The following is a 72,089-nucleotide window of genomic DNA, read 5'->3' on the forward strand; positions in this document are numbered from 1 at the left end:
GTTAAGAAATGCCAGATTTTGAAGGAAAAAGTACATGGGAGTCTGCAAATGCGGATCTGTAGCAGTCAGGATAATGATGCCAATATTGCCAAGCAGGATAAAGAGATAGATGAAAAAGAAGATGGTAAAAAGCACAGGTTCCAATGTGGGGCGATCTGAAAAACCTAAAAGAACGAATTCCCAGGCTTCAGTTTGATTCATTTGGTTCATTGTATCTCATTGAATGCAGTTACTGATGAAACTTGGAAAACAACAAGAAAAAAAAAATAGTCAGCACTAAAAAGACAATGTATTTGGTATGATTGGTGGGTGGGTGAGTGGGGGAGCTACCATTATGGAACCTAAACTTAAGCCCTAGGCAAGGATTAAAGGAAATATTGCATTGAATTTGCCTTTGAACCCTATAGAGTCATTTAATATGCTGATTGCTTATATATTATTTTAGAGGAAAAAAAGAGCTGCTTCACATATTTACAGAGCAGGGGTGAGGAACCAGTACTGTTCCAGATGTTGCTGAACTACAGTTTCAGGATATTTTCATTATTTTAATTTACCTTTGTTATTGCTGTTCTGATTATCCATTTTTGGAGGAAAAGCATAGAGATAGGAAATGAACAATCAACAATGATGATTGTGGCTACTGATAGTTGCAGTTTAGCCACGGTTATTTAGCGATTCCGTTTTAGCAATCAGATGAATTGCTATGCAGTTTCAAAACTGAGATTAAACAATGAGACAAGTTGCAAAAAATCAGCTATATGTGAGCTGTCCAAAGCAAAATATATTATATCAGGATTTTTTCCCCCTTCCTCTCACTCTTTTCCTCCCTTTCACCTATATGTGTGTTCATTCAAGGTATAGTATATGTAAATCAAGGCATTAATATATTAATTACTTATTACTTATCGTAAAAAAAAACTTCATACATATACTTACAAATACCATATACTATAGGACATTTTCACTAATAACTTAATTTCATATTTTTAAGCTGACAGGTTACTTGTATATTTTAAAAGAGAAGAGGAAAAGGAAGCGAAAGGAAAAGCACATAATTTTTGTCTTACGTAACATGTTCTAAAAATCAGTTAGCCTTAAACCAGCTATTAAATTCAATACCCTTGGATGTGACTGACTTTTTCTAGCCCATAACATTCTATTTATTTAAGTGTTTATATTTGTTTCTAAAGAAATTAATGGAATTGGATGAAATTATGTAACCTACCCACTTATTGCCCATATGAGTAATGCATGGATTCAGAAGATGTCAGTAAAAACTCTTGTATATGACAGCTCTACTGTTATAGTGAGAAACTCTCAGGTGTCCAATTAATTTTATCTCAAACTCAAAGGAGACTCAGCAAAACTCTTCCCCCCCAACACATCATTACAATGCACATAAAATATACATTATATAATATACACCCAAGCCACCTAGAGATTATATGCTCTTGTAACTCTGTCACACAAACAGAATTTGCAAAATGTGGTAATGCTCAAAAGATTAAAATGGGATTCATAGCAAGAATGTACCAAACTGTTTCTTCCTTAGGGACAAAGCAAATATGGAGGTCCTAAATCTTTCCCCTCAAAACCACCTGAAAGTCCTGTAAAGTTTCTAATTTTCAATAATTAAACTGGATATTTATCTAACAATTAATAGTTCAGGGATAATATTTAAATTCCAAATGATCCAGCCAAGAAATACTAAAACAGGGAAAGTGCAGAAAGAAGAAATCTTACTTTTGACTCCTTGTCTTTATTAGATGTATATCCAGCCTTTACTTTTATACAATTCAAGAGCATGTATACGGTGCTCCCTCCTCCTATTTTCCTTACAGTAACAAACCTGGGAACCAGTGTGACAGAAAGTGACTTATCCAAAGTCATCCAGTCAGCTTCTGTGCCTAGGTTCTCTTAAGTTTCTAGCCTAGTACCAAATCAACCTTCCTTCCTTCCTTCCTTCCTTCCTTCCTTCCTTCCTTCCTTCCTTCCTTCCTTCCTTCCTTCCTTCCTTCCTTCCTTCCTTCCTTCCTTCCTTCCTTCCTATAGAAGAGAATATATGTAGCTCGGGGTTGAACTGTGGAGTCCTTGGTGTTCTCTGAGCTTGGTTGTTTGATATCTGCAAGAAAACAACCAAGCTCAGAGAATACCAAGGACTCCACATTTCTTTCCACTATTAATCTATAAACAAAATATTCAACTAATCACAATCATTTTTTTTAATGTGAGATTAAGAAAATATGTATTAAGAATAACAATTATTTCTAGATTAGTTCTCTTTTTTAAATATTTCAAGGTTTTACTACTCAAAATAAATTCTACCCTGTTTCATACATCTATCAAAGATTCTTTTTGAATAGGACTGGTAGCAGAACAGAGCAGAAAACACAGGGTATGAAAGCAGTCCAAATGTAGTGTCGCATTTTGAAGTAAATCACTTTATAGCTATATTTTTCAAAAGCAACAATCCTCATGAAACTCCATAATGCTTCTTTGAATATTGAGGGTTATCAGATGTACAGTAGAAAAGGAAAATATGTCATGGTCACTGCAGTAGAAAATATGGGCCCTTAATCACACAAGGTATTTTGCAGCTTCTCAATCTTCCAGTCCTAAATTTACCAGAGAAAAGCATGTTTATTTTGTACAGTATGTTAGTACAAAAATAAGTAGAAATTATTAACATGAATATTGACAAATTGGAAAGAAGGGGAATGAAAATGATATTTGATAAAATAAGTCTGTAGGATTTACTTTTTGTTTTCTTTCTTTCTTTCTTTCTTTCTTTCTTTCTTTCTTTCTTTCTTTCTTTCTTTCTTTCTCTTCAGAAATTAAATGTCTTTCTATCACAATCAAATAAAGTATTTTAAAAGTGCAGCATAAAAATCACATAAAGTAGTTCTTTCTGAATAGAAATGTAGGAATATTACAGATCACATATATGATATTAATTTATTTAAAGGAAATAACTTTTAATTAATTATAGCAACAATGTCACACAGAATATATACAATTTACAGTATATGTAATTGGTATATTACATCTGTATAATATAAAGCCAAGGCAAGATAAATATGTCAAGTTTTTTCATGACATAAAATTCTGTTTTTTTCATAGTTGCTCTTTTTTCATTAATTATTACATTTAGAGAAGGTATTTAGGATACCATGTATGTTTTGGAATTTTCTCTAAAATAGTACTGCAGAAACTGTACTACACATGTTTTGCTCCATTTCATTATAGAAAGCCACTTAACATGAATACATGTCATATCTATCAATTTCTGTGGGATTAGATCAAGGTACAATTATCATTGGAAGAGTGGACTACGTTTATGAAAGGACTATGTGGAGTTTCAAATAGATGCTTTGAGACAATCAAACTTTGATCAAAGTGATCCTTCAAAACAAAGTGCTATATAGAAACACCTACCCATAGAGGTTCTGAATCAGAGCAGCAACTCTGCTTGAATCCATATGTTGAAACAAAATAGTCTGGAAGTATAGGATTCCCTTTTCAGACAAAGCAGCAAAGCACATTGAGTCAGCCCATTCTGATATTTTGATCTGAGGTGCCAAAATGGAACATTTTATTTTCTAGACAGGGCTGGTAAGGGTTTAGGTATGGACTAAGTTTGTGAAAGGCCTGTGCAGAGTTTCAAAAATGGTACTTCAGTTCAATGAAGCTTTGAAGTAGAAAGCTAAATCAAGTGAGCCCACACTTGGTCTTTTATGAGAAGTGTTCAGATGGAGAATTTAGTTTTCCAGAAAGGGTTGGTTAGTCATGAATCAGAAGGGTCGGGAAAAGAAAAGGACTTTTCTTGCTACTGAAAACAGGTGATGTGAGAGAGGAGGGCTTCCATGTGGTACATTCTACTGCCAGGTGCTATAACTGACAACACTCTCTCCTTTCCACATGTGCAATGAAATCAGTGGCCATCATAATATGAAATGGTGTTATTTATACCATGAATTTTGGAGTAATAACTTGGCTTTATTTTATTTTGAAAGACATTTTCTTTAGAACATCTCTCAGCACCTCTTTCATCTGCTCATTCCTTAGACTAAAGATGAAAGGGTTCAAGAAGGGTGTCAGGATGCCAGAGAAAATGGCTAATGCTTTGTTTATGCTCATACTGTCACTCTGAGATGGTCTGACATAAACAAAAATGGAGATTCCATAGCCCATGGAGACAACGGTGAAATGTGAGGCACAGGTACCAAAGGCCTTCTTCCTGCCCTCTGCAGATGGAATCTTGGCAATGGTGCTGATTATGTAGACGTAAGATGTAGCAGTGAATGAGAGAGAGCCAAGCAGTAGAATCAAAGATGCCAGGAAGTCCACCAGCTCAATAAGGGTTATATCCTGGCAGGCAAGATGCAATAAGGGGGCACTATCACAGAAAAAGTGATTAATAACATTATGTCTACAGTACGTTAGCCTGGCTTTTAACACAGTAGACAAGATCACTGAGAAGAACCCACCGATCCAAGATCCAATCACTATCTTAACGCAAACTTTCCCAGTCATGAGGATGGGGTACCTCAGGGGATAGCAGATGGCCATGTAGCGGTCAAAGGACATGGCAGCAAAAAGGATGAACTCTGTAGAACCCATGAAAAAATAGAAATATGATTGAGTGAAGCAGCCAGCAAAGGAAATAGTTTTTGTTTCAGACAGAAGATTGGCCAGCATTTTCGGCACCACAGAAGTTGTCATGAATATCTCAATGGCAGACAGATTGCTGAGGAAGAAATACATTGGGGTTTGGAGACGGTGATCAATGCAAATCAGTACAATTATAAGTGCATTCCCGAGCACTGTCACTAGATAAATAAGGAGGAAAAGCAGAAAGAGGATGATTTCCAAAATTGGTTCAAAGACAAATCCAAGCAAAAGGATGTCTGTGACAGTGGTCATATTCTCTGCTTCCATGGTAAAGTATCTGAAGAAAACAAATAATGAAAATTTTGAAACAGCCTGCCATGAAAGGGTTCAAAAAGGGTGTCAGGATGCCAGAGAAAATGACTAATGCTTTGTTTATGCTCATACTGTCACTTCGAGATGGTCTGACATAAACAAAAATGTAAAATGTGATAGGCGTGGATTCCTAATGAACTATTAGGAAGAATTGTTACATATTCTCTCTAATATATATATATTAGTTTACAACATCTGCAGCTCAATATTTGCAGTAGAGTTTCATATGGAGATTGTTTCCCAATTTCAGAACTATGCCAGTTATATGCAATGGTCAGTTAAATGTCTTCAAGTCCACAGTCACTTGAATTAAAATCTTTGGGGGGAGGAGAACCTGTGAAAATGTGGATATGAATTATCCCTGCAATGATTTGAAACAATTAAGTAACATTTCCTTATTTCCTTATGTTCAGAAAAATGGCAGGTAAATATTTTCTGGAAAGTTATGAAGTCAGGAAGTCAGTTCAAAGATTATTTTAATTAAGTTTTTGAATTCTGTCAATTTTTTCCTGTGTGACAATCTGGCAAAATCTGATAGGGATTCTGTTAAAATAACTGCCATAACTGTGACTCAATATTTCTTTCTCAATCTTCCAAACTGAAAGTATTAATTATTTTGCTTTTATCTTTTTCATTCAGAATTTAGGTATTATTTGTCTACAAGGGGGAAAAAAAGCATCAGATTTCCCTTTTTTATGCAGGAGTTATTTTTGGAGAGAGAGAACGAAAGAGAGAGAGAGAGAGGTCAAAATCTTGGGAATTCCAAGTAAGTATGTTGGATTCTTGATTAATGTGTTCCCTTCATCTACCTTGTTGATTTCCATTCCTGCAGAACTTGATGTATTTCCAAATATTTAATCCAATTCCACATTAAAGAAGGATCTGGCCAACATAAATTTAATAACATTTCCAGCTACAGAAATTCAAAAAATGGAAAGAATAAGAACAATGCTAAGAACAATGTACATTTAGTCTTACCTGGAAAGTAGAAAACAAGTCCTTGTGTAGATTTGGAACAACTACTTTGACCCATTTTAATATGACAAATTCTCTTGTTCATAAACTATGCTGTCATCTTTCCCTGGGGAGGTTTGCTTTCCAAAGAACTTTAACTCTAGGGTAAATCAGACAAGAAATGTTATTAAGAACATACCTTTATTGACAATATGCACCAGAAATAATGAAATAAATGCAGCAATCATGTAGATAATTGTCAACTTTTGGGGGGAGACAGTGATCAATAATTTATGCTGCTTATTTTCTCCAGAGTTCATCTCAGAGTATGGAGTTAAAGGCTGCCTTTAGATCCATGAAGGCCACATAGTGGGCTCCATTTGAGAGATTATAATATTTCTCTACTAAGTGGTACAGAATTATGCACTGGTTCATTGTAGAATGCTTGGGCCTGAAATTAGCCTCCTTGGGCACTATGATATTCTCAGACTGGAGACAGTCCAAAGGTTTATGATATAAAAAACTGGCATGCAGTTTGCTAATTACTGAAAGAAGACTGATTGGATGATAATAAGCAAAGTCATGCCTATCTCCTTTTTATATACTGGGAGAGTGATAGAATCAAGCCATTCTCTGGGCACACATAGAATTATTTATGGTAGTGAAAAAAGAGAGGTTAACACCAGTGCTTACCATGTTGGATTTAGCTTTTCAACATTCAGGTGGAATTAGATCTGTGCCAGGAGTTTTGTTGTTTATTTAATGAACAAATAACTTTTAAATCTCAGAAAGAAGATACTGCCAGTCACTCTGGAAAAGAGTCATCTAATGACTGAATATGGGAAGTACTGTTTTAAAAAGATGTAAACAGACCTCAAACTGTCTCAAGTATCAAGAAGAATTAAGTTATTATTGTTACTGGGGTTTACTCTAGTGTAGATTTAGAGACAAGATGCTCAAATAAATGATGGTCTTTGTCTGTCACAGCCTGCTAGATCCTTGAGCAGGACTCCAGTGAAAATCTAAACTAAACTAAACTAAACTAAACTAAACTAAACTAAACTAAACTAAACTAAACTAAACTAAACTAAACTAAACTAAACTAAACTAAACTCTTCTTTAATTGCCTTTTATTTTATTTTTATTTTTTTGCAAGTAAAAAAAAAAATCATGGGAGTTGGAATCCTTAACTTATTTGGAAACCTTATATGCTTGCACTACATGGGCAAAAGGACATACTTTATCATAAAAGGATTTGGATCTTTTAGTGGATTGGAATGAGAGTGAAGGTAGAAGAAATATAATATACTTTAGGGCTGGGCTAATAAGATTCTGAAATGTAGAAATTATAACATTATGTCAGAATTAAATGTAGAAATTATTATCATACAAGTCAAGAATAATAGCAATGGAGACCTAACAGAGCCTATTCCTACCTGTATAGGGGTCAAGCAAAGGTAAATACTTGTTCCTTATTATCTATTCTTCCTCGTGTGGATGAGGCAGCCATTCTGTCAACATCTAAACAGGGTAGCACTGATGCCTCATGGTGTTATTGGACTATTGGAATAGAGGTATCCCTTGAAATAAATCATTCAAAAACAAAAGTCCTGTTTTATTTTTCCAGGAAAAATGTCCTAATCCCTCAACTAGATGGAGAATCAATGGAAGAATATTTATATATCCCTATATATATAGGGATATACATACATACATACATACAGATGGATACACACACACACACACACACACACACACATCTATCTATCTATCTATCTATCTATCTATCTATCTATCTATCTATCTATCTATCTATCTATCTGGTGAATTTTTAGATATTTACTTTCAATCCTTTACCTGCTGGGGTAATCAAGAGAAGAAACTATCTATAAGGCTCAAAAAGCATCTCTCATAATTACCAAATTTGCAAGGTGGCATGGGAGTGTTTTTTTCCCCCCAACTGCCGCTAAGTTATTTCAGGCCAACATTCTCAGTTTGTTGCTCTATGGAACCAAATTGTATATCTACAAGAAGATCTGAACCTTGGATTCCATACATAGCATGCATCTCTCATTTGATTTCTAATGTCTAACATGATTAGAACGGGGCTGCATCTCTTCTGAGACTCACTCAAGATTATGTTGCTTTAGGTCATGGGCAAAGTAAACCCTTTGGAGGACCTTTTTGGTTCATCTCATTTGAATCCATTCTGTAAAAAGAAATTGATGAAGAACTGATGAGATGTATTGTGATCTTTCAAAACTACCTTTACTTATAGGCCCCTATATAATTAATGCAGAATTTAAGCAGAGGGTCTGGGACTTGCATCTCCAGGAAGATAGGGCCAACATTTCCCTTCTTTAGAGGAGAATCACCACCTCCTCTTAGACTCTTCCTAGGTATTTTTTCAAGTTCATGTGTGCTCTGCATAGGAGGCTTTTTTCTCTTCCCCAAGTTGATGTATTATTCATCAGAGTAACAACCAGAAGATATTTCTGGTTGTCAAACATAGACATGTCTTATTAAAATGTATTCATGTTGGTGATCAGAACTCATAACCCCGATTATCAGAAATTTTAATGTTCTCCATAATGTGAAGATCACTGTTTATCTTTTAAGTGATCCATTTTTAGATGTATCAAGGGCAATGGCAACATTTTTATCTGCAGCATTAGCCTGCAGAAACTGACTGGTACCTTCTTTACAATTTTGATTGTTTTGCAATTTTTATTAATGTACTTTCACTGTTGTATATGTTTTAATGTATGTTCCTTTGGTCTTGGACTGTAAAGCAATAAAGAAATATCTACTTTTTATAAATAGATATGAGGCTTAAATTACATTTTGGATACATGACGTGAAGATCTAGCTCTCTGGAGAAATCTATTATGCTGGGAAAGATGGAAGGAAAGAGAAGAGCAGCAAGGTGGATAGACAGAATTACAGAGGCAATGGGTGCACCATTGGGAGACCTGAAGGACCAAGTTTGGGAACAGATCATCCTGGAGAAAAACTATATGCTAGTTTGCTCCGAGTCAACACCAGCTGATGGTGAATAATCAGTAACAAAGGATGGATTTATTTTACTGGAAAGTGCTTCTGCTCATATCCTTCAATGTAACTGATGTTTTTGCTGATCCCCTAACCTGCTCCTGTGTTCATAGCAGACTTTATTCTCTATGGTCCCTCTACTCTGCCAAGCAAGAGGTAACAAAAATACTGAGGTCTCTCAAATATTTACCTGTTTATAAGGTAAACAAATAATAATAATAATAATAATAATAATAATAATAATTATTATTATTATTATTATTATTATTATTATTATTATTATTATTATTATTATTATTCTGATATCAACAGTAGCTATCTCTGACCCTGAAATAACTGACCAACTTAATGAGACTTTTTTGATGATACAGGTACATCACCACAGCTCTGTCTTGTGAAGAAATCTATCATACTCTCAGGAAAACTCCTTCTGTTTTATGAAGTATTACTGTATGTATATCCATAGAGAACAGCACTATGCAGTACTTGGGTGTTGGTTTCATGCCTGAATTGTTCAGTATCCCTTTATGATTCTTCAGAGGAAGGCTAATCTGTTACAGGGAAGGGGAAGGTAATGCACTTTACATGGGGCTGCCACTGAAGAGTATTTGGAAGCTTCAACTGGTGCAAAATTCATCAATCAGTTTGTGTTTTTGTTTTATTGTAAGCCATCTAGAGTCACATAAAAGTGAGATGGGCGGCTATATGAATCAAATAAATGAATGAATAAATTAATAAAATGTAAAGATAATTTTACCTTTTTTTTTTTATCCGCACTCAATCGTTACCGATTCTGCGGTGACTGCCTGGACGAGTCCCTGCAGTTTTCAAGGCAAGATGTTTCAGAAGTGGTTTGCCATTGTCTCCTTTCTAGGGCAGAGCCCAGCTGGCGAGCGCAGGAGGCGGGGTTTCCATTGCTTCGCGCCTTTTTCAGGCGTACACGGCTTCTGCGTTACCGGCAACTGGTCCCCATCTCCCGTGCAAGGCGCCGCCAGCATTTTTCCTCCCACCAGGGTGAGAGTCCCCATTTATCTACTCACGTAAGTTTTTGAGCTGCTGGGTTGGCGGGAGCTGGGGAGGAAGCAGGAGCTTGCTCTGCTGCGCGGAGCTGGGCTTGAACCGCTGAAGTGTCGACCATTTCTGGCTGGCAACTTTCAGCATCATTAAGCCGCTGTGCCACCACGTCCCCCAGTTGTACCTTACTTTCCCATTAAACAATTCTGTGTACAAAGACTTCTGTAATTAGGATAATCCATGTAAAGAACTGTTTGGGAAGCTAAAGTTCTTCCTCCACCTTAGAAACTCAATGTGTGACTGTATGCGATTCACCAATTACCTTCATATTCCCTGCTAGGCCTTAAGGTGGTCAGAAGAAAGCAAGGGATATGAAAGAGTTGTCTTCCACCTGCACTGCAGCATTCCGTCATGGGAGACCCCAGGGTCCATGCTGGTTCTCTGGGTTGTATAGCTACTCCATGTTCTGAGCCGACTTTAGTGCTGCTGTCTCCAGCACATGGAATAGGATTGCCTGATACCTGTGTTGAAGCTGCCCAGCCTCATGGCCTCTAGCTTTCTAATTCAGAACCTTAACCATTACAACACATTGGCTTTCATATCTATTTATTTACAGCAGAAGTACACCAGAAATAAGACCATCAAAATGTAAATTTACCTGTACTATAAGTCTGCAAATAACTTTGTGAGATTCTATATTTTTTGCAGATGAATGTTTATATATTTTAAATAAGAACAATGACTTAAAAAGTGACAATATAATCCCCAATATTCATTAAAAATCATTCAATAAAACATCTTTTTTGCCCAGAAAACTACATGGACAAGTCCAAAAAAAACAACAACAAAAAAACCAATGTAAGTTATTTTATTTTCACCAATTTAAATGACTGTAAACCAAACCATCTTTATTTTATATTTAAAATATACCAATAGTGTATAAATACATTCATTTGTAAAGAAAATTTCCTGAGATTTTTCATGCACTTTGAGAAAGCAATGTCTCACCTTTCTAAGCCCTCCAAATTTGTTGGGGATACATGTTTTTTTTTTTTTAATGTCATCATGAACTCTAGATCTATTGTCTTTTTTCAAAATTCCAAATTTTCACTACTCAAAATAAATTCTACTAAGTTGCATATATCCATCAAACTTACCTTTTGAATAGAACTAGTAGCAGAAAAGAGCAGGAAACATAATGTATGGAAAACATCCTAATCTTGTGGCACATTTTCTACTAAATCACTTTATGAATATATAGTTTCTCAAACACAATATCGCTCATGAAATTCCATAACACTTCTTTGAATATTGAAGGGTATGTGCTAAGGTAGAAGAAGAATAGGTAATGGCCATTGCAGTAGAAATAGTGGATCCTAAATCTCACTAGATATTTTGTAGCTTTGTAAGCAATCCACCAATCCTAAACTTACAGAAAAACAAATTTAATGATCCACAATATGTTAGTATATTTAGTCAGTTCCAGACATTATTAATGTGCATATTAACAAATTGCAAAGAAACATGAATAAAAATGGCATTAAAATTGGAAATTTCTTTTTATTTACTTGATGTCTAATTATTGGGAACAAGTTAAGCATTTTAACTATACAGTGTAAAATCACATATGACTAATTGCTACATGAAGCATTAAGACACTTAATTTAGGAAAATGAGAAGTAATATATTTCACATAAGTTTGTTAAAAGTGAATACTTTTTATCCCCAATAAAATACAACAAATCATCACACAAATCTATATCACCTATATTTATATCTATCTATCATGTTCTATATAACTGGTACAGTATATTACATCTGCATAGTATAAACACAAAATATAAATATTATTTGTCTCGCATGTTAATTCCTTGCTCTTTTCTTACCAACTGTTATTTCAGACAAGGTGTTTAGGATACCATGCAGCTTCTCATTCAATCATGTTTTGGATATTCCTGAACAATTGTACTGCAGCAGCTTTACTGCACAGCTTAAATAGGATTTTATTTTAAAAAGCCTGTTGTCATGAATGAATGGCATTTCTAACAAATAGCCAGACAAATTTCATATGATTAGAGTAAGATACCATTTTCAGGGAAAGGAGTGGACTATATTTGAGAAAAGGATGTGCAGAGCTTCAAAAATGGTACTTCAGTTCAATGAAGCTTTGAAGTAGAAAGCTAAATCAAGTGAGCCCACACTTGGTCTTTTATGAGAAGTGTTCAGATGGAGAATTTAGTTTTCCAGAAAGGGTTGGTTAGTCATGAATCAGAAGGGTCAGGAAAAGAAAAGGACTTTTCTTGCTACTGAAAACAGGTGATGTGAGAGAGGAGGGCTTCCATGTGGTACATTCTACTGCCAGGTGCTATAACTGACAACACTCTCTCCTTTCCACATGTGCAATGAAATCAGTGGCCATCATAATATGAAATGGTGTTATTTATACCATGAATTTTGGAGTAATAATTTGGCTTTATTTTATTTTAAAAGACATTTTCTTTAGAACATCTCTCAGCACCTCTTTCATCTGCTCATTCCTTAGACTAAAGATGAAAGGGTTCAAGAAGGGTGTCAGGATGCCAGAGAAAATGGCTAATGCTTTGTTTATGCTCATACTGTCACTCTGAGATGGTCTGACATAAACAAAAATGGAGATTCCATAGCCCATGGAGACAACGGTGAAATGTGAGGCACAGGTACCAAAGGCCTTCTTCCTGCCTAGTAGTTGGTACAGCATGAGGGGACCTGATGGTAAGCATTCTCTGTAGCAGCTCCCTCCTCTAGAACAGCTTGTCCCTGAAGCACATAGAGCCCTCACCTTCCTAGCCTTCTGGAAGCTGATGAAAAACATGGCTCTTCCAGAGGGCCTTTGGGGATTAACTTTTGTTTGTTTGTTTCAATTTATATGGTTACCCCTATTGTGAAAGTAACTCTGTGGATAGTAATGCTTTTTATTAATTTTATACTTTTTTTAGTTTTGCATTTTGGTCATATTTTTTAGCTTTTTTTTTAACATTTACTTTCCATAAACTGCCTAGAGTCCAGTTCCGGGTGGTCAGATAAATTTTCAGATAAATGAATACAAAAAAATAATTTCTTTTGGAATACTCTGAACAGAGAAAGGAGATACTCTGTGGAAAGAGATATAGAAAAAGCCTGTTTGGGATAGTTGTGCTTTTAAAATGCACGTATTAGGGAAATGTTCATACAAGATGCATGCAAAACCTGGAATCTGAATGCAAAGGGTCATTAAAAGGGAATATGTACAACACTGACATGGACACAGACTAGCTTGTATATCCCTAAGTATACTAAGATTCTATTGTAATTGCTTTCTCAGAATGATTATTTAAGACCTCAGTAGTACAACACAAAATAATCTTCTGCTATACTTCTGAATTCTCAGGATTCTCCCATAGGGAGGCGTCTCTTCTCTTAACAGTATATATAAAGCTAGAGGTACTCTAGCAAAACTTTATTGTCAAGAGATAAATTAATATATTTCCTTTGGGGAATCAGGGTGTCAGGGAATATGCTGTACATTTGTTCTTTTCTTTGGGACCCAGTGCGCTAGATTTTATTTTTAAGTTTGTTTGACACAACTGGGGATATTGCAAGGACTATATTTTTTTTGGTCCTCATTAATTGGAAATTAGATTGAAATAAGTTTAGGGAATAACCTGTGAAATGCTAAAGAATACAATTAAATAACCTATGATCCTGCACTTAATTAGAACACAGAAATAGTTGAAAAGTTTTGCTGCTTATGGACTTAATTGTTTTTGAGATGTCTTTGTGAAGGCCCTTCGATTTATATTGAAGCAAACATTTCAGTGTAATTAACCATCCTGCCAATTCTTTGAATCAAAATTCCTGATGAGGAAAAAGGTCATTATATCATACATCTAATAGTGTGTTCATACTGTATATCCTCAATAATTACATGATCTGAAGATTAACCTATTACTTGTAAAGTAATTTCTAAAACATCAACAATAATTGTTCAATATATTTTAATGTTCATTCTTGTCTGTACAAGACCCATGTACATTGTAATTATTAACGTAACATAGCAAAGCATGTCACATTTCTTTTCTTTTAATACATATCCCAAATCTTGAGAAACTGAACAGATAAACGTTTGTTTAATTAGGCCTTATATACTCTCAGAAAAAGGCTGTATCTAGAGAGGGAATTTTGCAAGCAAAGAGTCATTTATATGAAATGTCTAATCCTCATTACAAGCAGATAGATAGATAGATAGATAGATAGATAGATAGATAGATAGATAGATAGATAGATAGATAGATAGGTAGGTAGGTAGGTAGGTAGGTAGGTAGGTAGGTAGGTAGATAGATAGATAGATAGATAGATAGATAGATAGATAGATAGATAGATAGATAGATAGATAGATAGATAGATAATAGAAATTAGCTGGTTGCTTGTTTGTTTGGAAGTGATATCAAGTTTGTAACTACTTGGGATGCAATGTTTTGGACCAGCTGCTGCTTCTGAACAGTCTTCAGAGTAGCTTGTTTGTTTGCTTGCTTGCTTGTTTCCTAACATTTATATAGCCACCCATCTCACAAACATGACTTTGGGGTGGCAACATTTTTTTTAAAAATGGCCTTGTAGAACAAATTGCAACAATCCAAATGAGAGGTGACAAGGGTATGAGTAACCAGCAAAAGTGTTTTTCATTCCAGGAACAGCAGCAACTGGCATACCAGATGGAGGTGTACAAAGGTCTTCCTGTCTATGATTTCTACCTGCTCTTCCAGCAGAAGTTCAAGAGGACCCCCCGATTGTGGACCTGTTCTGCACAGGCAAGGTCCCCTAGCTTGGAGACCTGTGCTGCACAATCCTGCCAAGACCAAAATGCCATCATGTGATCATGATCAGGTCCCATGAATCTGGGTGAACACTGAAATCCTTTCTTACTCAACATTTCCTACATAACTGCCCACTCAATTGTCCATCAGTTCAAAAATGTATCTGAAATTTCTAGCTTTTTTTAAACACTTTTCATCTCCTATATAGAAAAAATGGGTCAGAAAGCTAGGTAATTAGAAATACTTGGGCTCTTCTGCTCACACAGCTCTCTTGTTCCCCTTAAATGACACATACACCTTTCCTTTGGAGGTGCATGCGCAGGGGGAAAAAGTGTCTATTGGAAGTGGTATAAGTGGGCAAAGGAAAGGCTATCAAAGGTTCCATCTATTTATTCTTGGGAAGTAATAAATAATTATTTATTTATTTCTAAATAAATAAATAAATAAATAAATAAATAAATAAATAACAGGGCTACTGAAAGAGGAGAAGAGTTTCAGGTCCATTGTATGATGAGATCCAGGACTAGAGAAGATGTCAACCAGCATGAAGGAAGCTAGCAATGTTGGGACCACATGGTGATGGGTGTCAGGTTCGGTCAGCACGAGGCTTCAGGGAAGCACGGGGCTGCAGGGAAGCTCGCAACCAGACCACGCGGAATCCACCGGCGGTAGCTAGCGGGGAAAAGAGGAACCGAAAGCGCCACTAATTAACGAGCCACCTGCGGTAAGCTAAACAGGAAAACCACAGCGGAAGCTTTTAACTATGAACTGATAACGGCGCGAGCATGCAAGGAACGGGGCCGCAGGGCAGCGAAACAAGATCGCAACGCAGCACAGAACCCGCGGGTCTGCACGTAGCAGGGAGGGACCAACCCAGCCGGAGGGGGACTGGCAATCAAGGACAATGGACTCTGACCGACCCTGCCATCATGAACGATCAAGGGGGACATTGGGGGCCCCAATAGCCCACAGCTGCAACGCGATCATGAGGCGGGAAAAAGCGCGGGAAGGGGGGAATATAACAAGTGATGCAATTGTACCAAGCCAGTCCTGGCTTTGCTTGTGACTACTACGTTATGCATGAGTAAACCTTCTTTGTGAACCACACATGTCACGAGAGTTTCTCTGTCGAACGGGGCAAATCTTACATAAAGCCAGGACTCACCGTCAGCGCTACCCGGTACCACCGAGGAGCGTTTTCTTTCTCAATACAGGCATGACCAGCGACGAGGAATCCGTGGGTCAGCTGGAGCGCGAGGAATCCAGGCTCGCGGAAGGGCGGTCGGAGCCACCCGAGAGCGACGGGGCAGCGGCCAGGGCCGGGCGCCCTCCATCCGAGCAGTGGTCGATGGGCGTGAACCAAGGACCAGACGGTTCAGGCGTTACGAGGACCCGGGGTTCGGGGTTCCGGAACCGCGAGTGGAGCGAGAAATTCGCCCGACTAGAGGAGAGAGTCGAGCGACGCCTAGACGCCGTGGAGGCGATGCTCCAGACCCTACTACAGAGAGTGGGGCCACCGGCGGTGAACGAGGGGGCGAGCGACAGGGGGGGCGGTCTGGCACCCCCGCCGGCACCACCCACGGCGCCCCGGTTGGAGGACCAACGGGCGGCAGACGCCCTGAGACTTCGAGGTATCACTGGGAAGTTCTCAGGGGACCCCGAACAGCTGCCGCACTTTCTGACGCACGTCAGGGGGTTCATGCAGAGGGGTGGTCACCTATTCGCTAGAGACGAGGACAGGGTATCCTACGTGGCCGAGCTGCTAGATGGCCAAGCAGCCAGCTGGGTGATCGGGCTGTACGATGCCAACGCGGCGGAACTACGGAGTTTCCCGGACTTCATGCAGGCGCTCCGGGACAGATTCGAGGACACATTGAGTGCCAAGCAGGTGGAGGACGACATCCTACAGTTCAGACAGCGGGGCAAATCGGTATCGGAGTATGCCCTGGAGTTCCGGAGGTTGGCCGAGAAGCTCGCGGACTGGCTGGAGTCCCTGAAGGTGAAGTATTTTAAGAGGGGACTCAACTCAGAGATCCTGGAACGGGCACTGGGGCGGGACGACCCGCCCACAGTGAAGGATTGGATCTGGCTGGCCGGAACGGCGGAATCGGCGTGGCGGCAGATCCAACAGAGCACAAGACGACGGGACCGGACGAGGGACCAGCCGAGGGAGAGGACCCCCGAGGAGAGGCGGAGCGGTCGGCGGCAGTCCACCGGGAGGCGAGAGGCGACCAGAGCCCCGAATCTGTGCTTCCGATGCGGAGGCAGAGGCCACCGAGAGGCGCAGTGCCCGACGGAGCGGGAAGGAGCCCCACCACGGCCCGAAGTCAAACCCCCGCGTGCGAACGGGAAAAGGACCGGTGACCGACCGCGGAAGGGGGCAGTGGCGGCGGTGACCGAGAAAGGACGCGGAGGGTGGTCGACCCCGGAGACAGCATCCTCCGGAGAGGACTCGGAGCCGGCAGGAAACAAGGCGCGCTTGCACTGAACGGCGTCCCAGTGCGAGCAGGGGAGTCGAGGCGTGCGGACCCAATAGGAGACGAGGACTGCCCACCGTTCCGGGTGAGGATACACGTCCGGGGGGTGAAATCCGGAGGGGAGGCGCAGCTACGGGCGCTACTGGACTCGGGCTGCACCCACTGCTTGATGCACCCAGCGGTGGTCTCGGGGCTCGGGCTACAGCTGAGGCGCCTCCGGGAGCCCATTTCATTCAGCCAGCTAGATGGCACGCTGGCAGGGGGGGGGCCAGCTCAGTATTACACCGAGCCGGTCCAGATGACGATCGGGAGTCACCGGGAAGAACTGAGGTTTGTGGTGGTCCCGGTGGCCGACTACGCGGTGGTACTCGGCTTGGCGTGGCTGCGGCGGCGGAATCCACGAGTCGACTGGACGGCGGAGGCAGTGCGGTTCGGGGTCGACAGACCGGCGAGGGGCGAGAGCAGAGGGGACCGAGCCGTGGAGACGGAGGCAGCCGCAACCACCGGCGGGCAAGCGGAGGGTCCGGGACACCGGGAGACGGGGCGAGAGCAGATGGGGCCCGAGACCCGGGCGGCAACAGCAGCAGCAGCAGCGCCGGGACCCCAGAGACCCACCACGATCCCGAGGCGAGGGGAGGCAGCGGCGACTGGCGAGGCGACCGCAAAGCGAGGGGCTGGACCCGGGGAACCCCCGACGGGCGGCGGAATCCCGAGGCAGTATCGAGACCTGGTGGCAGCGTTCGGGGAGAAGGAGTCCGACCAGCTCCCACCACACCGGCCCAGTGATTGCGCCATCGAGCTAGAGCCAGGAGCGACCCTGCCTAAGCCGAAAATGTACTCCCTGTCGAGGAGGGAGATGGGGGCCCTGCGCGAGTTCATAGACAAGAACCTAGCGCGGGGATTCATCCAACCCGCGAAGTCACCATTAGTGGCCCCGGTGCTATTCCGGGAGAAGAAGGATGGCTCGCTCCGTATGTGCGTAGACTACCGGGGGCTGAACGCAATCAGCACGGAGTACAAATACCCCCTCCCCCTGATGAAGGACTTGATGTCGCATCTGTCGAAGGGGAGGGTGTTCACAAAACTGGACTTGCGCGAAGCCTACTTCAGAGTCAGGATCCGCGCAAAAGATGAGTGGAAGACGGCGTTCAACACCCCGCTCGGAAGCTACCAGTTTTCCGTGATGCCGTTCGGATTAAAAGGGGCCCCGGTGGTATTTATGCAGCTAATAAATGAGGTGCTGCACGACCTACTCTACCGGGGCGTCCTGGTCTACCTGGACGACATCCTCATCTACACCGAGACCCTGGCGGAGCACGTGAGCCTGGTGCGCACGGTGCTCCAGAGACTGCTGAAGGCACAGCTGTACGCAAAGCTCTCGAAATGCGAGTTCCATCGAGAGCAACTAGACTACCTCGGCTACCGAATATCCAGCCGGGGAATTGAGATGGACCCGGCGAAAGTAAGGGATGTCCTGGGCTGGGAAGCGCCGCGAACCCGGAGGCAACTCCAAAGCTTCCTAGGGTTTGCGAACTTCTATCGTCAGTTTATCCCGAACTTCGCCCAAATCGCCCTTCCCCTAACCGACCTGCTAAAAACCAAGGGCACTGGGAAACCCCCCAAGCCCAGCATGGCACTCGCGTGGACTGCAGAATGCCAGGGGGCGTTTGAGGAACTAAAACGGTGGTTCACAGCGGAGCCGATCCTGCGCCATCCCGACCCAGACCGGCAGTTTATAATCCAAGTCGATGCATCAGACGTGGCAACGGGGGCAGTCCTGCTCCAACCCAGCCCGGAGGGGGCCATCCACCCGTGCGCCTACGCCTCCCGCAAATTCACCGAGACGGAGAGGAGGTGGATGGTGTGGGAGAAAGAGGCGTACGCGATCAAGTGGGCGCTGGCCACGTGGAGGCATCTACTGGAGGAGGCAACTGAACCGTTCGAGGTGTGGACGGACCATAAGAACCTCGAGGCCCTGAAGACCCCGCGTAAGCTATCCCTCAAACAGGCACGGTGGTCCCAATACTTCGGGAGGTTCAGGTTCACACTGAAACACATCCCCGGGAAGCGCAACTTCCTAGCAGATGGACTGTCTCGCATGCCCCAACACGCCAGCCTACGGGAGGAGATCGTGGACTCCGTCATCCCCACCAGCAGGCTGGCTGCAAAGGCGGTGACCCGAAGCCAGACCAAGGGGGAGCGACGGGACGCGGCGCCTGAAGTAAGGCAAGGGTTCGCGGAGGCGGCGGAGCGGGACGCTTGGCTCAAGCAGAACCGAGAGGCGCTAACCGGCCAAGAGGGGTTGTGGTGGCACGAAGGAAAGCTGTATGTGCCCGAGGGTTGCCGACGGGAGGTCATGGAGAGAGCCCACGACAGCCGAAGCGCGGGGCATTACGGCTTCGTAAAGACACTCCACTTAATCCGGCGGCAGTTTTGGTGGCCCACGCTCCGGAAGGACGTGGAGGCGTACTCGGGGGGTTGCCCGGTGTGCGCAACAGCGAAAGGAGCCAAAGGCAAACCTAGAGGCCTACTCCAGTCGGTAGCGGAACCCGACGGCCCTTGGCAAGAGGTCTCCATGGACTTCATAGTGGAGCTCCCGGAGAGTAAGGGGAAGACCGCCATTTGGGTGGTCACGGACTTATTCTCCAAACAAGCGCATTTTGTAGCGTGCCGGCGAGTCCCCACGGCCGAGGGGCTGGTGAGACTGTTCGTGCAACATGTCTACCGACTCCACGGCGCACCTTGACGGGTCGTCAGCGATCGGGGCGGCAACTTCATCGCGCGGTTCTGGCGGGAGTTCCTGAAGCGGGTGGGGACGAAACAAGCCCTATCCTCCGCGGCGCACCCGCAGACGGACGGAGCCACGGAACGCCTGAACGGGGGGCTCGAACAGTACCTGCGCTGCTACGTGGGGCACCAACAGGACGATTGGGTGGAGCTACTACCATTCGCGGAGGTGGCATACAACAACGCCGTCCACAAGAGTACCGGGTTCTCTCCGTTCAAAGTAACCACCGGGAGAGATTTCATCCCCATGCCGGAGTTGCCTCAGCCGGAATCCCAGATCAACTCCCTGGACACCTGGTTCGCCCAAATCGACGAGACCCGGCGAGCGGCGCACGCGGCATTGCAAAGAGCCAAAGCCGACTACAAGAAGCACGCGGACCGCAAGAGGCTCCCTGAGGAGAAATGGAAAGTGGGGGACCAGGTGTATCTGTCAACCAAAAACCTAAAGACGCACCAGGCATCGAAGAAACTCAGCCCGAGGTTTGTGGGGCCGTTCCCCATTACGGAGGTCATCAATCTGGTGACCGTCAGGCTGACGCTCCCGAAAAGCCTCGGGAAGATCCACCCGGTGTTCCATTGCAGCCTGCGAAAGTTGCACCGGCCGGGGAATGCCTGGCACAAGGCGGAGGGAGTACCGCCACCCATCATGGTCGGGGGGGAGCAGCACTTCGAAATCAACCGAATACTGGATGCCCGGAGGCACAAGGGGCAGACCCAGCTCCTAGTGCAATGGAAACATTTCCCCAAGTCCCACAGCGAATGGGTGAGTAAAACCCACATAAGGGCGCCGGACCTAGTGCGGGACTTTTACAGTAAATACCCCGGGAAGCCGAAATAGAACCGAGGGGGGGGAGTTGTCTTCAGGGGGGCGGCATGTCAGGTTCGGTCAGCACGAGGCTTCAGGGAAGCACGGGGCTGCAGGGAAGCTCGCAACCAGACCACGCGGAATCCACCGGCGGTAGCTAGCGGGGAAAAGAGGAACCGAAAGCGCCGCTAATTAACGAGCCACCTGCGGCCAGCTAAACAGGAAAACCACAGCGGAAGCTTTTAACTATGAACTGATAACGGCGCGAGCAAGCAAGGAACGGGGCCGCAGGGCAGCGAAACAAGATCGCAACGCAGCACAGAACCCGCGGGTCTGCACGTAGCAGGGAGGGACCAACCCAGCCGGAGGGGGACTGGCAATCAAGGACAATGGACTCTGACCGACCCTGCCATCATGAACGATCAAGGGGGACATTGGGGGCCCCAATAGCCCACAGCTGCAACGCGATCATGAGGCGGGAAAAAGCGCGGGAAGGGGGGAATATAACAAGTGATGCAATTGTACCAAGCCAGTCCTGGCTTTGCTTGTGACTACTACGTTACGCATGAGTAAACCTTCTTTGTGAACCACACGTGTCACGAGAGTTTCTCTGTCGAACGGGGCAAATCTTACAATGGGAAGAAGAGTTGATTGGTAGATCAGCCAGCACAGAGGAACTCGGGAGCACTAGCAATAGTCCCAATAGCTTTACCCAGCAGGTTGTCTATTTGCAAGGTTCCAGATGGGGCAAAGAGTCTGCCTGACAGGGTGACCAGCAGAGAGATGGCAGAAAGAGAGGACTTGGCTAGCAAGCCTTCTTGAGAGTGTGATGGTGAGAAATGCTAAGCCACCAGCAGAGTCCCAGCAAGGAACATGGGTAAATTTGATCTTGGGGAGGGCAAATGTCAAGCAACAAGGCTGACTGCAGCTGCCAAATCATCCCTGCCAAGGCCAGCATAATTCAAATCAGAGACAGGCAATCATCCAACCTATCCAAAGCTACTCCATCCAAGCCAGGATAAGCTGAACTAAAACAAAGTCAACCCATCTGAGCAAACACCACCCCATTGAAATCAGTACCATGTCAGCTAAGCCAAAAGCAACCAAGCCAAGCAAGCACAAGATCAGCCAGCACAGCACTAGCCCACAGGACTTAGTGATTAAGGGGTGGGGGTGTTAACAATGAAGGAAACCATCAGATATAGGCTTGAGGGCAGGATAAATTTCAAAATGGTGGACTATGCAAGTTCAGCATGAAGCATCCAGTGGTGGCTATGACTGCCTGAAATGGGAGGTGTCAAGGAAAAGGAAAGATGGGCTAACTCTAGCTTCCCACCCTTAGTCTTTGGGAAAATATCAAGATCAACCTAACACTACTACAAGTTAGCCAGCACTGGCTTGAGAGTTTTTAGAAGCTAGCTAAAAAGAAAGTTGAAATCGAAAGACAAATAAAATAGAAAACAATTTACTATAATAGACCATATGGGAATAAGCTGAAAAACTAAAGACACTTTATTGCATCTCGTATGTATTTCTATAATAATAAAAGAGGAAAAATATTTTTTTCCATGAGGAATTAATCTGCATCCTGCTTGCATTTATGGCATCCCAGAACCTTTAACAACCAGAATTTTCTCAGTAGAGCTCTAAAATGTAAGGATATTTAAGGGATCTGTGTAACTCAGATGTGACTTCCACTCACTCTTTTCCTGGAGCATTCTTGACAGACTTGCCGTAAAAATAGGACCTAAATTTTAATAGAACACTTGTGATTCCTGCTTCAGAACTTTTTTTTTTTTTTTTTTTACTATCTTGAGGAAAGCATTGTGGATACCCCAGGAGAAGTAGCTATAATTTCTGACAAAAGGAACCTCAGAGGAGTATTTTAAATGGGGAGGGAACAATCACCTTAAAAATATACAGTTTCAGGAAGTGAGACCAGGTATTTCTGAGAGAGTCTCTTTATTTGCTGATGATGATTCTAAATATATTATTATATTCAAGCCTACAACAATGTTATTCTGCTGCTCTTACAGCAGGTGGATGTCAGAGGATATTTGATTCTACCCTGGATAAGTTATTTAATACTTCAGATGTTAGATTAATGGCTGTTGCTGAAATTGGTATGGAATCCAAATTATCTTGACTGCTTGGTCCTTATGGGTTTGCATGTCTAGCTAAACATTTTTCAAAAATCAATGCTGGCATATAAAGTAGCCAAAAATCAGGAGTTGAGTGGCATCTTTTCAGACCAACGAATTTGATTAAAAGCTTCCATCAGATACATGGAATCCCCCCCATCCCAATTTAAAGTACTCCATGCATCTGATGAACTGAGCTGTAGCTCACAAAAGGAGATGCCTTTTAATACAAATGGTTAGTCAGAAAAGATGCTACCAGACACCTTCTGATTTTATGTATTATCAGATGAGTGATGTTGATCTAGAAACTGTAAGAATAGTTGCATTTTATTTTAGAGACAGGCTGTTGTTGACTTACAGAGTAGCTTTCCCCCCTTCTATGCCCCATTTATGGAACTTCCCCAGAAAGATTTGCCCACACCAAAACTTTTGTTTCATATAAATTAATATGGAAATTACTAGGCTTAGTGAATGCTTGATTTATGGTTCTTTTCTGACCAAATGGATAAAAGGGGGGAAAAAATGGATGGAAGTTTGAAAAGATGGACTTTGGATGAATCAGATTAGCATAAAGTGAGTAAATATGTATATGTCTAACCAATTAAAGTGAAAGATTGAGTTAAGTGGTAGAGCAATGACCATAATGCAAAAAGTCAACAATTCAGTCACTAGAATCTTTACTTAAAATGACTGAGGAAATAGTATGTGTAAAAGTATTTGGAAAAAAATAGGGCTAATTTAAATAAGGGGGGGGGGGGACCAAACAACATTACCTCAACAGACAATGTGATTCAGTATAATTAATAGCTTTCCAAGACACATATTTTTGATTAAATCCTATTGGACTGAATAGAGTATATACAGATTTACTTAGACTAAGACTCATTGAATTCTTTAGGACTTTAGCTAATGATATGCATAGGTTGAATCAGTACAAAAGCCTATATCTGTGAGTATATGATTATGTGTTTGCTAAATAATTTATTCATCTTTTTCTCACATGAAAGAAGAAATGGTCCGTCCTTCCTTCCTTCCTTCCTTCCTTCCTTCCTTCCTTCCTTCCTTCCTTCCTTCCTTCCTTCCTTCCTTCCTTCCTTCCTTCCTTTCTTCCTCCCTTCTATAGTAATTTATTTACATTAATAAGTAAGTCATTTGCATACATGGAACTTTCATGACAATTAACCATACAAGGGAGTGTTATGTAGTGAGTAGAAATGAACTAAAAGATAAAATTTCAGCTATAAGTCTTACTAGGAAATAGCAATCATTTTACTTTTTTTTTTTTTTTAAACATAATCTATCTCAAAAAATGGTGGTGGCAATGGAGTAATTTCAGTATGTTAGAGATGATCAAGCTACAGTTCCAGGACTAGATTTATTCTACAACGAAGAGTTTGGGCAGCACTTCTGGTTTAATTCCATCAGTTATATTGTGAATAATAAATTTAGTATTTAATGCTGGGGATTCACCATTTTTAATCTAGATTACTGGCTCATGTATGCTTTGACCATCATGGAATGCAATCATATGCAGTGGGTGAGGGTTCCTGGCCCCATATGATATGGTCAAGTGATCATTTGGTGACTTTTGGGGATAGTGTAGTTTAATAATGAGAATTTAATCATTCTGTTCCTGAGTCAGAAGAATGGAAATACTTTTGCCTCAGGGCATTTAATTTTTTTTTAAATAATATTTTAAACTCCAGAGGAAAATATTAAGGTAAACATGCGATAGATTGAGAAATACACTGTAAGTAACAGTTAACAAAACTTTTTCCAGCTTCAACTTCAATTATGCTTCCTGTTGTTCTAGGTGGACATGTGGAAAGATTTAGAGATAAGTCACTTAGAAAGACGAAATGCAACCAGTATAACAGAATTCATCTTAATTGGATTTCCGAATCCTTGGAAGATACAGATTCTCCTTTTCCTGCTGTTCTTCCTCATGTTGGTGGCCACAATGATTGGTAATACCCTAATCATAATTCTGGTATTAACTGATTACCGCCTCCAGTCACCAATGTATTTCTTCCTTTGTAACTTGTCTATAATTGAAATCCTGATAACCCTAACGGTGGTTCCAAAGATGTTGCAAAGTTTCTTACTGGAGCAGAAGAAAATTTCCTTCTCTGGGTGCTTCATTCAATCATATTTCTACTTTCTGTTTGGCACCTCTGAATATGTCCTCTTGGCTATGATGTCTTATGATCGGTATGTAGCCATATGTTATCCCCTTCATTACACTACTATCATGAGTGGGAAGGTCTGTATCTCTCTGGTGTTAGCCTCCTGGATGAGTGGCTTCTTTTCCATTCTTATTCCCACTGTGATGAAGGTGGGTTTGCCTTACTGTGGGCCCAATGTGATCAATCATTTTTTCTGTGACAGTGCCCCTTTGCTCCACTTAGCTTGTGCTGACATCCACCTAGTGGAGTTTATTGATTTCCTTGTCTCACTTCCTATTATTCTGGGTTCCCTTTTACTGACATCAATCTCTTACATTTATATTGTAAGTACTATTCTGCATATTCCTTCTGCCACAGGAAGGCAAAGGGCTTTCTCAACTTGTGCTTCCCACTTTACAGTAGTTTCAATTGGCTATGGCACCTCAATCTTCATTTATGTCAGGCCTTCTCAAACCAGCTCTATGAATCTCAACAAAATTGCCTCTTTGATTACTACTGCAATAACACCTCTGCTAAACCCCATCATATTCACTTTTAGAAATCAGAAAGTCCAAGAAGTTTTCAAAGACTTCATTCATAAGCTCACAGACACATCCAAACAACTAGACTGAAAAATCTGTATGCTTTCCCTAATAGCTATGGATGGTGAAAACACATACCCCTCTTTTATATGTAGAACATACCTACAGCTTTGTCAAGACTGAGAAATGGCGACTTGCCCAAACCAACAGGTGAGCTATGTAACTTGAGAAAGGATATTATTCCTATGTGTAATATTCTACTAACTTAATAATGGTACAGAATCTAAACTTTCAAATATTTCATATCATATTTCACTCATTCACTCACTCACTTGCTCACTTTTTTTTCATTATGTTTGTGTGTGTAAAATCTACATCTAGGGAGTAACCAATAATGAAACTTTCTATCTTTTGTAAAATATAACTTTTGAGCAAACATAGTTAGTGTAGAATATATAATTATATTGTTATTCATTAGCAGAGATAAAGACATACTTGCTATAGGTAATCTACTTTTATCATAAAAATCATATAATAAAATAAATATACTATTTTAAAATTAGTCATACAAAATAAAATGCCCTTTATCCTTCTTTTACTTTCTCAACAAATTGTTTTATGTTTTGCTGCCTTGGATAAAGTTGATAGATAGATAGATAGATAGATAGATAGATAGATAGATAGATAGATAGATAGATAGATAGATAGAGATAGAGATGACAGAGATGACAGAGATGACAGAGATAGGTAGATGATAGATTTCAAAATTATAATTACCCTTCTCCAAAATATTTTCATAACAAATAAAAGAAAAGCAGAAATACATTATTCATTCAAATTAAATTACATAGGTAGCCCAGCTCAAAACTCATTTATTCAGATAACCAGCTAATTTTAGTGACACTTTTTAATATACTTTTTAACCTGGCATAAAAACGGAATATATTTTATTTATTTTATTTATTTATACATTCAATTTATTCTCCGCCCATCTCCCCCCAATGGGGAACTCTGGGCGGCTCACAAAGTATATATATAATCCTAACAGTGATAATTCTTACAATGACAAATCCTACAGTGCTATATATATTACATTATGTGACCAGCAGTGGTCGCTAGGGGGTCATCCGGGCTTTTCCTCCTCCGTAGATCTTTCTCACCGCTCGCATCGATCGTTGCTCATGCCGGTTGCATTCGGAGTTTGGTCAGCACCAGTATTTTGCTCCCCCGTGCAGCACCGCCAGTTCCTCCCATCTAAATGGGAGTCCCCGTTTATCTACTCACAGATGGAATAGCTTTCGAATTCCTGGGTGAGCAGAAGCTGGAACGAGTGACAGGAGCTCACCCCGTCCCATGGAGCCGGGCCCGAACCGCTGGAGTGCCGACCATTTCTGACCGGCAAACTCCAGCATCATTAAGCCCTGCGCCACTGCGTCCTGAATATATAACAATAAGAATAATAAAACACAAGTTAATCAGACGAAAACCTTTTAATTCCTATTCATTTCAGTAGAAGAATGTGTTTACAAATGATGCTTGGAGTTCATTTCATCCATCATGATGTTATGCTGTGCACCAAGAAAATCAATAAAACAATGTTGTACATAAATCCAAGAGCCAGGGACTAATTGTAAATTTTGGTTGAGTGTATATTCCACAAGAATGCCAGCTTTCTTGCTTCGTGAAAAATAGAATGTTATCAACTCCATCTCAAGTAAGAGTCTTTCCCAAAATGTTAAAAAAACTACAAAAAACCTTCCTTCCTCCCCACCTCCCATGTTACAAAACTAGTGTATAGTTATACCACTAAAATGTGTGGAGATATGCATATGAAATATATCAGTTAGGGAGAATATTCTGACATTTCCACTGCTTGCTTTATTTATTTATTTAATGGATACACAATTAAGAAATCGATCCTTAAACTTAAACAAAAATAGAAAAGAAACAGTCTCAAACAAACTAAAAATGCAAACTAAAAAAGAATAGAAAAAAGAAGAAGAAATCTACCTTATATTTTATACTTATCAGTTGCCAGTTTACTAACGAATACACTACTATAACATGAACAGTATGAAATAGTATTGTAAAATATCACAACATCTCTGTCTTAGTAACACATTTTGCTGCATCCTTTGGTTACTAGAAAATATTGCCTTTTCCAAAACAGTTAGATCACAGATTTCTGACAGCCCTTCCTTGACATCTGGAATAATATTGTATTTCCAGTTTCTCAGTATGATTCTTTTAACCACCCCACCACGTTCAATACAACCATAATTCCTGATAAACACTCAACTTTCAAAGCTTTGGCATTGTAATGGTATAGGGGAATGACCTTGGGAGACAGGCGGAAGAGTTGCAGACTAGACAACTATCAGACAAGCAGCAGCTGAGCCCACAGAAGGAATGTGAGTGTGACAAACATCTCAGAAGAGACCCTCCCTACTTTCTTGGACTTTAAAGTTGATGGGAGAAGAGATGTACTTTCAGACTTGCAAGATTCTGTTAATGTAATCTTACAATAAAGTTTGAAATAGTACGTCAGGGTGTGCTTCTTGTCTGGATTATCTTGCAAGGCTGACATCAATTTTGCAAGTCTGAAAGCACATCTTACCCTGCCCACCTTTACAGATGAAATGTGAAGATAATTATTTAAATAATGCAACCATTTCACATTTAAATTTCCCAGCTGAATGGAACTAGGCAATACATTTTTTTTAACATAACTTTTTTATGTGTATATTAATGAAATATTATAGTAAAGGATTAAAAATATATACTTAAAATTTAAATGTATGGCTAACCAAGTCACAGAGTAGTTATAGAAAGCAAAATAAAAACAAAACAATCTACAATGCTGTTTTCCTCTAACAGAAGCTTCCTTTTCTCCATTTTCCAAACACAAAAATTAGCAGTGTCTAAAACCGCAACCACAATTGTGCTAGCTTCAATTACATGTGTGCTAGCCACACATTAACTGAATTTTGGGTCACATTAAGTGTGACCTGGTATCAATTCACAATTCACACTAAACTGAATATCCCATTATTTGAACTCACACTAATTGCGATCTACCTGTATAATATACTTGCATACAAATGTAGATGCATGTACAACTAAATTATCCAGTGTTGTGATTTTAAGAAGCATACACATGTTAAGGTTTAAATGGTACATGCAATAACACCCATGAATTAATCAGATTTGTCACCATTTTAATAAAAAAAAAAAGATTTAAGTTTGAGTGTTCCTTCTATTATAAAGCAAATTTAAAAAAAGTAAAAAATAAAGGAACAGCAATGTTCAAGGAGGTAGTTTCTGAACCTCCTAGGATTGGTAGGTTCTACAATAATTGATTTAAAAACTGGTATACCTGGGAAAATTACTAACAACAATATTGCTTTCTATGCATTTTTGCTTATATGGATTGACAAGGGAAAACTAGATGTATACTGACGTTCATTAACTGGAATGTATGTCAAGCTCCAGAGGACATACTTAAATATAATAAACAAACAAACAAATAAATAAATAAATAAACAAATAACTAGCATTTATTTATCTATTTCCCTCCCTTGTGGTTGATCTTGCTATCTCCAGGAAGACTGCCCAGCAACTTGTTTATTCTTTTTAAAAAGATAATAGATAACATTTTCAGACTTTGGTTATTTAACATTGATTCAGTATAGCAGTACTGTACTTTAGCTCTTGTGTTTCAGTGTTTGATTTAGGATTTTCTCTACCAAGAAAATAATGACTTCCTTGAGTTGAGCTCAGTTCCTGATGATTACATTGATATCCTCATTTACAGTAGGTAATCATAGAGAAGTGATTTGTTGCAACCTTCTTCAGATATATAGATGATAGAGATGATAGAGATAGAGAGATCCATTTAATCTTAAGCAGATCTGACCTGCTTTTCAAGATCAGCCAAGATCATCTACATTCTCCTATAATTTATATATTTCATATAAATATGTGCTACTTCTTGTTAGGTGCCTTGATTACAGTTTGTGGGAAGATGGAATAAGTTATTTTATGAAAGAAAAATAATAAATATTATTGGGTTAATTAATATTAATACAACAGGAAGGATTTCAGGTTGGAAGCCCATTCAGTGCCATACTTATTGACTTTTAGATTTTAACAGCACTTAAGAAGTACATTATATTGTAACCTCAAAAGAATAGTCCTAAGAGAACCATTTTGATAAATGATCAAGCAGGGTAATGCAAACAGGAGAATGATTCACTTCACATGGAACTGGAACAAAGATGACAGTGGCACTATGATGCAGTTTAATTGTCATAAATGCACCATAAAAAGAATCTAGTCTGAATGCATTGATCACACACACACACACACATTTTTCTTTTCTTTTCTTTAGGCTTCTCCTGAAGCATTCAAGATAGCTGAAGGATCAAATTTGTCCAATTTGTCAACAAGTGCAGATTCCACAGTATTCTTCCATCTCCCACGTGTGATTGTTAGTTGAAGATTTGCTTTCATGGTAAAAGGAGTGCTAAGAAGCAGAATGACTGATTCATGTGAGTAATACATTGCCTTTTAAAGAATTCAAAACAGGCTCTGATGCCCTCTCAGTTGACATTTTAAAATATTAATGTTGTGTTGAATTGTAGAAGAAGAAGAAATCTACAGATCCAATAAATGTTTTTTTTTTTTTTCACAATATATGTGCCACTATATTTTAGCAAAGTACGCTGAACAGAATGTTCACTTGATTGGGGAGATTCTAGCAACAGAATATGGAATATGACTATATATGGAAGGTTGGATTTAGTGTCTGAATGGTGCAGCAGGAATATTTAGAGAGCTGGACTCATTTGAAAGGAATTTGCGATAATTTTTAGGCTGGTCTTTGACCATTATGCCAGAAATTATACTTCAAAAAGTAGATGAGCCAAGATGAAGAAGTAAGCAATGCAAAGAAAAAAAATCAATTATATTAATTAAGTATGATTAATGAAATTATTATATATTCAGTATCTAATATTTTCCCCTGCCTTCTGTGACTCTGAACCATATAATTCAGTGGAAATTTTGGTAGCATTTTGGAAGTTGAACCCAAATGTTCAAGGTGGATGTTTATTCCTCTGTTTTCAAATTGTGCATTTCCATTTTATTAGGAGATGAATGTTTGGGTGGCACTTCTGAGAGTCTTGTGCCCCTATAACCTCCCTTCTCTTTGTTCTCCACAAACCTCAGTTAGGAGAATGTAGACATTTTTAAGTCCAGGGTGTTTTTGGGGGGTGGGGGAATCAAAACTTTGAACTACATTGGTTTGGTTCCTGATTAAGTCATACCATTATAATATCTTACTGATTTTTGTGTCTTTACCCTAAGTGTAGGGTAAAGTGTAGGGTAAGCTTTCTGGAGCCAACCAGTGGCAAACAATTTTAGTCCATAGATTTTGATGGGATTTAACTGTGATTTACTTAACCTAGTGGCTCATAGGTTCCAAGCCTTTGATCACTCATTCTCCCTGGGTTTTTTTTCCTTAAAACATTTTGCCATGTATTTTTTTTTTCTACTTTCATCTGTTTATTTTTGTCTTCTGAATTATTGTTTTAACTTGTTTTACAGTTTTTGCTTCCCTTATGCTTTCAAATATTATTCTTTTAGAAGGAGAAATAGCAAAAATATAATGGCATTGCTTTCAACATTATTTTTTAACGATGACAGCAAAATGAGAATCTGTGTTGTCATCTTGCTTTCTTTTCTGTCTGTCTTCTTTGCTTTCTGATGTATTACTAATTTAAGACATATTTCTATGATTTTCCCCAGGAACTTCCAAAACATGATGGAGAATCATACTCTCATTGCCAACTTTAAGCTACTAAATTTTCCTGAACTTCATCAACTAGAACATCTCATCGGATTCATTCTCCTCGCATCCTATATGATCACCTTAGCTGGGAACATCATGATTATCATTCTCATTATTCATGATCCCCATCTACACACTCCCATGTACTTTTTCTTAGGTAATCTTTCTTGCTTAGAGATCCTAATCACAACTTCCATTATCCCTAAGGTGCTGGTAGGTCTTTTGCTAGGCAACAAATGTATTTCATACCCAGGTTGTCTTTCCCAGTGCTATTTTTTCTTCTTCCTGGGAAGCAGTGATTTTGTCCTTTTAGCAGTGATGTCATATGATCGTTATATGGCCATTTGCAATCCTTTGCAATACCCAGTAATTATGAGACTTGAGTTCTGCCTATGGCTAGTTATGGTCTGTTATGCAGCTGGCTTTTCAACAACCATTCTTCCCACCATCCTAGTTACAAATCTGTCTTTCTGTGATAGAAATCAGATTGATCACTTTTTCTGTGACAGTGTAGCCTTGATGAAACTAGCCTGCACAGACACTAATCTTGTGGAGTTAATAAGTTTTTTCTCATCTTCAGTGATTGTGGTAGGCTCTTTCATTGGCACCATTATATCCTATGTTTATATAATCATGATTATTGTTAAGATTCCATCTTCCTCTGGAAGACAAAAAGCATTCTCTACTTGTTCATCCCATTTAACTGTCGTCAGTCTTGGGTATGGCAGTTGCATCTTCATGTATGTAAGGCCTTCAGGCAGCAATCCATCAACAAATAAGATTGTTTCTCTAATCAATACAGTGTTGACTCCTTTGCTGAGCCCATTCATCTTCAGTTTGAGAAATAAGCAAATGAAAGATGCTGCAAAAGACGTTTTCAATAAGTATGTACTCTACTCAAAATAATTCACATTCTTTCTTACGAAGAACCTCTGGGAATTGCAAGAAATCTATTTCCTTGCTTTGTGTTTCCTTACAGCACTGATAAAGTTTAGGTTAAACATTTGTGTGGATATGCAAAGGACACTAAACAAACCCCCCTCTCTGCATATCACACCAGAGATGTATTAAAGAGTTGATCTCCCTGGATACAGTCTGATTGTCTGCACCTCAGAACTGAAGTGACATTTTTCTTAAAAGAAAGCTATGGATGAATATCAAGGGGGAAAAAAAGCTGTCAGGATTGGCTTTCCAACAGTGTAATTAAAAGGGATTGACAACCAAATATTCCCTCTGCTAGGGGAAAACAAAAAACCAAAAAAAGAAAAACCACCACCAACAACAAATTAGTGGATGCTTATCAATTCGTACTTAAAAGAATCAACTATTAAGATTGGTATCTGCATGTTAAGAAGATTCTGTAGCTATACAGAAATATGCAACTTGGTTCATTACATACACACACACACACACACACACAAATGTTAAGTGTCTTTTTTCTGCTTGTGTGCCAGTGCATTCCAGTTTGCATATGGATTTCTGATGTGAAGAATTGAACTAAGTGTCTACCATTCATTTCATGGGTGTCAGGAAGAATGCTGACCAAAAAAATGTCATAGCCTCTGAAAAGTAAAGCAACTGTACCTCTTGAAATTTCACTTGGTGTCTTTGTTTTATTTAACTTCATTTTTGGGGAGGATCAAAAGTTTTGAAAATGCTTGAACACTTATTAAAATAGAGAAAAGACTTTTAAAACATGTTGTGGCTGTTGTTCTAGTAAGCATAGTAGAGTCTCATCATTTCGGGCTTCCCTCACTGCTGAACTTTATTCTCAGTGTTATTCACTTATCTTTGAGATAGCAGAAAACAAGATTCAAATGAAATTTGCTGTCCTCATTGCCGATCCTCATCCTGCTTCAACTATCTCTGTTCAAGCCCCTGACAGTCACCTTGATTTCCTTCATATGGACACAGCAAGGGGAAAAAAAATGTTGCCAATGCATGTTTAGGCCATAGTTACTGGTAGAAAAGTAGGGGGGGGGGAAACATGAATGAAAATAAAGGGGTAGCTTGGAGCACTTAGGGAGCAAGACTCTACTTTTCATTTCAGTTTAAATACAGGTCAAGCCACCTGTGAGAACCTAGCTTTTTTATTCTCACCCATTGTCAGTTTGTGAACAGCAAAGAGAAAGCTGTGATCTAGGACATAAACCAAGAAGACATGAAAAAGAGGATATTCAACTCAAATGCAGTTGACTGTGTCAGCATTTCCTTCTATTGTTCAGAAAAGAATGAGTTTTTTGTTTTTTGTTTGTTTCTATTCTTGTTTTAATCCTCACCAAAATTAGGTATTTAGCACAAAAGCTGTAGCATCTTTAGTTAGGCTGCTTCCAAGCCAGTGAAGGCTTGCCTGATTTGAACAGACAACTTTGAAAGAATCTAATAATGGCCACGCTACTCCTTTATGTATTTACTGGATATGTCTGACTGCCTGAGTAGGATTTTGATGAATGACATGATCAGATTGAGACACAACTGGAGCCTTTTCTCAATGATAGAGAGAACTGACAAAGGATGGGCATGCACGTATGGATACTTTCCATGTGACATAATAATATTGCACATGATTGGTTGCTCACAAGTATAATGGAATTCCTTTTTCAGTGGCAGGTTGGCACTGATTATTCTGCTGAAAATTCTTTCTAAATGCTGCTGTGTTAATAACACCATTCCTACTCAGTCATTGCAGGAAAATAAAATCCTTTTAGATGAAATGAAAATGATGCCATGAATAGTAGATACCTTTCCCAGCTCCTTGTAATGGAAGGGTGTTGCTGTATTACTTAAAAATGTGCATTGTGACAAAATGATGCAAGCTCTCCCCTTTTACACTTGCATTATGGTGTTGGACATATATGCCATAAGTGACAGGGTTTACACCATGAAAGCACAACACATGTGTTGTTGCTTGCACCCCATGCCCTACCATGGATCCTTATGCCCCAAACCAAGGAAAGTTAGTTCCACCCACTTTGCATCATTGCCCTGCCCAATGCAGCCCTCAAACTCCCAATCAATGTTAAGTGATTATCAAAACTCATCCCTCTCTGGATGCTACATTTGATTAAAAAGAAAATAGTAAGTTGTGATACAGATGTTCCAAGGGCCATGTGACAGTAAACAATTTCTAATTTAAATCAGTGTTTCCCCAATTCTCCTAATATTACTAATCACTATAGCCATTACGTAGTTTCAATAGATTTTCAATGACTATCTGATAAACTTTTCCATGGGTCAGTGGTGGTTCTCTATAGAACTCTGAAACTTTTTAAAAGATGGTATTGAGAGGAAGCAAACCATATACTCACTCAGGAAGAAACCAACAATATTCCTTAGTAGCCAATAGTAGTTAACTCCCAATCAGTCAATGGGATAGATAAGGTTAACCTTACTGATTGGGTTTATTCATAAGCATATTATAATATATAATAAGTGGATAAAAAGAAATCACACTTCTCTTTTTTTAATAATAGTTTTTATTAAAAGATTTTGCATATATAAGAAGTGCATTCAAAGAAAAAGATATAGCAAATGGAAGGAAAAAAATAAAAGAAAGGAAAAAAGAGACAGAGAAAAAAGGAGATAGAAAAAAGAAAGAGAAAACAAAAGCACAGAAAATATTTAGACAGATAGATAGACAGACAGACAGACAGACATGGTTTCTGATCTTCCTCTTGGCAGTTATACATACAATTCTAATCAAACCTCTTTAATTATGATTATATCATAATTCCCTTCTTTCTATAACCTATTCCTTCTAATCATCAAAACCGTAAGTCTCAAAATCATTTTCTTTTTACACAAAAAGTCTATAAGGGGTTTCCAGTCATTGATGACTGTCAATAATGACCTTTCTTTTATCAAAGAAGTCAGTTTATTGACCTCAGCAGGTTTTGTCAATTTCACCAACCATTCCTCCATGGTGGGAAGTGCCAAATCCTTCCATCTTTGGGCATATAATAATCTCACCACAGTAATCATATATTGAAATAATTGGAAGATTATTTCAATATATGTTTACTCTTATTCATGAGTAAACAATGACTCTGGTTTAATTGTACATCCATCAGTCCAAAAAGGAAAAGTTCTGGCTTCATCTGAATATTGATCTTTAAATTCCTCTGTATCAATGTGTATATTTGAATCCATTTTTTTTTCTTTTTAGCTTTTTTACCTGTCCACCATGATAGAATGTTCCTTCATGTTGTTCACATTTCCAACATACATTTGGAATGCCTTTATACATTCTAGGTAATTTCTCTGGCATCATGTACCAATGAGACATCATTTTAGAAAAATTCTGTTTAAGATCATAACATAATGTAAATTTCAACTCTTTTGACCACATATTTTCCTATTGACTCATCTATATATTATAACCAAAATTCTTAGCCCAGTTTATCATACTTTCTTTAACCTGTTCTTCCATTTCAAATTTCACCAAAAGTTTATACATTTTACCAATTACATGTTCATCATCTGTACACAACTGCACTTCAAATTCTGTCTTTGCTCCATACCTTAAGTTTTTTTTTTAATCCATTTTAGATCTTTTTGATAGCTGTAAATAGGAAAACCGCTACATGCTTCTGCCATTGGTTGCTCTCTTAATTTAATTTATATTCCACTTGGTGATTCTCCAATAATTCCAGGTATGTTAACCATTTGTCTTTGCCTGTTGTTTCTCTCCCTCTCTCTCTCTCTCTCACTCTCTCTCTCTCACTCTCTCTCTCTCTCCCACAAGAAACTTAATTCCTGAAGTCTCCTTGTGAGAAGCAGCTATCCAGAGTACAGGTGGGCAATCTCTTGATCTCTCCTTCTCCAGAGAGAATTTTGTCAGCCAGAACTTGCCACCTGGGTGCCAATCTTTGCCCTGGTGCTGTCACTGCTCATAGAAATACTCACAGGAACATCTAGCCCACCATAGGTCCTCACTCAGAAGCCAGAAATCACACTTCATTACGCAATGAAGCCTTCACTTTAATAAAGGCTCGAAGAATCTGTAACTTTTGGCTTAGCCCTTATATTCAGCTTAGCTCTACTGTTTATTTTTGACTTAGCCCTTATCTTAAACCCACACACACACACATACTTGGTTCCTAGCACTAAATGTTAATGGCTCCCAGTCACTTAGTATAACCTCTCATTGCTAGCTTACATTCTTGCAGTTATCACATTCATTTATCTTGTTACTACCTTGTTGCCTTAGGCATGGCTGAGAATACCAAAAGGCTAATTCCTTTTGTTGAATCTGCAAAGCTGTCTATTAAAAATATATATGTGAATTGGGGTCTAAAATTAATCCCCTCAAATGTTCTTCATCATCAAGTATTCTATTTTATTAGTAATAATAAGTAATCTCCACATGAGCTGTTCATCTTGGCATAGTGTTAGTATTATGGCTTAGTCATATATGCATCTTCAGACTTTCAGGAAACGATATTTGTGATTCAGATAAAGTGGTCTCTATCTTCTACTATATGGTGATTCCATTTCTGAACACTTGCTGGAGAAACAACAAAATTCATGAAACTTTCAAAGATATAATAAAAGTATGTATGTACACCTTTCTACACAACTTTTTTTTTTTTTTTTTTTTAGAAACATGTCCCACATTTCTGTTTTATTTAGGGATAAAAATTAAACTTCTAATCTAATCTATTCTAAGACTAGCTGTGTTCTTGCACCTTATTCTCTGTACAGGCATTCATAACTAATAAGGGGAAAGTCAAATCAAGTGGGGCACAGAGAATTGGTTTTGCTGAGTTAGAAGCATATACTGGATCTAAACTGGAAAGAATAAGTAAGACCTGGTGAACAGACATGGAAAAAGGTTGGAACAAAGCAGAAAAATATCTCATGTCACACTTAGCAATAAACTGGAATGTGGTTTCTTCATTCATTTAATTGTAATTGCCTTCCTATTTCATAGGTCCTTGTTATATAATAGCTATAAAATAAGCAAGTTAAGTAACCTAATAAGCTAGAATCTGATCTAATATCCTTTTCATTAAAGGGATACAACATGGACAGATGAACTATCTTTATACCAAGTTAGGTCATAATTCCATCCAGGTAGGTATTTCAATTGATAGTGCCCTCCAACATCTCAGGTAGAGACCAGATTTCCTTCCCAAGATACTTTGACTGGAAGACACCATGTGCTAATTTTAATATTTTGCATAAATTAACCCTGCAGCTGGGTAATCAACCCTCACAACTAGGATCATATACCGTCCTATTAGGTGGTTCAATTTTTAAAAAATCAATAAATAAAATACATGGAATTTAATTAGTTCCAAATTGTATGTAAAACAAAATTAAAATAGATACATAATAAAATAAACTATTAATGGAATTTCAAGGACAACTTAAATAATCCTTATAATTAACACAATCTCTGTGGGGCTTTGATAATATCTCCTGTCTATGTATATAGGTGCATTTGTTTATTTATTAAATTTTCCACTTTTATTTCAGGAGCTTAAGATGGTCTACGTAAATCTTTTTTTCCAACAACAATCCCATGAGGTAGATTGGCCTGTGAGAGAGTGACTGGTCCACACTTACCCAGTAGGTTTTGGTGGTTGAGGGTACATTAGGGTGTACCATGTTTTTGCAGGGGTTAATAAAAATATAAATTCCTAAGGAATTCTGGCTATACTGGGTATTCCTTTCTGGGTGAAATAGTTCACAATTAACCAAACATTTTCAGTAATCCTACAGATATTTTCCAGACAATATTTTACATTTTAAATGTCACTTTCAGCAAGGAATATGTAATTTTCACACTGCAAATTATATAAACACTTTCAAACAGAATAAATACATTAAGAATAATGAAAACAGACATAATTTAGTTTTTGTAATTTGCTTACCAAATTACAAAGCAGACATCAATTTGAATGTAATGTTGAAGTACTTTTGAATTTAAAATTATAGTAATAAGAATATACTCGTGTGTGTGTGTGTGTGCGCGTGTGTGTGTGTATAGCTTTTAAAAGCAAATCTGTGAAGGTTGCCTATGTAAATGGTCAGGTTCTCTGGGGTGAGCATAGCAGAAGATACTCAGACATTTGACATAGTTAGATAAGAAACTTTATTTTATTCTAGAATGAAGGCCCTTTAAGCTGTTGACTACACTTTGCCAATATGAAGTAGAAGCCTGTCTTATATCCATTACAGTTTAATTATGGCATTTTTTTTCAAGTCTTTATCAATTTACCCTTATACTTCTCAGCGTAAGGAACTATACTACTATTGGCTGTTGACATAACCAACCCTTGGGCCCCGAGAATGTCTAGCTACCAGCTTATCTCCATAGAAATAATATTACATAATAACTAAGGATCCATATTAGCCCCATTTTGGAAGCTTATGATTGCAGCTTCCTAAGAAGTTTAAAGAAAACAAAGACAATTTGAAAGTCTGTACAACATACTTATCTGATGCAAATATAATCCTGAAGATTATTCTATATCTCATAATAAGAGAGGTTCATCAAAGCTTATAATATGGAATTCATAATTTAGTAAGACATTATATCAAAGGCAGTCCTCCATTGTTTACATTAGAAGGACAAGCCAAGAAAATAATAATTTATCTGTAGTTAATTATGAACATAATAAAAATCACTGCATTGGGCCTCAGGATAGAGTTGAGTATTTGAATGTATCTGATCTGACTTTGGAACTGAGGTTTTGAAAGCATTGCTGTAAGAACTACGTATACCAGCACATTAGAAATTATACATGAAGCTTATGATATTTCAATTTACTGAAGTTTTAGAAACAAGTGCAATGTAAAAATAACAGTAATTTAAAATCTACAGACCACATTTCACTGCTTTACAAGCTAGGTTGGACATGCCTCTTGTTGATTAGTTTCTGCAAGGCTCCCCTGAAGTCTTTGTTCTTCAAACTGTAAATCACAGGGTTCAGAAGTGGTGTTATTACAGTGTAGAAGACAGAAATCACCTTATTCAGCTCTGAGGAAACGTTAACATTGGGGTGAACATACATAGAGATCATAGTGCCAAAATAAATGATCACCACAGCCAAGTGGGAGCCACAGGTAGAATAGGCCTTTTTTCTTCCAGAAGCAGAGGGGATTTTTAGAATAGTCATGATGATGAAGGCATAAGACACCAATGTAAGCAAGAAACATGTAAAAAGGACCAACAGTGAGAGCACAAATATAATAATCTCAGTGACTGAAGTATCAGAACAAGAGAGTTCCAGCAAAGGTGGGATATCACAAAAGAAATGATTGATTTGGTTGGATCTGCAGAAAGTTAGTCTGGAGATCAGGAAAGATGGCAACAATCCTGTGATGAGACCGATCACCCAAGATCCAGTTGCCAGGTGGGTGCAGGACTGAATGTTCATAGTTACTGTGTAATGCAATGGGTCACAGATGGCCAGGAATCTGTCGTACGCCATCACAGATAACAGGAAGCATTCCGTTGCCCCCAAGAAGACAAAGAAGTAGAGCTGGGTCATGCACCCATTATAAGAGATGGTACTGGTCTCCCAGAGGAGACTGCGAAGCATCTTAGGCACAATTGTGCTGGTATACCAGATCTCTAGGAAAGAGAGGTTTTGGAGAAAAGCATACATAGGAGAATGAAGACCTGGCTCCAACCTGACCACTGAAATGATAATCACATTCCCCATGACAGTTAGTATGTAGATAAGTAAGAATATAATGAAAAGGATGATCTCCCACTTTGGAAAGATCTCGAACCCTAGAAGCTGGAATTCAGATATGATACTGTGGTTAGCCATCTGCTTCAATGTTCTCAAGCTCTCCTACAGACATAACTCAGTTGTAATAGATAGCTTCCATGAGGAGTGAGGTGACCTGTTTCTAACGGCATCTCCATGTTACCACCCTTTATTTCCCACATTCTAAGAAACCGTTTAAAGATGACTCATGCTTGTCATGACTTGAAATACTAAAAACAAGAAGCAAATATCACTTGTCCAAAGGTTTGTCTGGGCTGAAGGGAAGTTGCAAGCAAGCATTTCCCTTAAAGTACCTGAAGTTCAGGAGCCAAGAGGAGAGGTGAGACAATTGCTTAGTTGAATAGGAAAACGGAGCAGCCACATCAGAAACCAAACCAACCCTAGCTTCACTGTTGCTTTAGCTATGCTACAGCTGGACCTTAATAGTGATCAAAAAGTGCTGGCAATATAGGAATCCAAAACTTCAAAGCTGCTTGCAGAAGTCTAGTGCAGAATTCTAGTGTGGATATGCTGAAAGAGAGAGACAGAGTAATAATAATAGCAACTGAAAATAAAATTATATAGATAACATTATTTTACATGTACTTTGTACCAAAGCAAATACCATTAAGTTCTTTGGTTGTGTAATGATTAGCTGTAATTGTTATCTAGATTTTAGGAAATTCAGCATTCTGTTTCTAACAGTGGCCAACTATAATGTACCTAGGAAGCTTACAGGCAGAGTATGAATACAACTGTGATAGCTTTTTTCTTGTCTCCAACACCTGCTATTCACTTTGGACTTGGATGATCCATTTAGAACTCATACATAATAGTCCATGAATTCATCTAAAGCTTTCTTGAAATGATCTAATTTAAGAACCATTACCTACTCTGAGATAGCACGTTTAATATATTACTGAATGCTATCTCAGTGGAATTCAATTTCATAATCAACAACTTGGATGGGAACATCAATGCTTACCCAGTATACAGTTGGGATGATAATGTGACTGAATCAAAATTTAAAAAAAAGAAAAGACAAATCTAAGTGTTGAATGGAAACCAGGTTGATATTCAATACAAATAAATATAAACTTTCTATTTAAACAGAATACAAGAATTAGACATGATAATACTCATTCACAGAATTATCTATCTATGAACAAATTGCACATTATGCTTAATACATTGTATGCAGTTATGTTTCTGATAAATTGCAGTTGGGATTGTTATTCTGATGACAGGTAAGTTGTCTTATTCCCTTCATTTTCATCTATGATGCAGTTATTAAAAATGTTTCATGGACACCAATGAACATGTAAAATAATTCCTTTGGTAGGAATTATATGAATGGAAAATGTTGATGCTGATTGCATGCTGTGATCGGGATCATAATCCTATCTAAAAATATCCCAAGAAAAACAAGCAACAACAGCATGCTACAAATTAAACTTAAAGTTTGGTCCATAGATCCAAATATTACTATTTAAGAATTGACAAATTAAACAAGTAGTGTTCATTTAAAAGGCTAGGGAAAACGACAGACCAATGATCAACATTGTTTCATTTCCTTTCAAAACCTGATATGAAATTGCACCCCATTTGAAATGCTACCTTTCATTTAAGCATCCAGAGCTATAAAGAAAATGAGGTGAGGCTGCTTCAGGATCCTGAGTTTTCGACTGAAGAAATACAGAGACCATGATTATCAAATCTTGGTCATCACCTCTGGGATAGTGTCCCTACCACCTCTGGGGAATTCTCAAAGGAAAAATCAAGGCTCATCTGTTGGGTGTTAATGAAGAAGATAGGCCCAACACATGTAAGAAAGGAAAAACTCTGAACAAAAATATTGACACAAGGAATAGCAGAAAATAGAGCTATTATTACTCTTTTGGGAACAGAGAATATTAAGCTCAAGGCAATTTCATCACTATTTACTTGATCATAGAAAATTAAGTACAACCTGTACTGAAGATTTCATACAGGCATACTGTATGTCTCTACCATGAAGTAAGTCATAGGTCAGTTCATGATTTCACTCTTTCTCACTCTTTCTCTCCTCCCCCCCCCCCACACACACACATACACACACATCTTTGGCAGAGACTCTGAGGATTTTGGGAGGCCTGAATCAATCCTTTCAAATTAATGTTAGCTTTCCTCACAACAAATTCAGGGCATGGGCAGAAACTTATTTTTGGCAATCTGAAAGATTTCTGTGATAAAACTATAACATGTATTGTCTTTATACATTAGTTGTATCCATATGTGTGTGTGTGTATATTCATTCTTAATAATGTCGAATTTCTTCAGTATTTATTTGAAGAAATAAATTTGTCTGTTGTCATTCATTTCCTTCCCTTACATTTTTTTAAACATATCTCTGTCCCCTTCTTAAAATGGATGCCAGTAATGAAGCTAGTAGACAAGAACTGCTGCATAATTATTAATACATTTTAAATTTATTCATATATATATATATCTCAGAAAGAGAATATCCAGAAGAGGGCAGCAAACAATAAATAAAGGTTTTGGAATGCATTATCATATCAACTTGTGGGTCATCACTACTTCTCAGTGAGTTTTCTGTTGACCCAGCAGTTATATTTATATTTATATTCTACTGCAACTGCTTGGAAGCTGAGAACTTAGAGAATGTTATGTTCATGAAAATCAACAACGTGCTCTTGAGTCTTCTACCCTAAGGACTTGTGGTAGATATTATTTTAAATTAACTACTGTCTCTTTTACTCCATGTTATCATCATATCACAGTATTACCTCCATTGCTCAGATGAGCTCATTTATTTCAAATTTGGCTGTCATAGGAATCTCCTTCACACTTTCTCTCTCTTCCTTTTCCCTGTTGAATACATATGTGCACACATATCTTCCCAGCATTATTCTGGGGAGTCCCAGGTGCCACAGTATCTCTTTCTGTGCCTCCCTCTCTCACACACAAATGTGCACACATGCATGAACAGATGCATACAGAGACACAGACACAGACACAGACAGACACATATATATATACACATACATACATACATACATACATATACGTACACATCATTAGTTTGAAATAAGAGTCTATAATTGGTTATCAACTGCTACATGCTGAAGATTTTTGGTAAGAACTCTGTAACTTGGTAAAAATGTTGATAGAAGGGCTATAATTCAGATCAACCACTCTTTTCTGTAAAAACTCATCTCTTTCTCCACATGGTATTTGCCCTCAAAAATCTTCTTTGCACAAAACAGTAGGTACTTGGAGAGAAACAGGAGGAAGGAGGTTTCAAGGTCTCAGAGGCTGCTTTTCAACCTCTCATTCTGCATCTCAGAGACTTCCATCTTCACTCAATTGAAACACGGTAAGTTCTGTATATCACGATTACGTTGTCTCTCACCCCATCCCACCCATATGAACTAACCTGACACAAAATTCAGGCTTTAAAGGGAGTAAGAAAATAAAGCCACAGTTTTCCTAATGGAACTGGGAGGGAAGACAGTATACTAGGGGTTTAAATTTGAGCCTGCCAGTTCAAGAGCTGGTCTTCTAAAGAAGAAATTTGAAATTACACAGAAGGTAACTCCACTTTTTGGTGTGTGCGTTGATGTCACCTATGTCACATTAAATTGTCAGTGCACAGTTTTAGAACAGGAATCTTGACCTGGAGTCCATGAACCCAGATTATTATTGGACAGCTAGTCAACCTTCAAGGTTCTAAGTTGAGCTAAAGATATTAAAAAAAAAAAAAAGTTGTGGAAACCTCATTCAAGCCAGTTAAAGGGGGAAAAAAAAAATAATTATGTAATTAATTAATTAAGCTTTTATATAGACTAACTTCTTCTTTAACTTTAGCTAGAAAGTCACTATGGACTGAGGGAAGGACAATCTCATTCATAAAGGGTGAAGCCAATAAGACAGAACTATTTTCTAAGAAATAGTATAGGAAAGGACATAGAAAGGACATAGAAATTTTCTGGAGTCGGAGGAGCAAGCAACAGACAGGCCTTATAAAGATGTCTTCTTCCCTCATGCTGACAAATTCTGCATGTATATTGCCTTAACAGTTACCTATTGGGGCAAGTACCCCAGTTCATCCAGTGTTGCTTGATCCCATGTTTCAGTTCTGAGCAGAATAGAAGCAAAATGCTAATCTTGGTTTCTCAAAAGGGGGGAGAGGAAGGCAATTAGGCATCTTATGAAGTATTTTCTTTTAAAAAATTCTTTTCATCTCAAAACCAGTACCTATTTCACTCCCTAAAATATGTATTTGAAGAAATACTCAAGTGTTCCTATGGATTAGGAAACTCTTAGACTGTAAATTGTTGCAGAAATATAAAGATGTGCATTTATGGGAGAACAACTTCAGAGATCCTAAATATAGTCAAATGTGTTTTGACTATATTTTTTGTTTTTAGATGTTTGTATTCTTTTTGTTCATTTATTTTCCACTAGTGTTTTCACTAATTATATATTTTGGTTTCTGTCTAGACAGAAGAAAAAAAAATCAATAAAAGTAATAGAATGGATATCAGTAACAAAACTGCTCCATCAGAATTTATTCTCCTGGCATTTTCAGACCTTAACGAATGGCATTTCTTCCTCTCTGGATTTATGATCTTCACTTACCTCGTTACAGTGACGGGAAATGCTCTGATCATCTTTCTTGTCTCCTTTGAATCAAATCTCCAAACCCCTATGTACTTCTTCCTCAGCAATCTTTCTGTCCTGGACATCTGCCTGACTACAACTACCATTCCTCAATTGATAGTGAACTTGATCTCAGGAAGAAGTGTCATTGCATATGAAAGGTGCAAAATACAACTCTTTTTCTATGTCTTATTTGTTGGGACTGAGTTTCTCTTATTGGGGGTGATGGCTTATGACCGTTATGTTGCCATCTGCAATCCTCTCCGCTATACCATGGTCATGAGTCAAAAACTCTGTGGCCAGCTATCAGCAGCTTCTTGGTCCATAAGCTCACTCAATTCCACCATACACACAGTTTTCACATTCAGTCTACCCCTTTGCAGGGCCAATAAGATCAACTATTTTTACTGTGACATCTCTCCTTTCCTAGCTATCTCCTGTGGGGACATTTCCAGAAACACTAATGCAATACTAGCCACCAGCCCTGTAATGGGCTTGGCACCAGCAATGTGCATCATAATTTCCTACATTTGCATTATCTCAAGGATTTTGAAAATGAATTCCTCAGCTGCTATGAGGAAAGCTTTTTCTACCTGTGCTTCACATTTCATTGTTGTTTTGCTCTATTGTGGCAGCTGCCTTTTTTCATATATTAGACCTATGTCCAGCTATTCGCTAAACAGGGACAGCATTATTGCCCTCATTAACAATATGATTTCCCCTATATTAAATCCTCTAATCTATACTCTCAGGAACAAGGATGTAAAAGAAGCACTGCAAAAGGTTATGATGAAGAAATTACTCTCCTGAAAGACAGAATTTCTTGGGAGATACTAAGATATCTGAAGATTCTGCAAACTCACATGTGGATTTTAAGAATACAAGAAGAGGACTTAAACTTAATGTAATGGTAGCCCTTGATCAGTCTGGGACATGTATCTGTAATGCAACCATTACTTTATTTTGTGTTCTCTTTGCCATTATTTCATTTATCAAGTTTGTAAGGGCCCCCAGACTCCATGGGGTCTCACTCCCCACAGTGAGTGAGTCTCTTGCTGTCTATTTCTATGTCTAATGTGTCTAGTGTCTGATATGTATCCAGTATATATATATATATATATATATATATATATATATATATATATATGAAGGCAACCACAAAATAAATAATTTTTCTACAATTAGTGTTATAGGTTTGGAAAATTGACTCTCTGGGCTAAAACTACAAAAATTCCCATCCCCATCAGGGCTAAAACTCCAAGAATTCCTATCCATGCTGATAAGAAAATTTGGGAGTGATCATTTCAAGAAATCTAAAAACTGTTATTTTGGGGATGGCTAACTTAGAGAAATGTGTCTCAGCATAGTATATGTGAAAGGGTATTTGGGGATGGCACAGTGTTATGCAATATAATATGACTTTGCAAAGCTTCAGGAGGGTGATTCAAATTCAGAGGAGGTCTTGAATAAAATCAGATACCCTTGAATCACTTCAAAGTAGTTCAGAGAATCAGATGTTGGGAACATCTACCTTGTATCATAGTGCATTGGTGGTTACTGCATTTGGTACAACACACTTTTTAAAAAAAGTTTTTAGATTCAAAAAACAAAGCAAAACCCAATGATCTAAAACATCTCATAATGTGCCATGCCTGGAAGAGGGAATAAGCCATGCCAACAAGCCTGCCATTCCCAAAAGAAAGTAGTCAGAGAATGGTGAAATACTTAATCTTTAGTAAGCTTGCTTCTACTTTTTAAAACTGTTTTTGAATTTTTTTTTCACTTGTAAGATTAACATGAATTTGCTTTAATTCATCATAGCTTCTAGAATGTATTTTCTAGACAATGTGGAGGCTGCTGTGCTATCCTTTCATCATCTCTTCTTTATTTGGTTTAAAAGTGGTTTGCGGGAGTAGTTCAAATATTTATTCCTGTGAGACCCTTGAGGGTGTTTGGCAGATGATACTTCTCTTCTTTCATGCACTAGATTGGATTTGAAACTCAATTACAAATCAACTATGATAAAATTAAAATTTTGTTTTTTGAGAAAAAAAATCAAAAAGTTTAGCTGGAAATTTCAAAACCATATGATAACACAGGCAAAGAATTCTAGTTATCTGGGCCTTTTATTTAACCATGGCAATACTTCTGAAAGCAAAAGGAAAAAGATGAGAGCCTTGCGTTACTATTTTTACTCAAAAGGCAGGAGATATGTCCCTGCAAATACAAGTTTTTAATGCAGAAATTGGATCTCAAATTTTATCTAGAGCTCCAATTTGTATTACAGTTGTTGACAATAACATAACCCAACTGCAAGTGGAATTTTAAAGAATTTTAAATTCTTTAAAGATCTTTTTTAAATGTTCCATGTTGTGTTCAAACTCTGTCATTCTCATGGAAACCAGATAATGCCCTTTGAACACAAAAGCTGGGCTAAGTGCTATTAAACTTTGGTTTCAAATATATGAATTCAAAAACAAGGAAGGATTGCTATGTGAAATTCCAAATGATTCTTATGTAGATACATGGTTTAAACAAGTGACTTAAAATGTTGGTCAGATTGGTATTGATCCAAATTATTTGTTTTCTAGGGGTCTGACATCAGCATTTTATTGTATCACACAAAGATTATGGGATAACTCAGTACAAGAATTAATAGTGAAAGCCAAAGTTTTGTGCTTACTTCCAACTTTTGGAATAAATTACAAGCATTCTCTTTCAGGTCACTGTACACCTTAGTAGTTTACATTTAAGTAAATATAGAATAGCCTTTTCAAAAGCCAGATTAAATGTGTTGCAATCAAATATGATATACAATAGATTTCAAAAGAAACCCATCTCTCAAATAGGTTGACCCTGTAATGGTATTGACCTTGAAGCTGTGGATCATATTTTATTGCACTGTGAGTTTTTCAAGAGTTTTTGGCAGGAAATTATCTGGTCTATTTGAATATCAAGGCCAGGAGGAGGTATTTCTGACTAGGTTAGTATTTTACTTGCAGATAAAAATCCTAAAATTTCACTAGCAACATCCACTTTTTTAATTATAGCTATAAAAACAAGGTATCTAGTAACACATTAATGAGTTTGAGTTTTAAATGTTTGATGTGATATTTATCAATTTATGTTATTTGTTAAACTGTTTTATATAATGCTAAACTTTTAGATATTACCTGTACTTTGTTATTTGGGTCTTTTAGCCATAAATAAATAAATAGTAGTAGTAGTATTAGTAGTAGTAGTAGTATTGGAGTAAAATTAGGATAAGAATGGGACCTGAGCCTTCAGGGCACCATTCAGACCACAACTTTCCACCCTTTGAATAACTCCTAAATCTCCTTTAGCAAAAAATAAAACAATAATCATTAAAATAGTAAAGATACTCATTATTTAGAGTTGGAAAATAACTGTAGAATAAACCCCCAGGTAGATATTGCATGGTTTAAAGAGTTTGAGAAATCAGTCTTTCCAAGCAATAAGGGAAAAAGAAAAAGAAGGAAGTTTCTGATCATGGGCTCCTAACTAAAGGAATTGGGGAATAGAGTTACAATCTCTTTTCAGCTCTCCTACTTGCAACAGGAAAGTCCAGCCATCGTATTCCATTCATTATTAAAGTATCTAAGGAGAACATGTATTGTAACTTGATCTTCCATTTTTTTTCCAATCAATTTTAATAGGATATACTACTAAATAGCATAAATAGAGAGCCAGGTTGGTCTATGGTTAAAGGTACTGGATTACAAACCAGGAGACTATGAGTTCTAGTTCTGCCTTAGGTGTGAAAGCCAGGTGGGGTGACTTTGAGTCGGTCACTCTCTCTAAGCCCTTGGAAGAAGGTATTGGTAAACAACTTCCAAATTTGTTGCCAAAAAAATGGCAGGGACTTGTTCATGTCATCACCAGGAAACAGGATTGACTTGATGGACCGTAACAAGAACAGTACAGCAAGATATATTATTAGGTAACATAATTTTGGAAATTTCTGTTTGGATGAATTCCCTGATGATGGGCTTCCTGAATTCATCTGGTAAATTCCTGCAAAGCTTGCTCAGACGCAGGATGTCACTTATCAAAGCAAACTTTCTCATGAAAAGAACCCACATGTTTATTTATATATTTATTTATGACCTCATAGCTGACTTCCAAAAGCAACATATAAGAGGAGTGTAGAAGTATAGCATTATTTTCTGAACTGTTTTTATATTACAGCATTTTATAATTGATTTGTAACCAACATTCCTTGGGCACATTGAAGTTGATCTGTTTAAACCCTCTGGGAGGCCTGTACAGGAGGGCTATACTTTAGCAAGTATTTGTAAGCCTAGTTCCTCTTCCACCTGGCAGTTTCCTGCTTCTGTACAAGTAGATCCCATATCTGAACTGAAGAATTAGTCTCCATTTATAAAAATACAAAGTTTCTTTTGATAACCTTAGTAATTAATAAATTATATTTTCTGATTTATTCATTTTTGAGTGTTTTATTGTTTTGATGTATTGTACGCCACCCAGAGTTATGTTTTGTGAGATGGGCAGCTATATAAATTTACTAAATAAATGCATAAATAAATAAAGGTTATCAAATAATGCATATTTCTTTAAAATACCTGGATAATACTGTTACTGTGTGAGGTGATTCATGTCTTACTTCACTAAAAACACACAGAAACTAACTATGCAATTTAGTTATGATGTTGATTAGCTAAAGACTTCACAATATATCTGGAATGTTTCTGTTCAGAAACTCTTGGGGTAGAAATCCCCAAGTGCATATTGTCAGTTTTAAAAATCAAATGCAGAAGAGCATTCAGAAGTTGGAAGAGAAGAATGGAACAAGAATGGTTCTTTTGCAGGTAAAAAAGGGAACATTTTAGGGGTAGATAAGCATATATCTATGACCCACATTGGAAGCTAATATTGAGGAAATGGTTCATATAAAATAAAACTCCTGTCAGTGTAATGTAATTAAACAAGGAATTATTTAAAAATTACATGAATTTGTAATATAATATAACTTGAGCTTTATTGTACATATAATGTGAATGAGATTGCTCAAGAAGTAGGCCATCTGGATTGTTAGTTGCCTTATTAACAAGAATTAAATCATCCTTTAGTGATTCCATAGGATCTACATTCTAAGACTACAATCCTGGGAATATTTCCCATTAGACTCAAGGGCTCTTTATTATTAAATAGATATTTTCACTATGCTTGCAGTCCCAAGTATTTTGAATGGTAATACATCTTCTGATATTATGAATATGTAATTACTTATAAAACTCACTTGTATTGCAATTAACTGGTTAAAATACTATTTTCTAATAATATTGGCTGATAGCTTATGGTCAGTATTAATCTATGGGAATACTCAAAAAGATATTCCAAATACATATAAATAAAGTGCAACGTCCCACAAAATTCTGACTTTTTCCCATCTCTGCTGGTCACATGCACGCATATGACAAATGCTATTTGCGCGATGATATTCATTATTCTTTGTCCTGCCATATACAGTATTCCATCTGTATGCCATTATTTAATTATGAAAGAATCCAAGGCATGAAACAACAGATTTAAAAGAAATGTGAAGTATCTACTATTCTTGAGTTGACAGTGCTAATGATATAGCCATATTCTCATTGAAGCCCATTCCACAAAATCAAGCCCAGATGAGTTAATGTTTCTAACTGAGGCTGAGGGAATCCATTCTCCATGTGATAATAGCTCCAGGCACCATGCACTGCTTTTCTGTGTAAGTAGTTAGGAGAAAAAAAGAGGGAAGGAAGGAAGGAAGGAAGGAAGGAAGGAAGGAAGGAAGGAAGGAAGGAAGGAAGGAAGGAAGGAAGGAAGGAAAGAGAAAGAAAGAAAGAAAGAAAGAAAGAAAGAAAGAAAGAAAGAAAGAAAGAAAGAAAGAAAGAAAGAAAGAAAGAAAGAAAGAAAGAAAACATTGGTAAACTACTTCCATATTGCTGTCAAGGAAATTACATGGGTATGACTGAGAAGTTACAAGAGTTCAAGTTCAGCTTGAAGTTAGGTAGATAACATTCAGCATGTAAAGTGTAGATGATATATCATTCTCTTTAAACAACAGTAGACATGTTCCATGAACCCTATAGCAAAAAATTTTCAGAACATGCAAATTAGTATACTAGCTATTGGGAACTTATATAGATTTGAAAAAGAGGTTTCTGGGTTTTGTTTCTGTTTTGTTTTGTTTTTTGTTTCGTTTCAAATCCGCATTAATATTTTTGGACATTAATGGCTGAAAAAGATTCTAGATGCTGGAAGGCATAGATCCTGGATCTGATACAGGATTTTTATTTATTTATTTATTAAATTTGTATGCCACCCATCTCCCCCAGGGGATGTATTTCTTTACCTCATGACTTCATTAAAATGTTCACAATCTGTTGATAACCACCACCACCCAAAAAAGGAGGAAAAAGGTATATCTTCACAAGACTTATTTTGATTTTTTTTTCTTTAATCTACCCCCCCCCCCAAAAAAAAAGAATACCTTATTTGGGATGAGGCATGGAAATACAAAACCAAACTAAACTTTCAGAGTTCATCATCCTTGGCTTTCGAAACCTGGAGGAACTACAGTCCTTGATCTTCAGTGTATTCCTGACTATCTATCTATTCACAATACTGTGGAATACCTTCATTATCACCATAGCAATTTTGGATCAGAAACTCAGAACCCCCATGTATTTTTTCCTGGGTAACCTGTCTTTCCTTGACATCTGCTACACTACCACCACAATTCCACAGATGCTGGATCTTATTCTCCAAGACAGAAGCAGCATTTCTTACACAGCCTGTGTTCTCCAACTGTACTTTTTCTTCTCCTTTGTAGGAACAGAATGCCTTCTTCTGGCAGTAATGGCTTTGGATCGCTATGTTGCTATTTGCAATCCTTTGCGCTACTCATTACTTATGAGAAGATGTGTCTGCCTCCAACTAACTATAGCTTGCTGGGTTGGAGGTTTTCTTAACTCTGCAGTACATACATATTTTGCCTTTCAGTTACCTTTTTGTGAAGACAATCACCTAGATGCATTCTACTGTGATATTCCTCCACTACTAAAGCTGTCATGTGGAGACATCTCCCTCAATCAAAAGCTCTTGCTAACTATTGGATTACTCATAGCTTGGACACCTCTTTTTTGTATCCTTCTCTCATATGCATCCATCATTTCCACAGTCTTGAAGATGCATTCTGCAGAAAGAAGACAAAAAGCATTTTCCACCTGCTCCTCTCATCTTACAGTGGTTCTACTTTTTTATGGCAGCTGCATTTTCACCTACTTGAGACCTGTCCCCTCCCAGTCTTCTCTCAATGCAAAGCTAGTCCCACTAATGTACAGCATCTTGATTCCATTACTAAATCCTGTTATATATACTTTGCGTAACAAGGATGTAAAGAAAGCTTGGAGAAGTATATTAGGAAAGATTTAAATATTCCATGAAAGGCACCCTGAGCAGAATATCATAGGATGATTGTAGCATTCAGGTAGGAACATATATTGTTCAGGTAGGAACACCATATTGTTTTTTCAGACAATGTGGTCTTAAATTAGGAAGCTTTATAGGTATTGTAAGGGTAATAATATGAGCTCATCATCTTGTAATAATATGGATCAAATTGCATGGAGTTTCCTATGTATTTTAATTTTTAAAGTGTGGAACTTAATAAATAGTCTAGAGAACTCTGTTACCAGCTGTAAAAGGAATTAGATAAATAATAGATGCTTGAACAGTCTGACCATTTTGAAATTATAACAGATTCTAATCTGTTTTAATCTGTTGAGGCAGAATTTGTACCCACCTTAACTATTTCTTCCTTCCCCATTCTTCCAACCAAAAAGAAGAGGGAAGAGGGAAAGAACAACAAGGAGATAAAAGATATTCACTCCCTTAAGTGAAGCTTGATTTGTGATGATGACCTGGACATATGGCAATAACTTCCATTTTCTTTTTTTAGCATTTGGCTAACTTCCATTCTATAGTTCTTCTATCAAAGTAATAACTGGATCAGCCCCTAAGTAGCTTTTCAAATTCAGGCAAAGTCAGATAGATTTGCTACCTTGGTGTGTTATGTATTTAATTTCCAAGGGAAGGTGAAGAGGGTGATGCCCACCTAATAAAAAGGCAATCACTAATCTCAGATAGTTACCACTCATCTGAAATGAATTTAAATCAGTGACCCAAATGCTATAATTTGGAAACTGACAAAATGCGTTAAGATAAAACTCTATACATTAGGTGCCTTAAGTGGGTGAAGACCTAGCTCTTTTAAGAAGGAAATAATGATGGGAAAGGTAGAACGAAAGAGAAAAAGAGTGATCTGAAGGATCAGGTTGGGGACAGATTGTCCTGGAGAAATCTATATATGTGGTCACTAAGAGTTCATACCAACTTGATAATCAGCACATAATCAGAAATGAGAGGGATGGGGAACTATCTCATATACTGTACCTCAATGAATATTAAAAAGCAAGATGGTCCCAGAACATTTTCTCATTTGCTAGTTTGATTCATAAAGAATCATTAAAAAAAAATTCTCATGGAACTTTCTTAAATAGTTTATTCTAAATAATTAATTACAAAAGGAATATGATGCATATCTTTATCCCTGCTGCCAGTATGGTCAAGGAGATGCAACAGTTTGTATCCAAAGTAGAATCTCTCTCTGTGTGTCTCTGTCTCTGTCTGTCTGTCTCTCTCTGCCTTTGTCTCTCCCCCTCCCCCCTCCCTCTCCTTTTGTGGTGATGGTGTTCTCTAGTTTTCATTCATGAAATTTCAGTTATTTCATAACCTGCAGACCAAATGCTAAATTGTATTGTTTACCCTTCTGAAAAGAGGAACATGTTCATACTCAATTCATTTTCTTTGCATATTGGATGGTTACAAGAATCTAATAAAATTCTTCAGAAAACATATCTGATAGCATTTATTTCCTTCTTATACTTTTAAGATTTCACATTCCACTTAACCCCAAGTGGAAAAGTGTGGCTTAATTATTGTTTAGCCAGGCTACATAATTAGATTAAAACAACCAGAACAATAAAACCTTTGACTGATTGAGGGAGGGCAAATCAAACTTTCTGGGAATTGTCAGTTGAGAATCAGCATGTTAAGCACAGCAATTTAAAGAAAAAAAAGTGCAGCCAAAAGTATGTGTATATGTGGGCATATAACCATGCTGCATTGCTATCTTGGCAGCAATTCTACTTGCTTGTGTGAAAAATTTAGAATCTGGATATATTTTCTTAGGGAAAACTGTGAGGGAAAACACTGTTCTTGCTGTCTTTCATATAAGCAACTCATAAGAGTGCTCCACGCTGCACTAATGAGATGTCCCAATGCTCCACACTACATTAAAGTTGTAACTTTTATTTGGGAACCATTCCTATAGTGAATCACTTGGGTGATGCAGTTAGAGAAAAAATCCCACATTCAGAAGTGTAGAGAACAAAATGGGAAAGTTGGATCTTCTCCTATTTAATATACATAGATATTAAAGGTATTAGTGGCTACTGGGCACATTACATTTTGTGTTCCTGGTCAAACTAGAGGACTCTATTATTTATCTGGAACTGGACATTACTGGGAGAATGAGTTGTTTACATTGAAATGCCATGCTTTATCCATGTATTCTTTGTTTATGAATTATTGCCGTTAATTTGGGACAAACTCCCAAAATATGTCAGGAGCTTATAGAAGTCTATAATATGTTAAAAATAAATAAATAAATAATTTTTTTTTTTGAAAGCTGCTTAAGAAAATAATCTGGTTTTGTTTAAAGAAGAAAAAAGTGTTTAAGTGCTGAATTCTGCAATGTTTGCTCATGAAAAAGGAAGGAAAACCTACAGCATTTTTTTAATTGTAGAAATATGGTTCAAACTTATGTTACTTGTTGACTGAGTATCACAAATCCTCAATCTCTGTTAATATCCTTTGTATGTTATAGCAAACATTAATCATTTATTTGTTATGATATTTTATATATTTATTATATGTATGTATGTATGTATGTATGTATGTATGTATGTATGTAAGATATAGATTTGCAAAATCAGACTGAGTTAACTGAATTCATTCTCCTAGGTTTTTCAGCTTTGGAGGACTTCATGTACTGTATTAATTCTTGAAGGGTACTTAGTCACCTACCTGTTCACTGTGCTATGAAATATTTTTATCATCATTATAGTCATGCTTGATCAAAGGTTCAGAAATCCTGTGCATTTCTTACTTAGCAACATCTCTTTCCTTGGCATTTGCTAACTACCTAATTATGGACTGGAGATTCATATATCTTTGTTTGCCACTTGAAGAGGAATTCAAGATTAATTGATGGTGAATGGTTTGATTCACTGAGGCCAGCACTGAATGAAACTCTCAAATCACTGTGTTGAATCTATTATTGAAGTTTTAGTGCAGGATTCATTCATTCATTCATTCATTCATTCATTCATTCATTCATTCATTCATTTTGGACAAAGCAGCTGTATTTAAAAATTGGAGAGAACTCTGAAGAACACAAAATGGTTGTAAAAAGATTTGGGGGAGAGATCAAAGTGATAAAAATAAAATTCTATTTATTTCATGGCCTTTCTTCTTTCATTCTTTATATACTCGTTAATTTGGACACTCTCATAATTAAAGGCAGCTTTTCCCAATCTGCCCTCCTCCATCACAATGTGGAGATGGAGAAATGGAGGGACAGATCTTTTGATTTTGTACAACTTTCACAACTCTACTGATGTAATTTGATAAGGTTGTCAGAATTTACTAGACCTTGGTACAACCTCACACAGAGAATGCCTTGCATTAGCTGTTGGCCACTCACCCAGTGTCTAAAGTCAGCTACTTGCAATCTGGGGGTGGCACATTGCAAGCAGCTCCAAACTCTGGCTGTTCTTTAACAACCAGAAACAAGACTCTTGTTCTGTCCTGTGCTGTGCTGTTGTGTCAGTGGTAACATGCACGTGAGCACATGTCTTCTATTCTGAGATTGGGAAGGCTGACACCTTTCTATGACACTGTCTCCTAGCAAGCCCCTGAAAATTCCCAGAAGCATTTTACATATCACACTTGGTGAGATCAACACAAAGAAAGTTCACTTTCCAATTTGAAATAGTTCGCAAATCCAATGGGTTGCTATGCAACAGGACCCAGTCTGCCTCCCAGTGAGGATTCTAGCATAAAAGCAATACTACTTTTCCTGGATGTACACACACACACACACACACAATTAACAAGTAATACAACCAAAAAAGAAAGCTCTAGAACTAAGTTCAAAAAATGAGCAGACCAAATTGACAAAAAATCATATTCCTTGATTCCTTTGTGAAAATCATCATCATCATCATCATCATCATCATCATCATCATCAACATTGATTGACAGAGTACATAATCCATTGCTGCAAGATAATCAAGTGTTCTTCTTCCATGTAAGATCCCAGTTCTTAATGCCTTGTTAGTTTCCAAATGCATTCATCCTTAATCTGGAATGTTTAGTTTAAAGTCATGTTAACTATTCTATGGATTTAAGCCCTAAATGTAACGATAATAGGACAAGTCCATATCATGAATTAATATTCCCACTTCTAAATTTCTAAATCTAAATCCCACTCCAACCCTTATTAAACAATTTCTGAGATGTCCACAACCCACAGTATTGAATTTTCTGTTATATTAACTTTATTTTAAGATCAAAATAAATAAATGTCACATTTTTTACAGAAACCTTCTGAGTGTGTAGGAATATTCTGCTTCCAGATACAAGTTAGTGGGATGCAGACAATGGTAGTTTGGCTTGCAAGGAAATTTCCGCGTTAAAGATTCTAACAGAGAATAGGATGGCCATGATTTGGTAAAAGTTGGCTTTGTTGTTCTTGTGGTTTATACTGGCCAACATTTGCCAAAACTGACTGGTACTATCCATAATGTTAGCAGTAAATGCTGCATGTGACACAGATACAGTTAAGGATGATAACCCAGTCTATGCCTTCTCTATCTTATTTAAAAGTTTTATGTGAAAAGCTCGATTGACCAACAGTGTGATAGCAGCAGAGGTCAATATCTAAGAGCCAATCTGGAATTAACAAATAAAATTGATGAAACAAAATATATACCTTCTGCTCTTGTGAAACTAAAAGAAAGAGGAAGAATGTAATAGATCCAAATAGTGGTTCTCTGATCTTGTAGAGTATAGATGATGAATACATGCACAGTAAGTTTAATTATAAAGTAAAGGCTAAAATGTACATTAGAAACTATGAATTGGTCCCCTCAAGGTTTTTGCATGAAATGAGGTGGGGGGGGGGAATACACTTATGAAAAATTCCCCAACCCAGATGAATGTTATTCTAGATGGATAAATGGGTCAAGAGAATACAGAAATGGTGATTGGCTCATTTGGAGACCTGGGAGTAAATGAGAGTAATGACTAGTGAGTTTCTGCTCAGAAAAAAAGTCTGTTTCTTTCAAAGGTGTGCTTTAAGTATAAATATTTTCATACAAACATGTAAAAAAGGAAGTAGTATACTCTGTTGTCAGCATCACCATCATTTTGTTTCCATCCCTCAATTTTGTATATTAGGACATTGTGAAGAATATAAGATGGATGGATGGATGGATGGATGGATGGATGGATGGATGGATGGATGGATGGATGGATGGACTGACAGATAGATGATAACACTTGGAATAAAAATAATGGTGGAAATGTTTCATAAGAATCTACAGATCTTCTCTGCAGAGTGAATTGGCAACAAAGGGGGAACAGGACAGAGAAAATGCTTTCGTCACAACACTACGCACCTTTCTAGCTCCACATCTGATCTTTTCAAGTAAAGCTGAAAGTCTGCTGAAAAGACAATATTCAGATAACTGCAGTTCTCATAAGACTTTAAAATCATACAATGAAATGGATAGGATTATATTAGTATGAGAGAATCAGTTTAATGTAGTGGTTAAGGCATCAGGCTAGAAACCAGGAAGCTGTGAGTTCTAGTCCTGCCTTAGGCACAAAGCCAGCTGGGTGACCTTGGGCCAGACACTTTATCTTAGCCCTAGGAAGGGGGTAATGGGAAACCACTTCTGAAATCCTGCCAAGATAACTTCAGGGACCTGTCCCGGCAGTCACCAGGAGTCAACACTGATTAAAAGACTATATACATACATACATACATACATATTAAAATGAACCTTATACTATCCTAAGTACCAGTGCAAAACATTTCACCGAAAAAACTCTTTACATACAGTAGCTTTATTTCAGCACAGGTTTTTTTTTTTTTTTTCAGACTAATGTTATATTTCTGTTATGCTGGTAGTTAGGACTTTCATTGAATCTGATTCAGATGTTTATTATAAAATCCAACTGAAGCTAGCCTTCCCTATTCCATTCGACTGGAGGTGTTACACATGGTGGGACATCATATAAAATGAAATGAAATGAAATGAAATAAAATAAAATAAAATAAACATTTTTTTTATTTTAAAATATGATTTATTTTTCACCATTCATTAGAGTGTAAGTGGCTCTTTGGAAAACAAGGTAATATTACCTTGGGTAAAAAATCCCTAAAGATCTTTTTAATATGCATCTCTGTATAAATAATAAAGACTACCTTGGAAACCACAGATCCTTGTAGGAGGAAAGCACACAGTCAGCTAAAGATTTTATACTTTGAAATAGCTATAGCTTAAACATACTAATTGATGATCATACTTATCAGTCAATATGTTTGCAACAGAATGCTTTGGTATGAATGACCTTATTATTAAGTTAGGTAAAATTTATATACTCTTGAAAATGTAATGAGGGTTTTTGTATTTGGATCACTAGTCATTCCATCTTCTGTTTTTAGTAGAAGTTTTTTAGAAAAAAATGGGAAATCAGCAGCCCCAACTATTTTAAGTTTGCAATCTTTATTATTCAGGGCTTGTCCTGCTCTGAAACATTGTGCTGAATGAACTTGTTGAAGAATTTTGTCCTTCATCCCAGAACATTGGATGATGAATGGAAAATGAAATTCATAGCTGTACCTACAGTAACATTGTCTCTGTGTCTTCAGTAAGATTATAAGGAATTTGTGTTTTCAATGACTTCTACTGAATTTATCTCCTAAATTCTAGAGTATTTATGAAATAGGGAACTCCAAATGTATTGCAAAATATAGTGGAATTTTTACTTACTCAGAACAATTTATTATAAATATATTAGAAACTGTTAACTAAAGTTAATGATAGATTCTCAAAGATTTACAGATATTTTATGAGTGTTTAAGATTTTATGGATCTGCAAGTGTATACTGAAAACCAGTTTGGATAAGGGTGTGTTAAAGTAGCATAAATTTTAAAAAATCTTTTTTTAGATATTGCATTTATTAATTTCCCTAATATCCACACACAGCAAAACAAGCAGTTACTTCTTGAAAACACAGCCAATTATTAAGTCAATGATATGAAGAAGGAGAGGGAGAGAGTTTTTTTCTCAGTCTGATTTCCATATTTTATTCTCGTAATGCTTTACTCTTTTTATTTTCAGTACTTTGTCTATTAGTTTTGAATTTATAAGAGCTAATTATACATCCATAAAAGGAAGAATTGTACCTAAAAAGTCTGATACATTAAATCTACACTGGTTCTGCTCTTCTCCTTTAAAAAGAAGATTACACTGTAGACACAACTCTATCATATTTTATGTTTTATGCTGCTTTTAAGTTCATATGCATTTAATATTTAAACTGACCAAAAGGATCTTCTTATTTCCTATAGGAATAAGACCTGTTTTCACTGAGACATGGAGATACAAAATCGGACTGATCTGACCAAATTCATCATACTTGGCTTTAAAAATCTGCAGGAGATCCATCTTTTGCTCTTCAGTGGGTTCTTCATCATTTATCTCTTCACTGTGGTGTGGAACATCTTCATTGTCTTGATGACATTGGTGGACCAGAAACTCCGAACCCCCATGTATTTCTTCCTTGGGAACCTCTCCTTTCTGGACGTTTGCTATACGAGCACCACTATCCCCCAGATGCTGGCTCATTTACTCTCAGAGAACAATAGCATTTCCTATATGGGCTGTGCATTTCAGGCATATTTCTTCTTTTCTTTTGTGGGCATTGAGTGCCTCCTTCTTGCTGTGATGGCCTTTGACCGCTATGTTGCCATTTGCAATCCTTTGCGCTACACACTGATTGTTAGCAAAGCATTTTGTCTTCAACTGGCCACAGCCTGCTGGGCTGGTGGCTTACTCAACTCAGTGGTACATACCACCTTTGCCTTCCAGTTACCATTTTGTGGCAACAACCACCTGGATGCCTTCTATTGTGATATTGCTCCACTGCTGAGATTATCATGTGGAGACACTTCTCTCAATCAAATTCTCTTGCTCTCCATTGGCCTTTTCATAGCCTGGACCCCTTTAGCCTGCATCCTTCTATCATATAGTTTTATCATTTCAACTATCTTAAGGATGCACTCTTCAGAAGGGAGACAAAAAGCCTTTTCCACCTGTTCCTCCCATCTCACAGTGGTCCTTTTATACTATGGAAGTTCTATTTTCACTTACTTGAGTTCAAACACTAGTTATTATTCAAATCAGGCTAAGCTTATTCCAGTAATATATAGTATTTTAACTCCACTTTTAAATCCTATCATATACACCTTACGCAATAAAGATGTAAAAGATGCCTGGAAAAGTACAATTAAAGAAGTTAAGTTTAACATTAGATAGATAGGTAGATAGATAGATAGATAGATAGATAGATAGATAGATAGATAGATAGATAGATAGATAGATAGATATAATTTTTCTCAAGATTATCCTCATCATTTTCAATGTATGTATTACAATTTTCAGTATTTGCTTTTCCTGACATTCATTACGATTTGCTTATCATTTTATTCCAATGTATAACTCGTTCATTCTAAAAGTTGAATATCTGGAAGAATGACACTTCTGTTGATGAATATACAGTAGAAGTAATTCTTGCAGAGGTAGGCTATTTGAACTTTTTTAAAATCACATATATTTAAAACAGTTTATGTACATGATGACCTGTGAGTATAGAAGATTAAATGTTAGATGAGACTAAAAACCTTTCATAGCTCTAAATTCCAAATTTCAACTACCTAAATTTATGTGTATCTTAGATTAATTTACCAAATGCTCTGAACTTCAGACCTGCAAATTTAGTGAGATATTTTTCTGCATTTAAGTCGCTCTGATAAGATGTATTACAGATTGAATATTCATCAAGAATTTTTAACACACTTACACATACAAACTCCTATTAGCCCTACAGGATAGACTAGATCAGGAAACAAACTTTATAGGAAGACTCACAGAAAGACTAGAACTATACTTTATTGAGGTACACTGTAGTAATGGAATCTTGCAATACCACCTGTGTTTTTCTTTCCCTCCCTCTGATATCAGAGACAGGGGAAGAGCTAGTATGGGTCTCTTTTGCATACTCTTCTGTCCACCTGGACTCAATGCATGCTTCTTCTGCAACAGCTTCTGGCTGCATTCTCCAAGGTCATCTCCATGGCTCCCTACAACTTTTTAAGTAACTGGAAATCTTGTGTTGAATCTCAGAATGAACGCTGGGGCAATTGGAAATATAGCCTTCCCTTGAATATCTTCAAATTCAAATGGTTATACATGCATTATCAGATAAAACCCATACCCAGTGTTTGAAGAGTCAATAACTCTCCCCTCCCATAACTAAGTATACACACATCATTGCTTCTGAAGCTGAAGGTATTATTTGGTTATCATGAATAGTAAACACATACCTTCCATGACTTTCTTAAATACCTTTAGGAACCAACTAAAGATAAAGTCTTATGCTGCTTTGTATTTCATAGACTACTGTTTCAAATATAAATCCCATTAGATGCGCTGATGGTGGTAATAATCAACAAGATCATAATGAGTGTTATGTGATCATATAACCAAGATACAAACCATTCAAAATTCAATCTTTGATACTGTCTCTTGTTTCATTAATAACCTTGGAAGTAAGTCCTCAGTTTATTTTGATGGAGAGTTCTCTCCTATGCTAGGTTGATAGTTTATTTATTTTAAATAATTTATGGCACTTTCTGATCAATTTTAATGAAGATGGTTTATGTATATTTAAAGACCAAGGCTTCAGATGGACTGTGCAGGAGACCCACTGGAACAGCCCCCAGCTCCCTTTGAAACCCATCTGGGTCCATCAGTTGCCAGGGCCAGACCAATCTAATGGGTCTGGTCTCCCTGCAGTGGATAGTAGCACTAGAGAATCCCATGGTAATCAGGACATGACAAGGGATACACTATGAGCTCCCCCAATTTTAGATCACATAGCCACTGCTCTGACAGGAACACCAGATCTGGGGTGTGACCACTGTCCCATTTTGGGCTCCGGATGACCTGGGATAGGCCCATGGCCATCATGGTGGCCATGACCTCCTGAGCCACCTCAGACCCCACTCCTAGAGAAGGCATATTGAAGTCCCCCAAGATCATAAGTCTGGGGAACTCCACTTCCAACCTAGAAATGGAGTCAAGGAGCTGAGGCAGGGAGGTTGCTATACAGCAGGGAGGCTGGTACAACAGCAACAATCCCAATTGATCCCTAGAGCCCAATTTAATGACCAGGGTCTCACATCCAGTAACCTGTGGTACAGCCCCCCTGAAAGCCGTAAGAGATTTCTGGATGACAATCGCCACACTTCCACCCCTGCCCTGATGTCTTGGTGACACCCAAAACCCAGCTGGGCATATCGCTGAAAGGGCCCATCCCCCCCTTCCAGGCCCAGCCAGGCCTCAGTAATACATGCCAGGTCGGTATTAAATCAGAAATGAGGGAGGCGTTATTACAGACCAATCTGGCATTTAGAAGCAGCAGCCGAAAGCCAGGGCCTCTGAAAATCTACTGACTGGGTATAGGGGCTAAGACCAGGGAGCTAGAATGTGAAACCAATATAAGGCATTGACCCCATATTCCCTAGGAACGGCTTACTCCCTGTCTCCCACCATATGTCTCCATGTCTATTACTACCATAATACATGCCTGCCCCTACCCCCCCAAAGGCAGCACCATCCCCTAATCCAGGCCCCTCATATCCTGAAACTGGGGACCTCCCACTATCCTCAACTTCATTCATTCCAGGGAATGGAAGCCAAGCACCCTGAGGCACTTTAGCTTCACTAGCTTTCAGTGCCATCAAGGTACTCAGTGACCTCCCTCCCCATTCTACCCACAAGCACACTCTCACACACTCCCATTCACAGGGATCCCTCCGCTGCCTTCTCACCAACTAGTCAAGGGCTCCCTTTCCATTCACCCACAACCCCACCAATCCCCTCCTCTGGCTGTCACCCAGAGGGGAGAATCAATCTTCAGTGGGAAACCCACAGTCCACAGTCACAGGCAACTTAGCTGGTAGATGTAATTCACGCCGTAATGGTCAGTAAATGTCAGCTTCTTCCTCTCCAGGTCTGGCAGAAGGAAGGCAAAATGGCCTCTGTGGGGAGGGAGAGTCCACAGAAACCTGCCTGTTATTCCCCCCTCCCACTGCCTAGCTACCACCAATGCCCAGAGTCCCAGTGTCCTCTCCAATGGAAAGCTGCCAGGGTGCATCTCCTGGCAGCCGCCATCAGGGTCACATGATATCACAGTGGGCAGATGATCTCCATCATTGACAGGTGACTGGAGTCCCTCAGCATCACCAGCCAGCCACAGGAAATGCCAAAGAAATAAGTCCACAGGAGGAGAGCTGTCCATGTGGAGAGAGATGTCCACAGTAAAAAGTCTATGGGGGGAGAGATGCCTGCAGCAAAATAATTGTGTAACACAAAACCACAACAAAATTCACAGGCATGACCACAAAGACTGCAGGCACAGCAAGCACAGCAGGCGTAGCCCATCTCCATCCTGCTTTTCCAGCCCAAACAGGTCTGAACCATGTCCAGTGCCTATCCAGGTAAGTGCCGACTCAGGCAGTCTTCTAATTTCATTCCACATAAGCACACCAACACACTAAAATGAGGACAGTCCCTCTGTGGCCTTTGCTCTCTCCACCATCTTACCAAAAGTTATCTTTGTCTGAGGGGAGCAGCTGAGGCTTTGGATCAGATCACAACCATGTGACCTCTCCCCATTCGTGGATCCTGTCACTCTCCATGGTTCACAGAGTAGGTGAGGGAGATGAAATGAGAGGAGATGTCTAGAGTGTCACTGGTGTTCAGCAAGGGATGAACTTGACTGAATATGGGTTAGAGCCACTATTAAAGCCTATCTAGTGGTGGTAAGGGCAGTGAAGAGTCAGTACTTCTCCACCCTTATTGCATCTGTGCAAAGCCATCCCATGGCCTTGTTTCAGGTGATATGTGCACTTTTGGGTAGAGAGGGTGCAGAGAATCTCTTGTAGGACCAGGTGGAAGAATTTATTCAGCATCTGTCAGACAAAGTTGCTCAGATTTTCTCACAGTTGGACACTGGCCTTGTTACTGGTCTGGAGGAGATGCCTGGGGAGGATCTTGCCCAGTTATCTGGGAATGGTTTGAACCTTTTGGCCCTAAGGAAGTGGACAGGGTCCTTACAACTATGAGTTCAGCCATCTGCTCTTTAGATCCATGCACCTCCTGACTTGTGAAAGCGGCCTGAGGGTGTCATGTAAATGGGTTCCAGTGGTGGTAAATTCTTCCTTGAATTAGTGGGTTGTTTGTTTACCTCTAATGGAGGCCTTGGTTCACTCCCTCCTCAAGAAGCCATCAATGGACCCTACTATACTGGACAATTTTCATCCAGTATCTAACCTCCCATTTTTGGGGAAGGTAGTTGAGAAAGTGATTGTGCAGCAGCTTCAGAGGACCTTGGATCAAGAGGATTATCTGGATTCCTTTCAGTCAGCATTCAGACCCAGGTAGGGGATGGAAATGGCATTTGTCATACTTTTGGATGATCTCTGGCAAGGATGGGAGGGGGTTGTGCATCCATCCTTGCCCTACTGGATGTCTCTGCAGCTTTCAATGCCATTAACCATGGTATCCTTCTGGATCAGCTCAGAGGATTGGAGGTGGCCAGCACTGTGTTCTGCTGGTTCTCTTCCTTTCTCCAGGGTCAGTTCAAGTCAGGGGATTGGGGAGGAGAAATCCCACCCTCAGCCCATACTATGTGGGGTGCCACAGGGTTTGGTGCTATCTCTGCTGCTAGGGGACCAGTGAAATATTGAGGTGGCTCCATTATTAACATCTGCTGTTCTCTCTTAGCCTTGTGATTTTTAATGATTTTTTAATTAATTTTTAAAATATGTTTACTGTTTTATAATCTTGTTGTACACTGTCCAGAGTCACTTTTTCATGAGATGGGTGGCCATATAAATTTGATGATAGATAGATAGATAGATAGATAGATAGATAGATAGATAGATAGATAGATAGATAGATAGATAGATGGATGGATGGATGGATGGATGGATGGATGGACGGGCGGACAGGACAGGACAGGACAGGACAGGACAGGACAGGACAGGACAGGACAGGACAGGACAAGATAGACAGACAGACAGACAGAATGCAGTAAAGCAGATAACTCAAAATATTTCCACTGGGTGGGATGTTTTTACATACTTTAAAACAAAAACTAAAGCAAAACCCTCCTTTAAATTTAGGATATACAGTAAAGTTCTGAATCAATAACTTCCTCCCAGCTAACACAGCTTCCAAACACCTGTTTGCTGCAGATTCTTGGGGCTACATCAGGTCTCAGGAGAAACTGCTGTGATCTGTAAGTGGTCGCTAAAACAGCCAGATATTCCTCACAGGATATAGCTTTCTCACTAGGGCTACCATCGTTACTACCCAAATGTTTAGCATGAAATTCTTTTTGGCATAGTTTGTTTCACCAAGAAGTTTAAATTAGTCATTCTTTAATGCTAGCGAACCCTAAGGAATGGAAAGATTATTAAGGTTGGAAGAACCTCAAGGGAATTTATTTGATTACTTCAGCGAAAGTAAGAGTTTATCCTTCTTAGAAAAGATTTGCATTTTGTTCTTTCTCTGCAACATATTTCATTTCCAGAACTTGGCAAAGATGCAGAGTTGTCCAATTATTTCAGTCCTCTGCTGTTGTTCATAGATAGAAAGATGACAGACAGACAGACAGACAGACAGACAGATAGATATAGAATTGCAGTTAACATTCTAAATGTTTAGAACAAAAGGTAAGTAGGAGTATAGTCATTTTTGTTTTTGTTTTTTGTTTGTTTGTTTTTCTCCAACTTGAAACTACACGTGGTTGTATGAATGAAGGGCCAATCATACCCACAAATTAACAAAGAAATAAAAATAAACCAATGAAATAAGTAACAAGAACAAAAAGAGATAGCTCTCAAATGTCTGATTTATGCAATGTAAGTTTATTTTCTTAAAGGAGGTTCATAACTTTGAATTATATATAAGATGAATCTTTACCAATCCTTAAATATGGGACAACATTTTCAAAGACAAAGCTATAGCTTTTAGTTTACATCAGTGAACCAAAATGGATACTAAATCATGTTAAAGCATCATGGAATATTAAAAAGGTAGCAAATATACCTTTTTAAACATACATACATACATACATACAAAGCAAATATACCTTTTTAAACATACACACACACACACACACACACACACACACACCTTTCTCTGACAGTTCACAAACATTGGATTAAATTATTTATTTAAAAATATAAGAGTTTTATTTTATTTTTTTTTCATGAAGCATCATGTTGCAAGTGTGGCTGATTTTTGAATGCAGCTAAGTGTTTAAAATACTGCGCTACAAGTTTAAAATCCACTGATGCTTCCAAGAGCTTTCTTCAGCTTTATGATGGTTCAGCTTTAAGATCACAAATACTCTTCAAGATAATCACTTCATTCTCAGTTGTAATCACTGAGAACTTCTTTCTTTGAAATATTTTTACATAAGTCTTTGACAATACATAACTGGTTGCCTAAGAGAAATGATAGGTAAGGGATTTGGTAAAAGCTTCTTGAGCTAATACAAGTGTTTTAGATATTCTGATTATTTTGTCTTTGGAAGTCTAGGAAAAATATTTTCAATAAACTGTCATTATTCTTTCAAGAATCTGGGGGGGGGGACATGAAGTTTAATTAACAGAATAAGTTAACAGAATGCATGTTTATTGCTATATTTATTTGTCAATTGTAATTACAGTAGTGGCTATGATAGCAATAGCTCTGTGACTCATACTGAAACCTATTTTCCCTATGTTGAGAAGTAAGATTGATAATCCAAAGCATCATATATCATCACATACAAAGGACCTATTCCAAAGTTTTAAACAAGAAATTAATCCAGATGAGAATCTAACTTGTGTATGTGGGAGCTTCTTGATATATATTGTATAATACTTATCACCAACTATAAATTGGATGAGAACAGAAGCGCACATATTAAATACCTTTCACAGATTAATCATCAGGTAGTTGATCTATAAAATCATTCAACTGCTTAGTCCTCTTTCATTTTTTTACTGAGTGCCAATAGGGTGGTGCTACCTATTGTATAATGCTGAAAATTCCTGTAATGGTATAAAATTGTGGAATAAATGCATGCATTTATACAGAAAATAAGCCACAAATATGATTGCCTTGGTACAAAAATGGGAAAACCTTGATAGTTCTTTACTGAGAAGTCAAATCTGGGAAAAATGAGGTTTAAATTCTGTCAAGCATGATGTGTCAGTAAATAGTATTCTTATTGACGTAGTGGAATTTTCATAAAAAATTGCAAAACCTGTATGAGATTTTTTTATTATTATTCTGCAATTTGTTTCTTAAATACTGTGCTCAGTACTTGTATTAATGTTTCTGATTAGCTTTAGATCTCTTTTACATACGAGAAAAAAAAAAGGGGGGGGGCTACAGAATCCACAGAATAATCAAAATACAACTGGAAGACAATATTTCTTTGCCAGCTTAAATATTGAACAATGTAAGTGGTGGCTTCAATTTTTGTTGTGATTATCACTGTAGGTGGAATCTGGTAAGTGAGATGTGGACTCAGAATGGGACTTCAGTGAATGGATTCATTCTTCTAGGCTTTACCAGCCATCCTATATTTCAGCCTCTCCTCTTCATCTTATTTTTCACTATGTGTCTCATCACTGTTCTGGGAAACAGCCTGATCATCTTCTTGGTATGGATCAATTCCCGTCTCCACACAGCCATGTATTTTTTCATTGGTAACTTATCTTTGCTGGATATATTCTTCACACTGATCACTACCCCTCAGATGCTAGCCCACATGGTTTCTGAAACTAAGGTCATCTCTTTCAACAGATGCATGGCCCAGCTGAACTTAACCCTCTCCTGTGGGATAACTGAATGTTTCATTTTAGCTCTTATGGCATATGACCGTTATGTGGCCATATGTTGGCCACTACGATATCCCATTGTCATGAGAATGTCGATGTGCATGCAGATGGCTGGGATATGTTGGTTTGGAGGCTTTTTCAATGCTGCAGCACTAACAGTGTGCACAGTAAATTTTCCCTTCTGTGGACCTAATGAAATCAACCATTTCTTTTGTGAAGCACCAGCTGTGTTTCAACTAGCTTGCATGGACACCTATGTGATGAAGGTCTTCATCTTTGCTCTGAGTGTAATTGTCCTCATGTTGCCTCTTAGCTTTATAGTGCTCTCCTACCTCCAAATTGCCAGGCTGGTCTTCAATATGCATTCAGCTGAGGGGCAACAACGGGCTTTCTCTACATGTGCCACACATCTTATTATTGTTGTGTTGTTCTACAGCACCATCAGCTTCACATACTTGCAGCCAGAGTCTGACCATTCTGCAGATCAAGAGAAGAAAGCTGCAGTTTTCTACTCGTTGGTCTCCCCCATGCTGAACCCCCTCATCTACAGCCTGAGGAACAAAGATGTTAAAGAAGCCTTAGCTAAAGCAATGGGGAAAGTTAATTAAATCTTCCCTTTGGAAATTATAAAAACGCACACTTGATGTATGAATCCATTTAATTCATATATTTATGAAACTTATCTTTTTCTGACTCTATGCTCTTGCCAATAAATTATGCAAGTGGTCATTAAAAAAAATCCCATAATTTTTCTAGAATTATATAAGAAATGTACAGAATACGGAGAGATATATATTTGACAACTCCTAAAGCTCTATATCACTGTATAGCTGACATGCTTGGTGTACAAGAAGTTGCCTTCTAAATATGTACTACGATAAGACAACTTTGAACATTGTGCTTAAAGAAAATCTACCTTTAGATATTTTTGATATCAATAATTACATTTTGCTAAAATGAGAATATGTTATTTCATTGTCAGCTTAAATAATGAACCCTATAATTAATGGCTTAATTTTCTGTTGTACTTATCACTGTAGGTAGATTCTGGTGGGTAAAATGTGGATTCAGGATTGGGCATTAGTGAATGGATTCATTCTTCTAGACTTCACCAGTCATCCTGTATTGCATCATCTCCTAGTATAATGACTAGGTATGCTTACATAGTAGGGAGATATCACTAGATGATATTGACTGATCTCAAAAAACAAAACTGGTTCAGATTTGATTAGTATTATGGTGGGAGATCATCAACAAATTTGAGAGCTTTTGGCTAGAAATGAACGAACAACCCACCACTTTGTTGAAGAAGATAATGGCAATCCATATCTATATCAGTACTAGGAAAACTACATGGATGCATCTATCCAAACCTCAGAAGCTGAGTTTGACTCAAGGGAATCTTTATTTTTACTTTACCTTTAACCACAGGACAGCAATTCCTTTGACAGATTTAATGGGACAGCATCCTGGACGGAGCAACTAAGGATAAGAGATCAATGATCATTCTATATCCTAGTTTAAAATTCTAAATCTTTTTTTTTTAAGTATGGAAATGTATAAAGTAATCAATAGTTGAACGCATACAGCCTGACCAGGATATAAAGTAACCAGGATGGTCTTTTTGAATGGCACCATTTAAGATATGGAGATTTGGGGTATATGTCACCTGAGCTAAACAAAATCTAACTATGTTACATATAGAGTCCAGAGAGACCCTGAGAGTAAGAAATGGAGATAAGATGTCTTCATTGTTCAGCCACCATTGAAAGTGCTTGTGTAATTCAGTATCATTTGCCCCCAAGTGGACATTAAATTCACCTCAATTATTACATATGCTGGCGGAAATAGATAAACAGTATACTCTTTCATCTCCCTGCAGAAATTCCTGGCCTGTTTCTGCAGTTGTAAAGAAGGGAAATACAAATTAACACTTAATATCACATGTTGAGGGCAGTGTATAAATTAACTGCTTTGTTGTTTTCTGATGTTTCATAAATAAACTTCAGGCCACTTTTTTTTTTTTTTTTTGCTAGCAAAATTGAATGGTGTGTGTACTTGCTCTGATCTGGATACAGGGATTGGTTAGGAGTGTACTGGTGACAAACTCAACTGGAAATTACCCACAGTAATTTTCTAACAAATATAAGATGGAAATGGGAAATTATTTCATGCCGGCAGAATACTCAAATCCAACGTGGACTGGTAGACTCCCGTCCTTACATCAGTTTTCATTTTCATAGATCCTTCTGCTCATATTTCAGAGAACTGGGGCAAAGCCATAATTGTTCTCATCTTCAAAAAAGGTGACAAGTCATTACCCACCAACTACAGACCAATAAGTCTCAAGACATCAGTCACTGTCATGTGATGCAGCGATATGCAAAATTGTACAATTGGTTAGAGCAAGAAAATATCTTGGGAGATGACTATGGAGGTTTTAGGGAAAGGAGATCAGCTTTAGAACATTACCTGTTCCTCAGCATTTAGCTAATAAATATACCCATAGCACCTATGCACAATTTTTTGTAGTTTTAATAGATTTCAGGGCAGCATTCAATTTCATCTCAAGACCCCTGTTTGCAGACAAATGCCAAAAATCTTCTACTGATAGATGCTTGTCGATATTACTCCACAAATTTCCTGCACACTCTAGATTTAGAGTATGTTATAGTAAACACAGGCAGCTAATTAACCAAATAATATCAATGCATTTTGGGCCTACCCCTGTTTAACATCTGTTTTGTTTTGTTTTGTTTTGTTTTGTTTTGTTTTGTTTTGTTTTGTTTTGTTTTGTTTTGTTTTGTTTTGTTTTGTTTTGTTTTGTTTTGTTTTAAACTGATTTATATAGCCGCCCATCTCACCACAGACGACTCTGGACAGCATACAGCAAAGCTAAAAAGAGACTAAAAGGAAGTTAAAAATAAGGGAGCTAATTCCCCCACCCTAGGATGCCCAGACCTGCTACCATAACCAAGTCTTAAGGGACCTCTGGAAGCTCAACAATGATGAGGCCAACCTCACCTCAGGGGGGAGAATATTCCATAGCAGAGGCATCATACCAGAAAAGGCCCATAACATAGAGCCTGCCAGATGTAGCTCCTTAGGTGACAGAATCCATAATATGTCCTCTCTTCTGAATCTGGTAGGAAAGGCAGATGAAATTGGGGAGAGGCGGCCCCTCAGATAGCCCAGCCTCATGTCAGGAAGGGCTTTAAAGGTCAACACCAGCACCTTGGATTGGACCCGGACATGAACTTGTATCCAATGCAGCTCATAAAGCAGAGGTGTAATGTGTGTTCTACTAGAAACACACATAACTGCTCGCGATGCTGCATTTTGCACCATTGGAAGTTTCCTGATACTCTTCAAGGTCAGCCCCATGTAGAGTGCATTTCAGTAGTCTAACCAGCAGGTGACTAGGACACGAGTGACTGTGAGTAGGTCCCTCTGATCTAGGAATGGGCGCAACCAGTGCACAATATGAAGTTGTGCAAAAGTTGTGCCTCCTAGACACAACTGCCACTCTCTGAGCAGGAGCCATGAGTCCAGGAGGACCACAGATTGCACACAGGATATGTTTGGGGCAGTGTGACCCCATCCAGTACCAAAGATGGTAAAATCCTAGAACCAGAATGGGCTCAAACCCCAAAGCCACTCAGTCTTGCCAGGGTTCAGTTAAAGCCTATTG

At 38.3% G+C, this 72,089-nt stretch overlaps 8 protein-coding genes across 8 annotated transcripts in view; 5 read left to right on the top strand and 3 right to left on the bottom strand.

Annotated features, from left to right (window-relative positions):
- LOC107326666 (olfactory receptor 2G3-like) overlaps window positions 1–210 on the bottom strand; it is a 942-nt gene extending 732 nt beyond the window's left edge. Inside the window, exon 1 of the mRNA XM_015891142.1 lies at window positions 1–210. This exon is cut by the window's left edge and continues 732 nt beyond it. Within this exon, the coding sequence (XP_015746628.1) occupies window positions 1–210 (210 nt within the window).
- A 3,221-nt stretch (window positions 211–3,431) lies between these two features.
- On the bottom strand, window positions 3,432–4,938 carry LOC107326665 (olfactory receptor 6M1-like). Its single transcript, XM_015891141.2, has 2 exons — window positions 4,016–4,938; window positions 3,432–3,465 (listed from the first exon to the last, which is right to left on the bottom strand). Exons 1-2 carry the CDS (start codon window positions 4,936–4,938, stop codon window positions 3,432–3,434), a joined length of 957 nt encoding a protein of 318 aa, XP_015746627.2.
- A 7,537-nt stretch (window positions 4,939–12,475) lies between these two features.
- On the bottom strand, window positions 12,476–40,388 carry LOC103064313 (olfactory receptor 11L1). Its single transcript, XM_088142988.1, has 2 exons — window positions 39,579–40,388; window positions 12,476–12,625 (listed from the first exon to the last, which is right to left on the bottom strand). Exons 1-2 carry the CDS (start codon window positions 40,386–40,388, stop codon window positions 12,476–12,478), a joined length of 960 nt encoding a protein of 319 aa, XP_087999114.1.
- LOC103063838 (olfactory receptor 6M1-like) lies at window positions 24,864–25,841 on the top strand. The gene has a single exon (XM_088142893.1). The coding sequence runs from the start codon at window positions 24,864–24,866 to the stop codon at window positions 25,839–25,841; it is 978 nt and encodes a 325-aa protein (XP_087999019.1).
- LOC103064075 (olfactory receptor 6M1-like) lies at window positions 31,573–36,519 on the top strand. Its single transcript, XM_007439574.2, has 2 exons — window positions 31,573–32,490; window positions 36,382–36,519. Exons 1-2 carry the CDS (start codon window positions 31,573–31,575, stop codon window positions 36,517–36,519), a joined length of 1,056 nt encoding a protein of 351 aa, XP_007439636.2.
- A 4,476-nt stretch (window positions 40,389–44,864) lies between the features above and the next one.
- Window positions 44,865–45,800, top strand: LOC107326424 (olfactory receptor 5V1-like). Its single transcript, XM_015890121.2, has one exon. The coding sequence runs from the start codon at window positions 44,865–44,867 to the stop codon at window positions 45,798–45,800; it is 936 nt and encodes a 311-aa protein (XP_015745607.2).
- Window positions 45,801–51,521: 5,721 nt separating this feature from the next.
- Window positions 51,522–52,448, top strand: LOC107326425 (olfactory receptor 5V1-like). The gene has a single exon (XM_015890122.2). It carries the CDS (start codon window positions 51,522–51,524, stop codon window positions 52,446–52,448), a length of 927 nt encoding a protein of 308 aa, XP_015745608.2.
- Window positions 52,449–59,807: 7,359 nt separating this feature from the next.
- Window positions 59,808–60,749, top strand: LOC103064552 (olfactory receptor 5V1-like). Its single transcript, XM_007439576.4, has one exon. It carries the CDS (start codon window positions 59,808–59,810, stop codon window positions 60,747–60,749), a length of 942 nt encoding a protein of 313 aa, XP_007439638.4.
- The last annotated feature ends 11,340 nt before the right edge of the window (window positions 60,750–72,089 follow it).

This window comes from Python bivittatus, unplaced genomic scaffold (genome assembly GCF_059951505.1).
Source record: "Python bivittatus isolate LINGU-HERP-01145 unplaced genomic scaffold, Pbiv_v1 ctg000470_np1212, whole genome shotgun sequence".
Taxonomy (NCBI): domain Eukaryota; kingdom Metazoa; phylum Chordata; class Lepidosauria; order Squamata; family Pythonidae; genus Python; species Python bivittatus.

Bases quoted from the DNA above. Each gene is read 5' to 3' on its own strand.
- LOC107326425 (XM_015890122.2), top strand. From the start codon at position 51,522: ATGGAAATACAAAACCAAACTAAACTTTCAGAGTTCATCATCCTTGGC.
- LOC103064552 (XM_007439576.4), top strand. From the start codon at position 59,808: ATGGAGATACAAAATCGGACTGATCTGACCAAATTCATCATACTTGGC.
- LOC107326424 (XM_015890121.2), top strand. From the start codon at position 44,865: ATGGATATCAGTAACAAAACTGCTCCATCAGAATTTATTCTCCTGGCA.
- LOC107326665 (XM_015891141.2), bottom strand. From the start codon at position 4,938: ATGGAAGCAGAGAATATGACCACTGTCACAGACATCCTTTTGCTTGGA. The intron at 3,466-4,015 runs GTCTTTCAAAAT...GGATTCAAGCAG, and splicing joins AGAGATGTTCTAAAGAAAAT to AGTTGCTGCTCTGATTCAGA.
- LOC103063838 (XM_088142893.1), top strand. From the start codon at position 24,864: ATGTGGAAAGATTTAGAGATAAGTCACTTAGAAAGACGAAATGCAACC.
- LOC103064313 (XM_088142988.1), bottom strand. From the start codon at position 40,388: ATGGCTAACCACAGTATCATATCTGAATTCCAGCTTCTAGGGTTCGAG. The intron at 12,626-39,578 runs GTGATTTCTGTC...AGACCATCTCAG, and splicing joins TTTCCTCAGAGCTGAATAAG to AGTGACAGTATGAGCATAAA.
- LOC103064075 (XM_007439574.2), top strand. From the start codon at position 31,573: ATGATGGAGAATCATACTCTCATTGCCAACTTTAAGCTACTAAATTTT. The intron at 32,491-36,381 runs GTACTCTACTCA...TGTGAGAAGCAG, and splicing joins AAGACGTTTTCAATAAGTAT to CTATCCAGAGTACAGGTGGG.